The sequence below is a fragment of the Schistocerca piceifrons genome, chromosome 4 (assembly GCF_021461385.2).
Source record: "Schistocerca piceifrons isolate TAMUIC-IGC-003096 chromosome 4, iqSchPice1.1, whole genome shotgun sequence".
NCBI lineage: Eukaryota > Metazoa > Arthropoda > Insecta > Orthoptera > Acrididae > Schistocerca > Schistocerca piceifrons.
The window spans coordinates 540,827,249-540,899,337 of record NC_060141.1 but is presented as its reverse complement, the minus strand read 5'-3'; positions in this window follow the sequence as shown (position 1 = coordinate 540,899,337).

The window sequence follows — 72,089 nt, the reverse complement described above, 5'->3', positions numbered from 1 at the left end:
CTCGTGTCAGCACGTTGTAGGTGTCGCCACCGGCGCCAACCTTGTGTGAATTCTCTGAAAAGCTCATCGTTTGCATATCACAGCATCTTTTTCCTGTCGGTTAAATTTCGCGTCTGTAGCACGTCATCTTCGTGGTGTAGCAATTTTAATGGCCAGTAGTGTACATGGTTTGAAGACTACCAGGATGAGTTTATCATACTTCCCTGGTCGCTAGACTCCTCGGATTTAAAACCAGCTGGCCACAACACTGGAGTTGGAATCACTCCATATCCCTGTCAGTACCATTCACAATCTGACTCTACATGTCTTGCAGCAGTCCACGATTCAAAAGGCTTCTGAACGTGATGACATTACTATCACCGGACAGTGTACTTTCTGTACCACGTCATGCGCCTGTAACGCCACTAGATGGTATTCAGTCTCGCGGTGGCCAGCTGTCACAACGTTCTGGCTCATCGGTGGAAGCACGGGTTCACAGGTAGATGCCGTGTTTCTTGACTTCCGCAAGGCGTTCGATACAGTTCCCCACAGTCGTTTAATGAACAAAGTAAGAGCATATGGACTATCAGACCAATTGTGTGATTGGATTGAGGAGTTCCTAGATAACAGGACGCAGCATGTTATTCTCAATGGAGAGAAGTCTTCCGAAGTAAGAGTGATTTCAGGTGTGCCGCAGGGGAGTGTCATAGGACCGTTGCTATTCACAATATACATAAATGACCTGGTGGATGACATCGGAAGTTCACTGAGGCTTTTTGCAGATGATGCTGTGGTGTACCGAGAGGTTGTAACAATGGAAAATTGTATTGAAATGCAGGAGGATCTGCAGCGAATTGACGCATGGTGCAGGGAATGGCAATTGAATCTCAATGTAGACAAGTGTAATGTGCTGCGAATATACAGAAAGATAGATCCTTTATCATTTAGCTACAAAATAGCAGGTCAGCAACTGGAAGCAGTTAATACCATAAATTATCTGGGAGTACGCATTAGGAGTGATTTAAAATGGAATGATCATATAATGTTGATCGTCGGTAAAGCAGATGCCAGACTGAGATTCATTGGAAGAATCCTAAGGAAATGCAATCCGAAAACAAAGGAAGTAGGTTACAGTACGCTTGTTCGCCCACTGCTTGAATACTGCTCAGCAGTGTGGGATCCGTACCAGACAGGGTTGATAGAAGAGATAGAGAAGATCCAACGGAGAGCAGCGCGCTTCGTTACACGATCATTTAGTAATCGCGAAAGCGTTACGGAGATGATAGATAAACTCCAGTGGAAGACTCTGCAGGAGAGACGCTCAGTAGCTCGGTACGGGCTTTTATTGAAGTTTCGAGAACATACCTTCACCGAAGAGTCAAGCAGTATATTGCTCCCTCCTACGTATATCTCGCGAAGAGATCATGAGGATAAAACCAGAGAGATTAGAGCCCACACAGAGGCATACCGACAGTCCTTCTTTCCACGAACAATACGAGACTGGAATAGAAGGGAGAACCGATAGAGGTACCCTCCGCCACACACCGTCAGGTGGCTTGCGGAGTATGGACGTAGATGTAGATGTAGATGTAGACTTCACTGTGAATAAATACTGGCAAAGCTATTTGCGCAAGGAGTGTTGTCAATCAAAGATGCTTGTCGATGTGTAACTGCTGTGCTATGCAGGACGTAGGCTATGGGCCTGCAGCATCTGACAGCGCTTCACTCGAAAGAAAACTGAAGGTTTGTTACTACTACCTCTTCGGCCTGTTTCTCGAACGTAGGAACGACAGTGCTGGTACTCTGTCCAGGTCATAAATTAGTTTTGCGGCCTAATAAATGCTGTAACTGAGACGCCATGATGTTCATGTGATTTGAGATTCTGGCACAACTAAAGAGCCCGATTTACCAAATTGACCTCACATAGTGTAACTTGACTGCTCAAAATTTCCGGCTGACCTCCACAGGGACGGAGTAGGCATCGGTCCTGGAGTCGTCTGACCGCAGACAGGAGGAAGCCGTCAGCAGCCACCGTGGGGCCACCATCGCCCCAGCACACCTGTGGACAACAGAGATCCTCATCCTCCGCTCGTAATTTCCAAGTGGACTCAACCCTTACAGCAATTAGGTTTATTGAGCTATTATCATTATATTGGCAATGGGAGACAAGGTCTGGCTTTGTGCATTTGGTGAGTCAAATGGACAAAGAATTATGAAAATAAGACATAACCTTAAGGAGAGACGGAGTCTGGCAGAAGTTTACAATAAGCACCAGAGTCAGAAAGGTATGATAAAATATTTTTCATTTATTCATATTTTTTAATCTGTTCTGATTACAGACATCAGGCCCTCTCTTGCATCTGACCAGGGTTTCACACTATAGTACGACTTCTACAACATAGTTACCTAAGAAATAACAGTTTCAGTATGAGAAATGCTATTAAAATGGTTTGAGTGTGTGTAGTAACTATGTAAGTAATTAATATTGACTATTAACTGAAAAAGTTAATACTGGCAGTGCTGCTGCTGCGGCTGAAGCCACTAATAATGACAATAATAATAATAATAATCCCCGTGGAGGCCCGGGAAAAGAATAGGCCTCCGATATGTTCTGCCAGTCGTAAAAGGCGACGAAAAGAACAAACCACTAATAGGGCTAACCCCCCTTTTAGTGTGATTACTTGGTTCAGGACAGAACTAAAGAAGCCTCGGACAAGCGCCGTCATGGTCGGGGACGACGCTTGAACCCTATACCCGCCCACAATGGTAACGACACTGGAAAATGATTTAAATCCAAATAGAGGTGTTTTGCAGGATATGCTTCCTGCAACCACCCTAGAAGGAAAACAAAGACAGAGGATGAGATGGTCAGATGAAGTTAATCGACACCTCATGTTCTGTTATTACCAAGCAACAAACCTAGGAACCAACACAACTGGATACAGATCACAAGTATACACAACATTTATTACCAGATACCCCGAATTAAAATTCTTAACAGAACAACGACTAGCTGATCAGATCCGTGTAATAATCAAAAATAACAGGATACCCCAGTCAGAATTAGAAAACATCAAACAACAAGTACAACAAATACTGGAACAAAATTACGTGCAATCAGAAGAAGAAGAAAATACAGTAATGGACTCAAACATCCCAGAGAAAACAAACAAAGACCAACACGCATCAATTAAACAATCAGAGGAAAACGAAATCTTAAGAACAAGCACAAATAGAACACGAAGTGACACACATGTTAGATATAGAAGAAAAATTTCAGCTGACATATATAGAATACAAAGACACAAATACAGACATTAGACCAATCTTGCATAGACCACCAAATAACCCACAAGTCGAAACAACAATAACAACTATCAACACAATCATATGCAACAAAATAAATGAAAATACAACTATGGAAGAGTTACAACTACTGGTTTATATAGGAGCACTCACTACACTAAATATACACACTAGGCAGAGATCAGAACAAACCAACACACAGAAGAAACCCACAAAACCAGCATGGCAACACAGGCTACAGATCAGAATAGAAAAGCTGAGAAAAGACATCGGACAGCTAACACAATTTATAAGAAATGAAATATCAGACAAAAAACGAAAAAGGTTAGGTAAAATCTCACAACAAGAAGCAATAGAGCAATTAGATGAAAAGAAGCAGAAATTACAAGCATTGGCCAAACAACTTAGAAGGTACAAAAAAAGTGAAAATAGAAGGAAACAAAACCAAACATTCAACACAAACCAAAAGAGATTTTACCAAACAATAGATAACACACACATTAAAATAGACAATCCACCAAACATAGCAGACATGGAACACTTCTGGAGCAACATATGGTCAAACCCGGTACAAGATAACAGGCATGCATGGTGGATACAAGCAGAAACAGCCTCATACAAGATGATACCACAAATGCCTGAAGTGATAATTTTGCAACATGAAGTCACCCGAGCAATTAATTCTACGCACAATTGGAAAGCCCCTGGAAATGATAAAATAGCAAATTTCTGGCTAAAGAAGTTCACTTCAACACATTCACATTTAACTGAATTATTTAACAGTTACACTGCAGACCCATACACATTCCCTGATACACTTACACATGGAATAACTTATCTGAAACCTAAAGATCAAGCAGACACAGCAAACCCAGCTAAATATCGCCCCATAAAATGCCTACCAACAATCTACAAAATATTAACTTCAGTCATTACACAGAAATTAATGACACATACAACACACAACAAAATTATAAATGAAGAACAAGAAGGCTGCTGCAAAGGAGCATGAGGATGTAAAGAGCAACTGATAATAGATGCAGAGGTGACATATCAAGCTAAAACTAAACAAAGGTCGCTACACTACGCATACATTGATTACCAAAAAGCTTTTGATAGTGTACCCCACTCATGGTTACTACAGATATTGAAAATATACAAAGTAGATCCTAAATTGATACAGTTCCTAAACATAGTAATGAAAAACTGGAAAACCACACTTAATATCCAAACACATTCAGATAATATCACATCACAGCCAATACAGATTAAGCATGGAATATACCAAGGAGACTCATTAAGTCCTTTCTGGTTCTGTCTTGCTCTGAACCCACTATCCAACATGTTAAATAATACAAATTATGGATATAATATTACTGGAACATACCCACACAAAATCACACATTTGCTATACATGGATGATCTAAAACTACTGGCAGCAACCAATCAACAACTCAACCAATTACTAAGGATAACAGAAGTATTCAGCAATGATATAAATATGGATTTTGGAAGAGACAAATGTAAGAAAAATAGCATAGTCAAGGGAAAACACACTAAACAAGAAGATTACATATTGAATAACCACAGTGACTCCATAGAAGCGATGGAAAAAACAGATGCCTATAAATATCTAGGATACAGACAAAAAATAGGAATAGATAATACAAATATTAAAGAAGAACTAAAAGAAAAATATAGACAAAGACTAACAAAAATACTGAAAACAGAATTGACAGCAAGAAACAAGACAAAAGCTATAAATACTTATGCTATACCAATATTGACCTACTCATTTGGAGTAGTGAAATGGAGTAACACAGACCTAGAAGCACTCAATACACTTACACGATCACACTGCCACAAATATAGAATACATCACATACATTCAGCAACAGAAAGATTCACATTAAGCAGAAAGGAAGGAGGAAGGGGATTCATCGACATAAAAAACCTACATTATGGACAGGTAGACAATTTAAGAAAATTCTTTCTAGAACGAGCAGAAACTAGCAAAATACACAAAGCAATCACTCATATAAATACATCGGCTACACCACTGCAATTTCATAACCACTTCTACAACCCTTTAGATCATATAACATCAACAGATAGGAAGAAAGTAAATTGGAAAAAGAAGACACTACATGGCAAGCACCCATATCATCCAACACAGCCAAACGTTGATCAAGACGCATCCAACACATGGCTAAGAAAAGACAATATATACAGTGAGACGGAAGGATTCATGATTGCAATACAGGATCAAACAATAAACACCAGATATTACAGCAAGCATATTATTAAAGATCCCAATACCACAACAGATAAATGCAGACTTTGCAAACAATAAATAGAAACAGTAGATCACATCACAAGCGGATGTACAATACTAATAAATACAGAATACCCCAGAAGACATGACAATGTAGCAAAAATAATACATCAACAACTTGCCATAAAACATAAACTAATAAAACAACACGTTCCCACATACAAGTATGCACCACAAAATGTACTGGAGAATGATGAATACAAATTATACTGGAACATAACCATTATAACAGATAAAACAACACCACATAACAAACCTGACATCATACTCACCAATAAAAAGAAGAAATTAACAAAACTAATCGAAATATCCATACCCAATACAACAAATATACAGAAGAAAACGGGAGAAAAAATTGAAAAATACATCCAACTGGCTGAGGAAGTCAAGGACATGTGGCATCAGGATAAAGTTGACGTTATACCGATTATACTATCAACTACAGGAGTCATACCACACAATATCCACCAGTACATCAATGCAATACAGCTACATCCAAACGTATATATACAACTACAGAAATCCGTAATTATTGATACGAGTTCAATAACCCTAAAGTTCCTAAATACGATGTAACATATACCATACAGTTAAAAGGAAGTCACGCTTGATGAAGGTCCGCGTCACATTCCATTTTTAACCAGACCTAAGGTCTGAGAAAAATAAAAATAATAATAATATCTGAAGAAGAGTAACAATGACATTAATAAAAATAATGATAGTGGCAGACAAAAAATGAATTTATAGGTGTACAAAATGGATTCTGCGGAAAGAAAATAAATGGAGACTGCACCAGCTAAGAATACTGGACAACGAGGAAGATCTGTTTGGAAAGAAGGATATAGAACGCTAACTAATGCATACAGAGACAAAGGTAATCATTATTATTGCTTTAGTAGATATGTCATTAACTGTCCTCAGAAGTTGGAGATAATATTCAGTTCTCTAGCATAACGCGGGAAGTTATTCCAGAGTAAAGTTCCTGACACTGTGAAGGACTTCGAGAAAGTGGCTGAACGATGGAGTGGGGCAAAAAGCATTTAGCTCTGATGGGAACGGGTGTTTTTACCATGTTGTTCAGATAAGAACGCTAAGGTCCAGGAGAGAAACGAGGGACAATGTTCGCTGATAAGTCAGTAGAGAAGACAAAGGGTATGGAAATCTCTGAGCCTGGCTGCATGCAGCCAGGATAGTTGTGCTTATGATGGTGATGTGATCAAAGAGTCGAACACCACAGATATAACGTACACAGGCATTAATAACAAGTTCCAGGCGCTGTGAGCTTTCCTAAGAATGACTGTAGGATAACATCGCTGTAATCAATAACTGGAAGTTTAAGTGTTTGTCTAAGTTTGTTTTTCAGGTCCAAACGGGAGAGTCTTTTACATTTTTGTAACGCACTGAGAGATACTGATGCCTTCTTGCAGGATGCCTTCTTGCAGTGGGAACTAAAGTTCACCACATCAAAAAAATGAATTTAAGTAGTTAATATTTTCTTTGATCACAGGTACATGCCTGCAATTCCAGCACAAACCAGTATCTCTGCAATACAGGACGCCGCTGTAGGTGACGAAGAAAATGGTACAGCCGATTGATATAACAAGATGTTAGAATCCATTGATAAAATGGAGTATTGTGGGGTAATTCGTTTCCCCAATTGAAGGGGAACAGCAATACAACATATCATTCTGCATTGGGGGAAGGGTATAACAATTCACCGTGCCGGTCGCTGTGGCCAAGCAGTTCTAGGTGCTTCAGTCTGGAACCGCGCTGCTGCTACGGTCGCAAGTTCGAATCCTGCCTCGGGCGTGGATATGTGTGATATCCTTAGGTTAGTTAGGTTTAAGTAGTTCTAAGTCTAGGGGACTGATGACCTCAGATGTTAAGTCCCATAGTGCTTAGAGCCATTTGAACCAATTCACCGCGTTATGTACGTTGGAGTAGACGCTTCCCGTATCTGAATGACGAAAACACAGTGGCAGATCATTTCTCTGTGAAGAACAGCGACCCGAAGGAGAAATGAAGACGCCTATGCGTATGACAACTGAGATGATGGTGAAAAAAATGAAAGTCAGTCATGGGTCGGATTTCAGCATCTTGCATGACGTATGCGGCATGACAAAGGTGGTCGCCCAGGGTGTTTCCTGACTGCTCACACTCGCTCAAAATCCCGCCGGAGCGACAGGCGGCGGAAATGTTGCACCTGTTGATCACGTTTGATTCGGCTGCCATGCGTGAAGACTAATCAACAAACGGCAAACAGAGAACTGAATGTAATCTTCCGCAACAAAAAAATTACTACACTGTCGACACCCTAAATAGCTGGTGTGTGACTTTTGACAGATTCCTGACATTTGGAAAACATCTAGAACTAACAACCCAGAAACTGGAATCCAGAAATAACGTATTAAGTTAACTGGCTGGTGTTAGCTGGGTATCTAATGCAAACACCTTAAGGACTACAGGATAAGCATTTGTGTATCCTGTCGCTGGGGATCTAATACAAACACCTTAAGAACTACAGCACAAGCATTTGTGTGTGTCAGTCACTGATTACTGTTCTATTTGGAGTGGACGTAGCAATGTCAACAGAATAGATATACTTCTAAATGATGCAATGAGGATCGTGACAGGAATTCTTATATCCACAAGTACTCGCCAGTATTACCCTTCCAGACCTCCGACAACAAGCAGTAACACATGAATGGACGAAACTCAAAAGATCTGGCGACTTACTATTTCGTACAACGCTGAACAACTTACCACACATCCGATTACAATAGCCAGTCTGGGTAAACACTGGCCAACTCGCCCCCGGAAAGATATAATCTAAGACATGGATGGAGGAATCAGTGGACGTCCTTCCATGATCATAAGAAGTTAGGTAATATAGATCCGACCAGCCAGCTCCAGAGTACGAACCGACCAACCGCATCAGAACTGGCCACGCTGCGACCAAAGCACTGCTACACAAGTGGGGAATCACCGACGATGACCAATGTGACGGCGGAACATCGGAACAGACACTAGAGTACATTTTACACAATTGCCCAAAAAGAAAATTCATTGGTAACTGGGAAAGACTTCGTAGACGCAACACCTACAGCAGTTAACTGGTTGGGGCATACGAATACCCAATTATGATGGAAAACGGGCATCTCAACTTCTTTTAGCTACTGGCTCTTCTCCAGGTTTCATTATTATCTATACATACATATATACTGATGTATCCGCTTGTACTGATTCATATAGTTTTTCAGTATCTTGTAGCAACTTCACTGTATCTCCCAGTAAGTGTGTCACACTGAACGGTGAATATGCAGAGAAGAGTTAACACCATCAAGTTTCAAGGTCGCAGCTCGATTTTTTTTTCTAGGGAACTAAATAAAAAATATACAAATAAACCGACTATAACAATTTTTTTATAAACATGAAAATACAAAGAAGGACCATAATAGCTGTAAGAAGAACTTGTGCTGAGTTTTTAGTGCACAGTACCCTATATTTCCTTTTATGGTGACTTAAAAAGAGACTATTTTTTATACTCTGTTTAAAAAAATTCTTGTTAATCTGATGAATCATAAATATTCAATAAATTCTCAAGAAAATGTTTTGAATTTCGCTTATCATCAATTTTAAGTGAGTATTGAAACACGTTTAGCTTTTTAATATTAATTTCTATCGCAAAACTCTATATAATGAGAAAGCTTAAATTTTGTCTTTTGATAGAGCTGGTGGATAAAAATATGGAAACACCAAAAACACAACACGTTACAATGCTTTGGTATTAAAAACACCTTCCAGTCGTCTCGGAACGAACAGGTCCTGTACGGTTTTCAAGGGAATCATACCATTCTGGCTACAAAATCATGGTAAACTCAGGTAACGATAATGGACGTGGTTAACGATCACGCACTCTCCTCTGCAAAGTAGACCACAAAGGCTCAGTAACACCTAGATCTGGTGATTGTAGTGGCCAATGGTAATACGACAATTCAGCTTAGTGCAACCAGTCCTGGACCACCAGAGCTGTGATAACAGGTGCCCTGTTTTCTTGGGACACAGCATTATCAATCAGCCAAATTGCTTAAAAAAAAAGGTTCAAATGGCTCTGATAACTATGGGACTTAACATCTATGGTCATCAGTCCCCTAGAACTTAGAACTACTTAAACCTAACTAACCTAAGGACATCACACAACACCCAGTCATCACGAGGCAGAGAAAATCCCTGACCCCGCCGGGAATCGAACCCGGGAACCCGGGCGCCGGAAGCGAGAACACTACCGCACGACCACGAGCTGCGGACTGCCAAATTTCTCACATAATCCATGGCAGTAATGCACCCTAAAGAGTTACCATGGGGCCCATTCAGTACCATCGGCCATCCACGTTCGAACTTACTTATATACGACATAACGGACTCACTGCTACATAGGGCACTGTTCCGACTACAACTGTCTCTTCCAATGCATTCAACACACTGCACAGGTGCCGTTCGTCGTCAAACATAGCGCAACCAGCAGGCTTGGCTAGCATCTGCATTTATGCTCAAACATTCATTTTCGCAGTGTTCCCACATTTTTGCCCGACCCCAGTACGTATCGATCTACACTAAAAAGCCAAAGAAACTGGTACACCTGCCTATTATTGTGCAGGGCCCCCGCGATAACGCAGAAGTGCCGCAACACGACGTGACAAGGATTGTGCACCTGCACAGTCGTAACAGATGGCTGCTGGCCGTGTCTACAAGGGCTACAGTGGGTCTGCATCTTTGATGGCCCACCAATATCATACTCTCTACCAGGACTACAGTGGGTCTGCTCTGTGATGACCTACCTACCAATATTCTTCAAAACTTCGACTGACTCTGCTGTGGGTTTGCTCTGTTGTGGCCCATTACCTGTCTGCATGTCAAGAGTCAGGACAGTCTTCCCATTGGAAGGACAACACTACTTCTTCAAGACTGCATGGAAATTTACTACTTCTGTGTGCACTTTCTTTGAGAAAAAAAACACTGCAATTATACTGTGATGAATGATCAGGACTGTCTTTATGGACTGTGAGAAAATTTTAGCTCTTGACCAACATTGTATCGATAAGTGTGTTCATTTGATTTCTTTATTATTGTAATTATGAAAAAAATTTTCACGTCTGTATTGGCCACTGCCCAAAACAATTTGTAAAATTTTTTGTGGGGAGCATGGGGGCTATGTAAGTAGGCTGTTTAGGTTTTTATATTGATAGCCACGTAGCGCTCTGTATGAAAACCACTGGTTGTGCTGAGTGCAATCCGTGGCTGGTTGGCATTGTTGTAATATTCGCTATTGTAGTGTTGGGCAGTTGGCGTTGCGCAGTTGGAGGTGAGCCGCCAGCAGTGGTGGATGTGGGGAGAGAGATGGCGGAATTTTGAGAGCGGACGATCTGGACGTGTGTCCATCAGAAAGAACAATATTAAGGTAAATACATTATTTTTTCTCTATCAAAATCTTTCATTTGCTAACTATGACTATCAGTAGTTAGTGCCTTCAGTAGTTTGAATCTTTTATTTAGCTGGCAGTAGTGGTGCTCGCTGTATTGTAGTAGTTCGAGTAACGAAAATTTTTATGAGGTAAGTGATTTGTGAAACGTATAGGTTAATATTAGTCAGGGCCATTCTTTTGTAGGGATTTTTGAAAGTCAGATTGCGTTGCGCTAAAAATATTGGCTGTCAGTTTATTGTTGATCAGAATAGGTAAAGAGCGAAATGTTGAAGTACGTTCAGTTCTGCTCAGCTGTTTGAAAATCAAATAATGTAAGAGGTTTATCAGCACAGTAATTCATTAATTTTTCTAAGGGGACGTTTCAATGTCTGGGGAGTTTTGTGGCCAGCGGAAGCGCTTAAACTTGGAAGAGTGCTCCTGCAGCCACTCTGAAGCAATTCTGGACGTGTGGGCTGTCGCATTGTCCTGCTGGATTTGTCAAGTCCGTCGAAATGCACAATGAAAGTGAATGGATGCACGTGGTCAGACAGGATGCTTACGTATGTGTCACCTCTCAGAGTCGTATCTACACGTATCAGGCGTCGCATATCACTCCAATTGCACACGCCCCATACCGTTACAGAGCCTCCACCAGCTAGAACAGTGCCCTGCTGACCTGCAGGGTCCATGGATTCATGAGATTGTCTCTATACCAGTACAAGTCCCTCCGCTCGATACAATTTGAAACGAGACCCGTCCGACCAGGCAACATGTTTCCAGACATCAACAGTCAAATGTCGGTGTTTAGGGGCTCAGGCGAGGCGTCATTGAGGCTGCACGAGTGTGCCTTCGGCTCCAAAAGCCCATGTCGATGATGTATCGTTGAATGGTTCGAAAGCTGACACTTGTTGATGGCTCACCAATGAATGGCTCTGAGCACTATGGGACTTAACATCTGAGGTCATCAGTGCCCTAGAACTTAGAACTACTTAAACCTAACTAACCTAAGGACATCACACACATCCATGCCCGAGGCAGGATTCGAACCTGCGCCCGTAGCGGTCGCGCGGTTCCAGACTGAAGCGCCCAGAACCGCTCGGCCGCGCCGGGCGGCTGTCTTCTAGTGCTTAACATTTTAGACGCTGTTGGAGGTATCTCGGGTTCGATTCCTGATGGCCATCTCAGAATTTTGTGTAGGTGAAAGATCTAGAACTGAGTCAACTCAGTCTCATGCTGTAAACTCAAAGGCCGCTTCGTAAAATACGCAGCAAAATCGAAAGCAAACCGCTGAAGTAGTGTCAAATCAAAAGTCCTGCCCCAGGCAGTAAACTAGACTTTTTTAAAGACAAAAGAGACTTCAGTCAGTTTTTAATATGAACACTATTAATCACGTTGTATGTAATAATAATAAATATGTAATTATTTTGCCATTCAAAATATATTAAAATTTTGCCTTGACTTGTTCCGGCGGTATAGGGAGAAAATTGGACCTGCCATCGTTGCTCACTGCTCGGGTGAAGTAATGAAATGTCATCTCGGTGCAGGAGAAACAAGTTCTTGTGGTATATTGAAAATAGCAAAAAAAATTCATTTGCAGTTATTTTAGATATTTCATGTGGTGAAATTATGGGCTCTTGGAGCCCAGAAATGTACACATGCCTGTATTTTGCTACTCTATTTAGGCTAAACCAATTATTCCAGAGGCCAGTTCTAAATAACGCTTATTAAATACGCAGAGATATGAGAATGGTAGTCTCATATAGATTTGCGGATTGAAAATAAGAAATTACGAGAATAATAATTAACCAATCAGTGCAAATTATAGTCATGTAGTGTGAGATCATTTAGGGCAGCACGCACGAATGAAGTTCATACAACAGTGCAGTAACTCTCGGAAATTAGCAGTTTATACTTAAAGTTTTATAGGGTGAACATCTCACTTACATTCCATATGAAACTGAAGCTCATAAATCTCAATAACTATCATGACAAAGTATCCAATAAGTTCGTCACAGTATCGTAAATAATAGGTGCAGTGAAACGTTACAGTTACATCTGCCTTAAATTGCTTAAACAGCGTTACAGCTTATGCGCTCTGAAAAACAATACCGAAAACGACAAAATTAATTCCAAGACCCACCAGATTTTAGAATCCGAAACCTATGCTCGCGAAATTATTCTATGCCTCGTAAAATTTCAAAGTATTCGTCCCGCGCCCTCAACAAACTTTCTCGAAGTCCAACGAACGCTACCTACGACATGGACACTCTGGCCGCAGAATACTTCACCAGCCCATCAAACCATGTCATAACCAAGACAAGAGTGGTAACAAGACACGACTAACGTGCTTCTTCTCTCGCTTATAGCTTTTTGAGACATCATGACTTCAGGGTTCATATTAAACGTTTCTGAAATGATCACCATTCAGTTACAAATACGCAATACATTATTAGACAGAGAAAAATCTTATCGTCAATTTGCGACCTCCCTCTAAAATACCGGGTGATCAAAAGTCAGTATAAATTTGAAAACTTAAAAAACCACGGAATAATGTAGATAGAGAGGTAAAAATTGACACATACGCTTGGAATGACATGGGGTTTTATTAGAACAAAAAAAAAAAAAAAAAAACAAAGTTCACAAAATGTCCGACAGATGGCGCTGGACAGTAAAATGTCAGTGACTGCGCATGATAATCGTGTATAAAAGGAGCTGTAATGAGAGAGAGAATCAGATGCGCCAGCAATCGCAGCATGTTGACGTTACCTGAAAAGGCGCTTTTAGTGAAGCTGTATTATCAGAATGGGGAATGTGCTAGTTCAGCGTTACAATCCTATCGCCATAGGAAGGGGATTCGAACGGGTAAAGGTCCGTTGACAAATGCAGTTGTGGCGAGAGTGATTTCGAAGTTCGAAGCCACAGGTTGTTTATACGATAGACCCCATAGTGGCCGCCCGAGCACAAGGCGTAATGCTGCTGAGACAGTTCAGGTAGAAATGGAGACTGTAGTGGGTTCGTCTCTGCACGGGGAAGTCAGTGCTCGTGCAGTCGCACGTCGCACCGGCATTCCATACACTACTGTTCAGAAGCTATCCGCACGAAATCCATCGGCATCATGAACTGTTACCTGGCGATTTAGTGAAGCGGAGGTGGGCGTTTCAAAAGATGGCGGAAGATGACGATTGGTTGAGTAACGTGTTGTGGACCGACGAAGCTCATTTCACGCTCCGAGGGTCTGTCAACGCCCACAACTACAGAATTTGAGTTACCGAAAATCCTAGAACAGTCGTGGAAACTCCATTGCACGACGAGAAAGTCACGGTATGTGTTGGATTTACCACATCTACCGTTATCGGACCTTTTTTCTTCGAGGAAATGCGTGATTCTGGTTTTGTAACTGCTACCGTGACGGGTGAGAGGTACGCCGATATGTTACCGAATCGCATTATCCCCAGCCTGGCTGATAAACACCTGCTGGAACGTACGATGTTTATGCAGGGTGGCGCTCCACCCCATATTGCTAGACTCGTGGAAGATCTCTTGCGCGCGTCGTTTGGTGATGATCGTTTGCTCAGCCACCACTTTCGTCATGCTTGGCCTCCGAGGTCCGTGTGATTATTGTCTTTGGGGTTACCTGAAGTCGCAAGTGTATCGTGATTGACCGACATCTCCAGGGATGTCGAAAGACAACATCCGACGCCGATGCCTCACCATAACTCCGGACATGCTAACAGTGCTGTTCACAACATTGTTCCTCGACTACAGCTATTGTTGAGGAATGATGGTGGACATATTGAGCATTTCCTGTAAAGATCATCATCTTTGCTTTGTCTTACTTTGTTATGCTAATTATTGCTATTCTGATCAGATGAAGCGCCGTCTGTCGGACATTTTTTGAACTTTTGTATTTTTTCGGTTCTAATAAAGCCCGATGCCATTCCAAGCATGTGTGTCAATTTGTACCTCTCTATCTACATCATTCCGTGATTTATTCAGGTTTCAAATTTATAGTGATTTTTTGATCACCTGTTATACAAAGGCAGGCTTACATCGGCCACGCAACATGTTTACGTTCAATTTACTATTACTTTTTAAATAACACAGTTATGATTGCTCACTCATTGGGGATGTTGAGTAATGATATGGGACACTCATGCAGTTGTTATTTTACGTGCATATGTGAAGTATTCGCTGTAATGGTGTAATTTGCATACAAATTTCGTAAACTGGCAAAACCTATCCGTTACACATGCATGATTGTAAAAGCAAGATATGGAAGTGATTGTTGTCATCTTCAGCTTTCATATGACACGCATCTGTGATTGACTGCTTTATTTGGTATTAATTTTGTAAACTACTGTAAATGAAACTATTTTAAGTAAAAGGGTTTAGAATTAATTTTAAAGTTGGAACGAGGTCGTCTTATCACTGTGATTTCTCCGGTGTATCTGGTTTTTGTGTAGCATGCACATAATGTATGTTACGTATTTTTCGTGGAAATATAATAGTCATTCCTTGTAACAACAACAATATAGGGTTGTTAGTCTGTCCTGAGGCAAAACACTTTTGTTTTACTTTCCTTTCCAAACAAGTTTCAGCTACAATATTGCTATCATCAGGAGGTCTTGTTTATTTTAAAACTTGCAAAATTAGCATATTTTTAAACATTACAAACTTTATTACATGTGTACTGTTTGGCTCCAGATACTGTATTGTATGAACAGTTTTGCAATTCTTATTTACTCCAAGTCACAAAGGGGATCAGACAGAAGAACCTCAGACAAATTCGGCACTGCATGAGTATACAAACTCACATGCAACTCTGTCAAGCCAAATACTTAGGACAAACGAGCAGAAACGTTGGAACAAGGTACACAGACCACATCAGAGCTCTGAAAATTGACGGCACACACTCCACTTTCGAAGAATACATAATAAAGGAAAATCACCACACCACTAACATCGAAACTGAGCTACCCATCCTGAAACACGGGAAGTGTTTAGAGTGAAAACTAATATCGCTACATGCAGAAGGCTGTAGCAGAGGGCAGAAACGCAATAAATGAGAACAGAATATTTTACAACAACACTCTTTACGGTTTTAAGAGAACTGACACAGGACACAATACTGTCTTAAAATACACAGATGCGACCCCGCCCCTCCCCCCCCCCCCCCAAGACACACACACACACACACACACACACACACACACACACACACACACACACAATTTTCACACACGCGCGCGCTGACACACACGCACCGAGGCATAAATAAGGAACAGAAGGCGTCAGAACTCCTGTTATATTTTTTCAAAATCTTCTTGCAATATGTTGTCAAGTGTGTGTCAATTCCTAAGGGACCAAACTGGTAAGGTCATCGCTCCCTATACTTACACACTACTTAAACTAATTTATGATAAGGACAACACTCACACACCCATGCCCGAGGGAGGACTCGAACCTCCGGCAGGAGTCGCAATATGTGATACTTTCTCCAGACACACGGGAATAGCTTGATGGCGTAATATTTTGAATTACGACCAAGGTGTAAAAGTTATGTTTTTCTGTTTTTATAAGCAACTACAAGCTCACCAACGAAAGTGAGTACATGACGGATTACTCCTCTACTTAGTGCACACCGAAACTATATCCACAATACTCCCGTAATTCCCGATAGTATAGCATTGACGTATACAAGTTCACATGTTCATATTTATTGATAATAGCTACTCCTACAGTTACAGAGACAGGCTGTAAGCCTAAGGCCGGCCGGTGTGGCCAAGCGGTTAAAGGCGCTACAGTCTCGAACCGCGTGGCCACTACAGTCGCAGGTTCGAATCCTGCCTCGGGCATGGATGTTTGTGATGTCCTTAGGTTAGTTAGGTTTAAGTAGTTCTAAGGTCTAGGGGACTGATGACCTTAGAAGTTAAGTCCCATAGTGCTCAGAGCCATTTGAACCATTTGTAAGCCTAAGAAACGGCCACAAAACACAGAAAATATACCGGAAATAACGGAACGAACGTAGAAACCATGCTGTGACTTAAAGCAAATTAGACATTATAAAACTATTCACACAATACCGTATCTGGAACCAAACAGAACTCATATAATAACGTTTTGTAATGTTTATAACTATGATAATTTTGCTTGTTTCAGAAGCAAGAAAAACCTACTCGTGATAGCGATATTATCGCTGAAACTAGTTTCGGAGAGAAAATTAAGCAAAAGTATTTTGCATCAAGGCGGACCCAATCCCATATTCTTGTTGTAATATCCATTTTCTTTTAACCAACTATGGACGCCACAACCCTCTCTATCCAGCCAGAGAATAGCCACGTCCCCTTTTCCTGAGATTTTTCCGCTAGTCAGCCGTGCTTGCGCCTGACGCCCGCCTTTTCTATGCTTTCCCACCTGTTTCACCCGGCTATGTGGGCTTTCCGATCGTGGTGTTTCCGACCCTTCTCTAGGGACCGCAGGTACTTTGAGACTTCTAACAAACAAGTATCATACCTGGGTTTTCGGACTGGAGGCTCGCCACTACTCATTAACACCATTCACCAGCGGCGGATGTGTTGTCACTGTCACTAATTCAGTGCACTCGCTGACTGTTGTAACGGCTACCAGAACAGTCCAGGGGCTAAAGTGACAGAAAACGCGGCGGGACCCCGCGGAGCGGCCCGCGAACAACAACACAACGGGAGAGGACGGACACGACCAACGAAGGACCTTACGACAACAACAAGTCGGAAACAACAGAGTCAAGAAAACCTAACTAGACAACCACGTCCACTCGTAAACAAAACACAAAAAGTAAATACGCTGTCTAAGGCGAGGCGATATGTCCAGAGACGTACGCAAGGTTAGACTGGCTGGCTGAGCTTTTTTTTTTTTTTTTTTTTTTTCTTTATTGAGTTTCGATTCCCCCTAAAGGGGGCGGGCTCGCAACAGTTTATGCTGGCTGAGCGAGAGGCAGGCGCTTAAGTACTCTACCGCTATTGGCCGCTGCAGCCACGTGTTCCACTGTGGCGCCCTCACACCAAATACCAGCCAGGAGGCGCGCGCCGTCACAGCTTACGGCGCGATGGTGCAGAGACCTCTAGGGGTCTTCTACGTCCATACTGTCTGGCGCGGATTCAAATTCCGCGGAGCGCGGTACCAGACTGACAGTATTCATTTCCGTATACTTACATAGGCCTAAGCCATACTATGAAAGTAATAGAAATAATTAAAACAACCAAAGGCAAGCCATGTCTTGTCAAGGACAGTCATCGCTACCAAGTGCACAGAAAACCACTTCTGGTTGAAAAAAACAACACTTGTCCAGCTGACAGCGTAAACCAGCAGACTGCAAAGCGTGAAATAAGGCGCTGAGGTTTCGCAAATGTTCCTGGCGGGAAAGCCTGGTGACCAAGATGTCATCCAGATAATTCACACAGGCAGGGATAGGCTGTGTAAGCTGCTCCAGGAGTCGCTGGAAAATAGCCGGCGCCAAAGAGACACCAAAGGGAAGGCGTGTTGATAACCATGATGTTCTGAGATTCGGCATCCAAGGGCAACTGGTGGTTTGCCTCAGCCAGGTCGATCTTGGAAAAATACTCTCCCCTGGCAAGCTTGGCAAGAGGGTCTTCCTGTCGGGGAATGGGGTAAATGTCAATGAGGGTCTGAGCATTGACTGTAGCGCCTAAGTCCCCACACAGCCGAAGGGACCCACTGGGTTTCTGTATGACCACCAGTGGTGTCGCCCATGCACTGTAAGTTACAGGCTCCAGCACGCCAATGGCCTGGAGCCGATCAAGTTCCTGCTTGACCGCTGGCCGTAAGGCCACCGGAAGGGGCCGAGTCCGGAAAGAGCGAGGCTGTGCATCCGGCCGTAGGGTGATGTGCGCCTGAAAGCTGGAAGCACATCCGATATCTGCTGCAAACAACGACGCAAAAGCAGAGCACAGATCGTCCAAGTCCTGAAAGGGAACAGCCGTGGAAACGACCTTAACTTCGTCGGAAATTGAAAAGCCAAACAGTTGAAACGCATCCAGGCCAAAAATATTCGAAGCCGACGGATGGTCGACGGCAATGAGGGTAAGGAGCCGGGGAACACGCGTGTACGTCGCCTGGACGACGATCTGCCCACGAAGGGGAATGGAACCGTTTCGTAGGCGACCAAACGGCGAGAGGGAGGCGACAACGCAGGAGAGCCCAGCCAGGTATATGTCGCCATATTAATCAGGGAGACAGTGGCCCCAGTGTCAACCTGAAAACCGACATCCTCAGTGAAAATGCGGAGCGTGAGGAAAAGCTTCCGCGCTAATGGCTCATCCTGTGGGACGACCGATTGCAAGAGCACGGACTTTATCTTGAGGACCAGGAGGGGCAGGACTGGAGCGAGTCGAGCGACTACGACAAACCGATCGGATATGGCCCTCCTTGCTACACAGCATGCACGTTCTCCAGCGGTGAGGACAATCTGCCCGCGAATGTGCAGTAAAGCACTGTGGGCAAGATGGAGTGGTCTGCGCGACCAGTGACGAGCGGCGGCCGAAGGCGCCGATGCCATAGAGACGTTGGACAACGAGGAGTCCCAAAGGCGCTGGCCTCTGTCGGCCGGTCCACGTCGACGTCGATGTCGCGAGGGCGGAACCCGCCGTGTCGCCGCGATCGCCGCCGCCTGCGGTCGCGCCATAAGACGCTTGTTAGCCGCTTGAGCAATTTCAAAGGAGTGGGCAATGCGGAGAATCTCTTCCAAGGAGGGGTTGTCGAGTTTCAACGCTGCAGTGTGGACCTGAGGATCTGGAGCCAGCTGAACCACCACATTCCGGATCAGGGAATCCACATACGCAGCTTTACACTGTTGATTGGTGCACGTAAAATCGCATCGACGGCTGAGACCCTCCAAGTCCGTGACCCAGGAACGATAAGATTGACCAGACTATTTATGGTACTGGTGGAACTCTAGCTGAGAGGCGACCACATGGTAGCGTTGGGAACAGCAGTTTGTCAGCAAAAAGGCAGATCTCCTGAAAAGAGAGAGCCACAGGATCGGGCAACGGTGCCAACTTGCGAAGAAGAAAGAACGCGTCCAGGGAGGCCCAAGACAAAAACCAACGACTGCTGCAAGGAGTCGTCTGTGACTTGAAAAGCCGTGAAATGTTGTTTCAGCTGATGTAAGAAGGTTTCCCAGTCCTCGTTAGCGTCATTAAAGGGTGGAAACGACGGCAGACGTGGGAAAGCATCGGACACCTGAGGACTTTGAAGCTGTTGTGGTAACGTGTCCCAGGCATCGACTTTGTCCGTTAGCAACTGCAGCAACTTTTGTAAGATGTCTAACTCGTGCTGCAGCTGCATGAGCTGCTGCTGTTGCTCCAGCAGACAGACTAACTTCGCCTCCATACCGACAACGACCACCGTTTACCTTGTCGCCAAAATGTTGTAACGGCGACCAGAACAGTCAAGGGGCTGAAGTGACGGAAAACGCGGCGGGACCCGCGGAGCGGCCCGCGAACAACACAACGGGAGAGGACGGACACGACCAACGAAGGACCTTACGACAACAACAAGAATGAAACAACAGAGTCGAGAAAACCTAACTACACAACCACGTCCACTCGTAAAAAAAACACGTAAGTAAATACGCTGTCTAAGGCGAGGCGATATGTCCAGAGACGTACGCAAGGTTAGACTGGCTGGCTGAGCTTTTTTTTTTTTCCTTTAGTGATTTTCAATTCCCCCCGAAGGGGGCGGGCTGGCAGCAGCTTAGTATGCTGCTCTACATCCTACAGACTTTTATTTTAAAAAACGGAAGAAGAAAAGAAACAAGAAAAATAGGCGATAAAACGATGACGTCAAGTGTAAAATGGCGGAAAAATGCAGAAAGTTAAAACAGAAAGCAAGAGGGGTTGGCAACGTTAATAAAAGACACAGGAATCAGGCAAGTAACATAGCACACAGACAATTAAAAAAACACGGCGACAGTCTGGTTTCTGTTCGCAAGAGATAAAAGGCACACTCAGCAACAGTATGATGGCCGTTCGCAACACTTCCCAAAAAACACAACACGGAACACCCACTGTAAAACACTCATCGTAGAACACTCAATGTAGAACACTGCACGAAAGTGGCGGCACAAAGATGACACTCCCGAGCCAAAGGCAGATGGAGGGGCGGGGGGGGGGGGGGGAGTTGGAGGAGGCGGAAGAACAAGGAGGGAGGAAGGGAAAAAAGCGGAAAAGGGGGGAGCCAAGGAGGGAGAGGACTAATAAAGGGGGAGAAGGGCAGACGCAAGAGGGGATGAGAGGAGGCAGAGGAGGGAAATGTAAAAGGACTCAGGGGAGAGAAGGGGGCAAAGAGAGGGGAGGGGGGGAAGAAAGAGGATGGAAGGGAAAAGGACAGAGGAAAGGAGGGGGAGTCAGGATCAGAGTTGATAGGAGGGATAAATCGAGGGAGAGAGGGCATCATCCGGGAGGGGGAGTTGATGGAAGCCACCTTGGGAAAGGATATGTAGGGTGTAGAGATGGAGGGTAGGGGGGGGACACAACAGTGAAGACATGGCAGGGGGCGGGGATGGGAGAGGAGAGGAGCAACCAGGAGGTGATGGGGTTCAAGGCGGCGGGAGGTGTAGAGGATGCGGATATGTTCGAGGAATAGGAGCAGGTGGGGGAAAGGAATGAGATCATAGAGGATCCGTGTGGGGGACGGGAGGCGTATACGGAAGGCGAGGTGGAGTGCATGACGCTCAAGGATCTGGAGGGACTTTTGGAATTTGGGGGGGGGGGGCAGGTATCCAGGCAGGACTGGCATAACAAAGGATGGGACGGATTAAGGATTTGTAGATGTGGAGGATGGTAGAGGGGTGCAATCCCCATGTCTGGCAAGAGAGGAGTTTGAGGAGTCGGAGGCAGTGGTGGGCTTTGGATTGGATGGAGCGGAGATGATGGATCCAGGTGAAGTGGCGGTCAATGGTGAGGCCAAGATAGGTGAGGGTGGGAGTGAGGCGGACATGACGGGCGCATACAGTAAGGGAGAAATCCAGGAGCTGGAAGGAGTGAGTGGTACGACCTACGATGATTGCCTGGGTCTTGGAAGGATTGATTTTCAGGGGCCACTGGTTACACCATGCAGCAAAAAGGTCAAGGTGATTCTGGAGAAGGCGTTGGGACTGTTGGAGGGTAGGAGCAAGGGCGAGGAATGCAGTGTCATCAGCATATTGCAAGAGGTGTACTGGAGGGGGGGGGGGGGTTGGGGCATATTTGCCGTGTATAGGAGGCAGAGGAGAGGGGAGAGGACAGAGCCCTGGGGCACACCTGCAGAGGGGTAGAAGGTGTGGGAATTGGCATTATGGATGGTAACATAGGAGGGGCGGTGGGAGAGGAAGGAGGCCATCAGACAGATGTAGTTGATAGGAAGGGCATAGGTTTGGAGTTTAAACAGGAGACCGGGATGCCAGACACACTCGTAGGCCTTTTCGAGGTCAAGAGAGACAAAAATGGCGGAGCGACAGGAGTTAAGCTGGAGGGAGAGGAGATGAGTGGGGCAGAGGAGTTGGTCATCAGCAGAGAAGGAAGGTCGAAAGCCACATTGGGTGTTACGGAGGAGGTGGTTTTGGCGGAGGTGCGCCGGGAAAGGATGGATTCCAAGAGCTTGCTGAACACCGCTGTGAGACAGATAGGATGATAGGAAGAGGCATCAGATGGAGGCTTGTTGGGTTTGGAGAACATCAGGATACAGGAGGTTTTCCACAGGTCATGATAGAAGCCAGTGGCAAGGATGACATTGTAGAGGGTGGCAAGGATTGAAAGGAAGGAGGGAGGGCAGTGTTTGAGGTGGCGGTAGGTAATGCAGTCGTGGCCGGGAGCAGTGTTGCGTTTAGTGCGAAGTGTGAGGCTGATGTCTTGTGTAGTGATGGGAGTGTTAGGTTCAGATGGTAGTGTGTGGCCCAAGTACTGGAAGCTGGGAGCAAGGGGAGATACAGAGGTATTCGTACAGTCCATGACATCAGGGAAGAGGGAATAATCAAAGTGGGGATCATCTGGGATGGAAAAAACATCGGAGAGGTGACAGGCAAAGTGGTTGGCCTTACTGAGGTTGTCAGGAAAGGGACGGTCATTAAGGAGGAGAGGGTACTGGGGGGTGGGGCGGTTCCCAATAAGGTGGTGGAAAGCAGACCAATACTTGGAAGAGTTTATGGGGAGCGAGGTGTGTATGTGTCTGGCGCCAGGCACGGCATTTCTTCGCAGTAAGCAGGTTGTGGATGTGTCGTTGTAATTGCCGGTGGTGGGTAAGTGTAGCCCGGTCACGAGTGCGGAGAAAAGAACGGTAGAGGCGGCCGGACTCTTGAAGGAGAAGGACGGCCTGTGGAGGCAGGGCGGGGCTGTGAGGGTGGATGGCTTTGGTGGGGATATGGGTGGCGACGGCGTCAGACAAGGTCTGGTGCAGGAAGGCAGCAGTGCGAGAGATGTCATCAGGAGATTGGAGGGTAAGGTCGTGGCCATCAACCTGGGTGTGAATGGAGTCCCAGTAGGCATCCCAGTTGGCACGGGAGTAATCATGGACACGTTTAGGAGGGACGTCAGGGCGAGGAGCGTTGCGGGGATGGCGACCATTAGAGATAGTGAGGAGAACAGGAGCATGGTCACTGCCAATGAGGTCAAGGACATCTGCGGTGATGCGCCCAAGGAGGTTGGGAGAGGCAAGGACCACATCAGGAGTGGTGTTGGATTCGGGTCGGATGTGCTGAGGCAGGGGAACCAGGTCTCCCTGGAGGGTGGTGAGGAACTGATGCCACCGCTGGATGTCGGCAGGATCACGGCTGTGGATATTGAGGTCAGCGGCAATCACGTAGGTGGAGAAGGTGCAGTCAAGGTGGGCCAGGAAATCGTACGGGATGGGGGTGCGAGGGCGGACATAAATGGTGGCACAGGTGATGGTAAGGGTGGGGAAGAAGAGGCTGAGGGTGAGATGCTCGGCAGGATTGTTAAGGAGAGGTTGGGGCCGGACAGGGAGGTGCTTGAGGTGGCCTATAGCAACTCCGCCATGCGCCAGAGGGTACAGGTTATCAGTGCGGTGAAGGGTGTAAGGAGCTGTGGAGATGGAGATATGGGGTTGAAGGAAGGTTTCATTTAGGACAAAGGCATCCACACAGTGCTGACGGAGGGCGTGGAGGAAGAGGAGTTTGTGGGTGGGCAGGGAGTGAATGTTGTGGTACAGGATACGGTAGGGTTGTTGTACCATGGGAGGGAGAGTTAGACGAGGGTGGTGAGGGGGGTGAAGGTGAAGTGTGCCTGGTTGTGGGAGTATGTGGCATAGGTGGTAAGATGGAAGATGGAACAGGCAGCGAGGGCGATTTGGGAAAGGGTGTGGGAGCGCTGGAAGGGGTGGCCTTTTGGAGCACAATGGTGATGAAACGGATTATGTCCTCGGCAGTAGGTGGATGGTGGAGCGAGTTGTTGGGGGGATGGGGTCATCAACAGGACAGACAGGGACGGTGAGTTCAAGGGTGACTGGGGGAGGTTTCGCTTTACAGTTCGAGGAGTAGGTAGGATGTGGTTCGTTGCAAGTGTTGCAGGAGGGGGGAGAGGTGAAGTTGGGGCAATTCTTGAAGAAGTGTGAAGCTTTGCAGTGGGGACAAGTAGGGGGATTCTTGCAGGCAGAGGTAACGTGGTTGTTGTATGTGAGACAGCGTTGGCAGCAGTAGGATTGGACTGGGAAACGGGAGGGGTCCACCTTATGATGGCGATTGTAGGTGAGGGCTCCCTCAGTGAGGAGGCAGTCAATGGAAGAGGAGGATTCGGTGAATATCCGCATGAGAAAAGTCGGCCCGGTGTCATTGAACATGCGACAGGCCGAGCGGATTTCAATGTCAGGCCGGGAGTTGAGTTCTGCCAACACTTCAGCCTCCGTGATCACAGGGCTAAGCTTCGTGATCACAGCGGTGAAGGTTGGCGGACGTCGGGGAGGTTGAGGCTGACGGGGAGAGGATGAGGTGTGGTAGGGGGTGAGGGTTGCACATTGGCCAAATTGGATACAGGGGATGCGGGAGAGGAGATCGGTGTGGAAGGAAGAATTGGGGGATTTAATGAGGACCGAGTCCTTGCAAGGAATCAGAAGGGAGATGGGGGCATTGGGGTAGTATTTCCAAATGGCGAGGGTGAGGGAGCGGGCATCAAGGAATTGAGGGTCAGGATTGGAGAGGACAAAGGTGTAGGTGGTAGGCGTGGTGGGGGTGGGGGTCGGGGTCGCGTCCATGGGGGTGGGTGGGTCATGGGGATTGGGGGTTTTTTTGGAGGAGATTTCGGGGGAAGGGTCAACATTCGGGCGCTTTGAAGGTTTCGTGGTCACGACCGGGTGGAGGGGGGCTGGGGGACGGGTTGCAGGATTAGATGGCGGGGGGCAGGACCACCCTGAGCAGCGGATGACGCAGACGGAGGGGGCGTGGGTGTCACAGAGACTGTGGAATGTCGAGCCGAAATCCGTGCTGGCTTGGAGCCCGTCGGAGGCGGTGCAGGGAGCGGCGGAAAGTCAGTAGCTGTCGATGGGGCGACAGTGATAGGGGAGGGGAAGTTGGGGTGGTTACAGCTGAAAGTGGCGCAGGGGTGGGGTGGACAGGGAGAGAAGGAAGGACGGAAAGGGGGGGGCGGAGGATGAACTCCGTGTGATGGTGGTTGGAGCAGCGGAGGGAGAGGTGAAAATGATAGTGGTGGTGGGTTGGGACATGGTGGCGGCGCGCGAGAAGGGCTGCGGCGGCGGCGGCGGCAGGCGGCGGCGGCGGCGGCGGCGGCGGCGGCGCGGCAGCACGCGGTGACCAGGCGGCGGCAGCAGGCAGCGACCGAACGGCAGCGGCGGCGGCGGCGAGCACCGGCAGGCGGCGGCGGCAGCGAGGAGGCAGGCGCTTAAGTACTCTATCGGGGACGCCGCTATTGGCCGTGCAACCACATGTTCCACTGTGGCGCCCTCACACTAAATGCGGGCCAGGAGGCGCGCACCGCCACAGCTTATGGCGCGATGGTGCAGAGGCCTCTAGGTGTCTTCTACGTCCATGACGTCTGGCGGTGATTCAAATTCCGCGGCACGCGGTACCAGACTGACAGTATTCATTTCTGTATACTTACATTGGCCTAAGCCATACTGTGAGAGTAACAGAAATAATTAAAACAACGAAAGTCAAGCAAAAAAAAAAAATGGTTCTGAGCACTATGGGACTTAACTGCTGTGGTCATCAGTCCCCCAGAACTTACAACTACTTAAACCTAACTAACCTAAGGACATCACACACATCCATGCCCGAGGCAGGATTCGAACCTGCGACCGTAGCGGTCACGCGGTTCCAGACTGTAGCGCCTAGAACCGCTTGGCCACTCCGGCCGACGAAAGGTAAGCCATGTCTTGTCGAGGACAGTCATCGCTACCAAGTGCACAGAAAACATAATCGGTGTACGAACTGGTCGTGTGTGAATTCTGAATGGATTATGTGCCAAGGTCATTAAAAAAATGGGGAGAATTATGGCTGAACAGCAACGTTCTTGCCTAACTGACGAAGCAGATATGCAGATTGATAAATGAATCCATAACTGCAGGAAGAGTGTCCATGAACAAAAGGCAGTGGCTGTTTACCAAATTTTTAAAGACAGATTTTAAGATTTGAAAGATAAAGGTTTCGATTTTGTCTCAAATATACATAATTATAAAAGTTCTACGGCTGTATTGTGTAAAGCAAGAAGGGAAGCTATTGGGACGACCCAGAACCTGGCACTAGTTTGGAGATTCAACTGAGCAAAGACGCTTCGAAATTAAGTAAAAGTAATAGTTTTTCGAAAACTGACGATAGATCTGTTCCTAACAAAAGAATCCTAGTGCCCAATTGTGAAGACGTGGAGAAAATCCTGTGTGAAAATTGAGCTTGTCTGGACAGGATATTTGACAGTTCAAATGACTCTGAGCACTATGGGACTTAACATCTCAGGTCATCAGTCCCCTAGAACTTAGAACTACTTAAACCTAACTAACCTAAGAACATCACACACAACCATGCCCGAGGCAGGATTCGAACCTGCGACCGTAGCGGTCGCGCGGTTCCAGACTGTAGGGCCTAGAACCGCTCGGCCACCAGCGGCCGGCTTTGACAGTTCGAAACATTGGAAGAACAGAGGAACAGACGAACGTATTTTCTGTTTTATTTGTTATACTCCCAGACGAAAGTCGAGCTACCGGGTGGTTATGATTAAACTTTCCCTATTTAACACGGAAACTAATTACCGTGCGAGTACCAAACTTGGTAGCATTAATGTCGAGAGTATGGGGTGCATGACTTCCATGCGTCACAGCGCGAACGTCCAGTTCCAGCTATGGCCACCACGTGCTGAGATCAGTGTGATGTAACGGGCGAATTGTGGCGCCCTGAAAATACTCTAAGTTGGCGTGGCCGCACAAGACGCTCGTCAAATCCGCGGCCCGGCAGCAATCACGTGGTCCCGAACGTTAGCTTAGCAACCGCGTGATGCCGCACAACGGCCGGTCCAGCCGCGTGGCTGGGAATTCCTTGGTGATGCTGTGCGCCTGGAGGGCCAAAGATGGCGGACTTTGTGAAACCTTCATGGCAGACATTTCACAGTTCGTATAGAAATCAATAGTAGCCAGATGAATCGTGATACCTCAAAAAGAAACATATACATTGCTATTATTTGCACGACGATTCTGATGGTGTAATCAGATTTTCAATATCTTAATTATTTTACATTTTAGTATCTGACGGTAAATTATACAAGTAACACCCAGCAACGAATTTCCAAGAGCTAAACTGTTCTTCAGATTTTGTCGATCGATGTGTCTTTAGAAAGCTATTAGGGTAAACCTAAATTGATATGAATTACAGGCATATAACTTGAATAGTACATGAGTTATTGGAGGTCAAAGTGGCAGATTACTGTCGATCACCTCAGGCCATAAGTACTCCACAGTGACACGAAAAAACGGTAGCAGCATGCTTATAAATATATTTATTCGTCTACGTCGTTGTTTATATCCGAGATATACTATTCATGAAGAAATTGGTTAAATATTTACTGTGTTTTAGAAAGCACAGAGACTTAGGCTACTGGCCTACCTTTTGTTTCTATTCCTTTGATATATGTTTATTTGATTTGTTTAGGTATTTAATGATGTTTGTTAGAGCGTGTTTGTGGTCCAGCCGCAAGAATATTTATTTACTTTCAAGTTACTTAAATGTAACTCCAGTATTTCGTATGTGTTTAAATATGTTTGTGAGCGTACGTTAGCTTGGAGACATGGAGGGAGCGCTGTAGCCAATCACAGCGCTCGTTAATCGGTAGACTGTATGGAAGTGGGGGAGGAGGATCGTTTCGAGAGAGGACAGGGGAAGTGCCGGGACGGTAAGGTGCGACGGACGCACAGTCGCGAGACAGACTTGGAGTGTGGAGCGAGTTTGCGCGAGAGATATAAATACCGGGTGATCAAAAAGACAGTATAAATTTGAAAACTTAATAAACCACGGAATAATGTAGATAGAGAGGTAAAAATTGACACACATGCTTGGAATGACATGGGGTTTTATTAGAACAAAAAGCAAAGTATTGCTAGACGTGTGAAAGATCTCTTGCACGCGTCGTTTGGTGATGATCGTGTGCTCAGCCGTCACTTTCGTCATGCTTGGCCTCCCAGGTCCCCAGACCTCAGTCCGTGCGATTATTAGCTTTGGGGTTACCTAAAGTCGCAAGTGCATCGTGATCGACCGACATCTCTAGGGATGCTGAAACACAACATCCGACGCCAATGCCTCACCATAACTCCGGACATGCTTTACAGTGCTGTTCACATCATTCCTCGACTACAGCTATTGTTGAGGAATGATGGTGGACATGTTGAGCATTTCCTGTAAAGAACATCATCGCTTTGTCTTACTTTGTTATGCTAATTATTGCTATTCTGATCAGATGAAGCGCCGCCTGTCGGACATTTTTTGAACTTTTGTATTTTTTTCGTTCTAATAAAGCTTCATGTCATTCCAAGCATGTGTGTCAATTTGTACCTCTCTATCTACATTATTTCGTGATTAATTCAGTTTTCAAATGTATACTGACTTTTTGATCACCTCGTACTTCGGAGTGCGGACTTGTGAACTTGTGAAATTTCCGAGGTTTCTACAGTGAAGACGTAGTGTGCGTTTAGAAGTGAATATCTCGCGAGCTATGTTGCCGTTCATAACTAATTACGTGCAGTAGGAATCTATTGTTTACCTGTTATTCAGCTTATATTTTATTTAATTGCTGGACCATCGACATCAATAAGTGTTTTGCAGAAATAGATCGCATTCTCAAAATTACTTCTTCTATCGTACTCATCATTTAAAGTCGTTAAGATAGTACCTGCAGATTTTATTTAACTGCAATCTTTCATTTATAAATTTATACGTTACTTTCATAATTCGCAATTGTCGAGTGATAGAAACCTTCGATCATTCGATTCATGTGTGTATTCTTATCGTATAATGCAGACTCAGCAGTATTTGGCCTGTAATGCCCCTAGACAACGAAACCAGCCAAAAATTTAATATTTCAACGTTGAGTCGGAGGGTACGTAGTTGAGGGCCACATCCACACATGCATTTTCATTTTTGAAAGCCCGCATCAGTCATTGTGATCCATAGTCTCACGCACCTGGCTAGTCGCACTGCACGTTTTGACGTGTCTACATGAGCTTAAACGAAAGGAGCATGACATTATTGGTGAATCTCTATTATCAAATCAACAATAATTCAGCAGCTGCACTTCGAGAATATCACCGCCTGAAAGGATTACAGAAGGGTCCTCTTTCTCCACCTGCTGTGCGAAGCTTGATGAAGAAGTTCAAATCAACTGGAGAACTGGGCGTCCCTCCGGGTAGAGGCCGACGACCGGTTGCAGCACAGGTGGTTGATAAAATCACTGTTGTCATGGCAGACAACGCTGTGCGCAATTCCCGATCGCCGGGCAGTGCGTATGCTGTGTCACGACAGTTGAACATCGCGTGGTCCACTGTACGGAAGGTTCTTCGGATCATTCTCAAACGGTATCCGTACAAGATCCACCGAAGGACGCACAACGACGTGTTGACTTCGCTCTCCACTTTCTCGCAAGGGTTGAAGTCGACGAGGGCTGGCCCTGGACCATCCTATGGACAGGCGAAGCTCATTTTTCTCTGACGGGTGAACACACAGAATTGCGTAGTGTGAGATCTTCATTTCTAGTCACTGTGTATGTTGAACGTGTCACCGTATGGTGTGGCTTCATGGCTACGTTCGTAATTGGCCCATTCTTTTTTGAACAGGTTGGCGCTCAAGGACCAAAGACGTGCGGTGTTACAGGCCAGCTTTACTGTGATATGCTTCGTCAGCATGTCATACCCGCTGTACAGAGACACATTGAGCTCAACCGTTTTCAAGCAAGATGGGGCCCCAACGCACATCGCTCTTGATGTTCACCCGGTTCTCCTAAACACATTTGCATACGATCGAATTATCAGCCGATCGTTTCCAAATGCTTGGTCGGCACGATGACCTGATTTCACCCCCTGTGATTTCTGGTTGTGCGCTACTGAAAGGACAGGGATTACCAGGGGAACATTCACACATGTGCTGATCTGAAGTGCAGCATATACAGAGAGGTAGTCAGCATACCTACAGACATGCTTCGTTCTGCTGTGCAGAATGCAGTCATGCGCTTTCAAACTCTTCTGGACAGTGATGGGCGCCTTATTGAGCCCCTTCTGTAGCAATAATGGTACCGGTATGTAATGTTGTGATGTACCATAGCAGCACAGTAAAAGTGGTGCAATTGATTTGATTCTGCATTATTTCTCTTCCCTGTGTCCTTGACAATGCCACCAAGTTTGGTTCTTGTATGGTAATTAGTTTCCGTGTTATAACGTGTTAAATAGGGAAAGTTTAATAGTAACCAGCCGGTACATATGAAATACTATTTTCTAGGGTGAATAATAAGATGCCTATAAGGTCACGGAGAACTGCAGGGCTAGACTGAAATGGCTACAATTAATGCTATGAAAACAGTGTTCCCTGAAAAATCCGCTTTCGGTTGCAATTTTCACTTCCCCCAGAACTGGGATTAAAGTACGAATACAGTGATAGAGAAGAAGTCTAATTGTTTTGCCATATGTGTGCTGCAACACTAAACAGTGTTGGTGAAGCGAGGATAGTAATAACGAAGGAAATAACAAGTGTTGAAAAGGTAATGAAATTCGTGTACTATACGGTCAATCAGTGGATGGTAACTCATAGTAATCCCACTGAAATGTGGAATGTTTTTAACCAGCGGCAGAGGACCATGAATGCTATCGAAGATTGTCATAGAAAACTAAACTACTCTCTAAATCAAAAACATCAGAATTAATATATTCTGATGAATAAGCTGTAGGTGATAGCAGCAAATGCTACATTTGAAATTTAAAAAATATCCCATCAGCGTACCTCTCCAAGAAGGAGAAAAGATACACAGACTTTGACAAAAGATTAAAAGAAATTGTAAGACTATATAACTTCTTCGGGTTAAAGAACATTTTTAAAATCTCTGGCTTACTTACAAAACTTAAAATTCCTGGAGTAAGACAAGAAGTTAAACATTTGCAGCAGCCTTGGTGTATAAAGAAAAAGATAAAAAATTTAAAAAAATAAAAAGTATGGAGATAAAAAATTAAAAAAAACATTTATGCATTTCTATGTATCATGTGCACAGCCAATCATAAGCCTGGATAAAATGTGAAGTGATATTATCACAAAAAGATTAGCAAATCCTTCCCTACTGTTGCAGCTTTCTTTGATGGTCAGAACACCCACAGCTAAAATATAAATACAAAACTGACGTCACTGGTCGCAAAGCACATGGTCAAAAAGCCCATGCCACCTATCAGCCGACCTGCCACACAACTGGCCACATCGTCAATACTTATAAATGCCTCTTGACTCATGAGCCAATCTCTTGTAATGTCCCAAAGTGTTAGCAAGACATCAATGGGAATTCTGGCTAAAATCGCTGATGTCAGTATCAGCATTCGTGAAACCGCAATGTCTTTCTCGGAATTCCCTCCTCCACCCCTTCCCCTATGGCCAATGGTGTTAGATGGACATCATCGTTCTGTCTGCCAATTACTGTGGGGCCCCGGAGCATTGGTGTCTTAGCCAAAGGCGCGCAAGTTCCGCCCCCCACCCCTTGAATTTATATAATTCAATTGTGTGAGCGTCATCAGTCGATATCTGCACTTTGTAGTAAAATGGTCAGTCGCTGCTGGGGAAAGGAAAATTATCAGTAAGTATGTTATCAAGCCATCTCTAATTATTGTTATGCGTGTGTTTCATTATAATTATTTTACACTGTTGTTACAGACCATGATCTGATGCTCGATGAGGACACTCAGGTGTTCCAGAACGAAACATTGCCTGAACCACAGCAGCAGCAGACACTGTCCACAGGATGCCTTCCAGATCTATCCAACCTGTTGTTATTTGACTATGCGATAACACAGTCGAGCAGTATCTGCCCATAGCCTAACGGGCCCTTTATCCAATTCTTGGAGAACACCAGGACACTGGGGTGTTCCGCGGCCTACTACTGCCTGATCTACAGCAGCAGCAGCAATAGGATACAAGTTCATATTTACAGCCTTCTGCATCAAGACATGGTAATGGAAGGAGGGCTCACTACTGTTCATTTGGACTACCAAGAAATTAAGAAGAATATTGTCTAATAAAACGGCCTGAGGATGGATTACCAGATTGAGCCCACAAAGACAATCAGTGGCTGTTACTTCAATTGTCTATACAGGAAGGAGTTGGTACGCAAACAGTTCAAAAATGGCTCTGAGCACTATGGGACTTTAAACTTCGGAGGTCATCAGTCCCCTAGAACTTAGAACTACTTAAACCTAACTAACCTAAGGATATCACACACATCCATGCCCGAGGCAGGATTCGAAGCTGCGATCGTAGCGGTCGCGCTGTTCCAGACTGTAGCGCCTAGAACCGCCCGGCCACCCCGGCCGGCACGCAAACAGTGAGTTGTGTCATGATGTAAATTGAGAATGTATAAATGGAACTAAAAGCTAACAATAATAAAAACAAGAAAAATACGCTTTACAAATTGTTCTCATTATTATTTTCAACCATGTCAATCAATAACATGAACTTAGGCAGCACAAATTAGCAGTTTATAAAGAGCCTGTGACATTCGAGACAGTGTGTCAGCAGTAATAACTTGTTGAACTTGTTATGATGTGATAATAACTTTAGGGGATCGGGGTCCCATAAATTCTGAGTACAAGAGAAACTGTGCAGTAGCAAAACAAACTAGCGGAGTCTTCTTGCTTATCTGTAACTGCAACCTACACACACAGCGCAGTCAGTTTACACCAAACTCCTCCGAATTGGACCTGTGACGACGCAGTATGTTCCAATAATAGTAACTTTTTAAGGTAAATGGACAAAAAAAACCTTTTTGTAGTTGTTGCAATTGATGTATCTATGTTACTGAAGTCTGAGATAAACATCTGTCAACTATGTGTCGCGCTAAGCTACAATCGGTGGTATTCTTTGGTCACACCATTAAGTGTGTAGAGGAACGTTGTGATTCAGTGATATACAATGCATAAGTCACAGATTTTTTATGAGGACAGTAGTGTTAAGTCTTATCTGTGGAACTGTTTGCTTATATGTCTCTTGACAGGAGTCGTCTGATCAATGTTTCGTCCAAATGAACGAACATAAACATGTTGTCATAAAATTCTTTGCTTTGGATGGATAAACCAAAATGCAGCCGTAAAATCGGCAAATTGGCCGTAAAATTGCCCGTAAAATTGGTAGAATAGGGCAAAAAAATGCAGATGTGTGTAAGTAATTAGCTGCCTGACACTACGATAACAAATTAATTCCAAGACCTCCTTTTGAGAAATTGCATTTATATAATCTGTAGTGAAGGAGTTAGGTTCTTTTAAAAATTAATGAGATCAGAGCATATTCTGAAAAACGGGCTGCCTTTAACACGAATAGGATATTGGCTAAATTGCCTCCGTTATTTCAGAACTACAATGAACTCTAGAAAGTATATTTGAGAAAAAACAAGCTTTTATTATTTACCAAAGAGTCGATGTGAGGTACCTGCTTTCAACATTCTCCAATTTAAGACAGCTGTCCTGTGAATATTGAGGATGTAGTCGGAAAAAATATACCTATCTAATAATTTTCTGACTCTTGACTGTGTGTAGTGTGGAAGCTGGGGAAGGGTAACTGCCACTGTTCTAGCATTAACATTAGTATCCAAGCCAGTCCAATCCACAACTGCTGGATGTGTGGTTTAAGGATACTGTAGCTGCTGTTAAACTCTGGCGAGTCTAGTTTTGATAGCTGTTGGAGGTGTGAGGATAGCTGTCGTTAAACTAGCGCCAGAAAGTGCTTTGGCCAATCTTTGTAACAGCAGCTGCAGACGTGTGTGCTCTTTCAAACAGAATATCTACAATCTGTGTACTTCTCTCAAAACATTTTTTTCCCGTAATCACACATTGATAACTGACTTTCCATATTTTTTATGTAAAAATTGTACATTTTAACCCCAGCGCATGGCCACAGTCGCACTGCAACCTCGCCACAGCGTCGCCCGGAAGCCGCGCGGACGATGCCCCGGCAATGAGCAGCGGTACGTGGCTACGACGGAGACGGTACCCTGCACGTGTCTGGCGCGTGTCACTTCTCGTTAACAAGACACAGTTACGCATTCTGCCGTATATGAACCAAAAAATCTGCACACTGCTGTGCCGCGACACAGCACACATGTCGCCTTCTACTAACGGAAAAATACTTTCCTGCGTTAAAACTTGAAATCTGTATCACTATGGACTACGCTGTGATTTGCATTCAAGTCGCGATATGTTTCAGTAAAATGTCAGATCAAAAACGCCTTTAGGCTTCTATATTTCAGAATTTTATTTTATTTATGCGACTAGTTTCGGCGTTTTGCAGAGTCGAGCACGGGACACGGAACTGTTACGTTGTGTTGTGGGTAGCTCTGCATGTGAGAGGCATAGTTATTATGGAAGTTCAAGTGTTAATTACAAGTACTATTACAGTGAAGTACTGAAATATGGAAGTGATTAAAAAAATGTGCGTAAAGAAGTAATGAAATATGAGCAGTGCCGCCGCTAAAGTTTTTAATATCGGTAAAAAAAATGCGCGTAAAGAAGTAATGAAATATGAGCAGTGCCGCCGCTGAAGTTTTTAGTATCGGCCTGTTGTGTATTGTATCGTATCGTACACCAATCATCCGCGCCGTGTTCGGCTTCTCAGAATGAACTAATGTCAATCAGCAATATAGTTTACCACAAAAGAGAGCATTCAAACGCCAGTGTCTTGTAGCGAGCGTGAGAACTTTCGTTCGGTCATCGTGTTACGCATCATCAACAATCAGCCGCGCCGCGACGGTTACGCACACGCTCGTACAAGTGAGAGCTGCGAATTGTAAATTAACTTTATGAACAGTGTTATATTATTACAAGTGTCAAGGAGGGCTGGTACCAGATATCTGTGTATGGGTGACGAGCGTAAGAACTTGCGTTCGATCATTCGAATTCCGCATCATCAACAAGCACCCAAGTGATATTGTGGATGGATAATCATCTAGAAGTTGGCATCAAAACTTACGACTTAGAATGTAAACAGTGCAACCTGCTATCCTTTTTATCGTCTCAGAATATATAGTCCGTGAGACGAGTGATTGGTACTGACAGTTCCGGCGGGCAGACGGCGCTGTTGCCGAACATGGCTCACAGCACGCGGCGCCCTGTCTGTTGCTACACGCATTCTCTAGCAACAGAAATAAAAGCGAGACAAAATACAAGTCGTATTGGTACGCGTGAATTTATTTAAAGTTGATGATCGAAATATATTAACTCGAAAACTGATAAGAGCTATTTAGTACAAGTATCTAAGATGCTGAAACATAATAAAGTTATTTGTTAAACTTCACAACTGAAATGAAAACTATTTTCGCAAGTTGTTGAACATTAGCAGTTTTGGTTTCCATTGTTAAGTATTAGCATTATTAATTTGTTCTACTACAAGCTACAGAATAATTGGTCAGTGTATTAAGAGTTATAATCTGAAGAAAGTACTCACAATATGATGATCTGGTTGTAGATCGATAGCAAACTCCCTCCTTACATTCCTGAATACGTTGTAGTTACTGTAATGGAAAAACACCACTCACATCACTGTCAGAATCTGATTTGACATTGTCTTCCTCAGCACTACTCGAACTATCACTGCTCTCTCCCAGATGTACAATTAAATTTTCGATGCATTCTTCCACAACCCCTTCGGTTTTGGCCGCCTCTCTGATGGCACTTGCAGTGCTGTTTACAATTTTAGCCCTTGCTACCCGCTCAAAGTCAGGCCGTCATTGGCTGCCTGCCTGCGGTCGCTAGGCAACGGAAAGACGCTACCGAGCTGTCAATACCAAAGACTCGTCTCCCAGACTATAGTTGTTACACCAGACGAAGGACAGTGTTGTGCTTAACGTTGAGTGGCTCCCCTAAACCCGCTTACATTTTTCCATGGATAATTTCAGGCAAGTCAGCAGCAGTGTGGTGCAGAACAGTACGATCGCCGCGGGAGTATCAGGTACGCGGTGTGGACAGGGCGCACGGTCGAAACGAGAAACCAATTAACGGGACCCCCACCATTTGTACCCCCGGTTGTGTTACATCCTGACAGACCTGTAGCAAGAATCCAACCTGAAGCTGCATTCTTCCTACACGTCGGTCACAGGGGAATGAAGATGGCGTAGTAAAACTAGCCGGATAGATAAAATAAAACTGTGAACATACAAAGCTGAAGGTCTTTTTAATTTGACATTTGTACTGAACAGCCGAAGTCCCTCAACCGTCCTGTATAAAGATAGACTTACAGAAATGTTTCAGTAAGTTTCCTATAAAAATGTTTAACCGCTCGAGCATATAGTAGGCATCGAAACCTTGATATAATTAGCTCCAGAATATCTGCGATATCTGGACTTACATACTCCGGTATCGTGCAATCGTCAGTTCATTAACGAATGTGTTCAGTGCATCAGTGGGACTTGCAGTATACACTCGCTGCTCTTGCAGATGTTAACAACGAGCTCTGTTGCACTGCTTTCATCGAGTTCGTCTGAATAAACTCTAGGGGCTATTCTACTTAATAATGATAGTCGATATTACTATAATTAATGGTTCGCAATGGTCACATTTAAGTTTTGTGTCTTAATTAACACAACTGGCAGCAAAGCATTGGGTATTTTTCTGTATGCACGTTTCATACCGCAAAGGTAAATATTACAAGGCATATTCCAGTCACACGATCTTCTGGTCAAGCCTTCTAAATTTAGTTGTACTCGCAATCCAACTGTGTCGCCATCTTGTATCTTAAGAGTAAAAAAGGAGATCTGAGAGCCCCTAGTGATCAGTCTTCTGTGACAGTGGAAAGTGGCAACATGACTTCCTCTAATGTGCTAAACATTCTTTAGCTAATAGGTGGTTGAAGAGACCGGCTGATTGACACTTTGGTACATGGTTATTACTGGAAAATCCGGACAATCTTGCTATTACAGTTGACAATACATATTATTACACTGAAAATGGTATGCTCCTCAGCAAGAAGAATTTAAATGTGCATACACTCATTACAGATGATTTCCATAACATCCTGCTGTGGCTACACCATATAAAACGGAATTAGCCAAGGTTAAATTAGATGTTCTACTGGAAGAGCTACTGGAGTACTGCTGCAGCTTCGCATACAAATAACTATTACCTTTTGGATTTGGAAATATTGCGAGATATTGACGGGATTTTTAACAAAATGGAAATGTGCTACTTCCTAATATCAAAACACGACTTCTTAATGGAAGGGGCCTGTGATTGTTGACAATGATAAGGGAGTTAGGATTAACTATTTACACTGGATGAGCTCCAATTGTAGCAACGATATACAACAAATTTATGTGTCAAATCACAAGTTCGAGAGTGACAAAGTTATCAGTAAACACTTTATATAATTCATAAAGCGCCCAGACATGGAACTGTGAGAAACTTTTGCATCTTCCTTGGCTAAAGAACATGGCATTACGAGGTAGGAGGCTACAGCATATAACTAAAGAATGCACCAAGTGTTTCACTCTGTGCAACACTCTTTAATTGCATTAAAAAACCAACAAACAGTATTTACAATGCGTTTCTCTGTACTCCATGTCAATCGCTTCCATGAGGTATCGGTTAATCAATAAATTACAGAATAACTGCTGTGTGGTGTTAAGGTTCTGCAGTTTGTCTGCTAGGGTAATACGAATACACACGAAGTGATTGGCGTACAAGTAAGTCTTCCAGACATTCAGGACTGAGAAAAGCTTATAAGCTATGTTCTGTCTGCATATAGTTTTAATTATCTACCCGTAGACGAGAGATTTTTCACAATGACTCCAACAAAGACAATATAAGTGCTAAACAGCAGAGTTATATTAAAGCAGGAGAAATACATTTTTTTCAGTCAGGAAGATTATTCTCCACAATACCATAAAATATAGATACTGCCGAATTAGATCTTGTTCCCACAAATAATTTAATTCCATGAGTTCTAAGAAAAAGAATCAATGCATCCCATGAACTTAAAGCATTCCTCGTCAAGGACACTGATTCTTTAAGTACAGTTAATGTGTGATGTGCATGTAAAAGTAAACTAGAAATGGAAGAGATCCAAGTCAAGAAACGAAAACTGGACTAAATGAGGGCGACAACTTCCATAAAGGGAGAGTATAAGCTGCAAAGCAAAAAAGAAGAAGCTATTGCAGAGGTGTAAGCACGGTTTACATACCGCTTTAAAAGTGATAGTCTACGTATATGTCTTTTGGATGGGAGAAGTGGATAGTCGGTTGAAAGAAATAATGGGGTGACTCCTCTTAAATAATTTCGTTCAGTTTCCCACAATGGATGGAACAGATATATATGTTAGCCTACCATAAATCTCTACATATACGATCGTTCTGTGTGTGTAATATTGTTAAGCAACTATACCTCAGCTCTTTTTTCGAACTGCAGATCACTGTCCATGGTACAGATTTTTTAGCAGTTGTTCCTCCAGCCTATAAGTTAGCTGTCGTAATACAATAGTGTGATTGTTAAGTCCCTGATTGCTATGAAAGTGTTGGTATTATATAATTTAGATGCAGGAAAAGCCTATCGTTTCTGAATGAATTTTGCTATTTTCGGAATTGCCACATGATTGAGTTTCACCCATACCATAAAAATAAAGTCTCACTGCTGGGAGTTACACAGATAATTAAGGCACGAAACACAGGATGACTACAGGCGTTTGTTATCTGTACATGTGTGGCCCTCCTGCACTAGATTAAATGTAAGTCTCTTCATCGAATGCCAAAGCAATGCTTTCTGTTGACAGATCTCATGTTAATGGCTGGATCATGTATGGGAATTATATTGGCAGGGTTTTCGTTGTCTCATAGATGACCATTCCTTCCACTGAACGTATCCTACCTTGCAACAATATGAAAGCAGAAGAAGAATTGTGATATTCTGCGTACTGCTATCATAGTCCATCTGAAAACTCCATTTAACCAGAGAAGTCCGTGGACTATGACTTCTGTTGTTTGATATGAGTGCCAATGTTTTCTCAAAGGCATCTATGCATCGATGCGTAAGTACTGTGATGTGGTTGCCACCGTTGTGGAAGCAGCTACACAACTTGCCTTTTGGAAACCTATCGATACAGCTGTGTATCATATTAACGTATAACATTGAATGCAGGGTTGGGGGATGAAGACTAAATGCACCAAGTGCATTTCGCTATTCAGCAATTCAGGTACGTGCTGTGACGCCCGGTATTCGAATGGCTGTTATTCGTAACAATAGTTTTAAATACTGCAGTTTGCTTTGATGAAGTTTTTTAATGACATAATCCTTCTTGTACTTGGTCCGTCCATAATGTGTAAACATAATGCTACAATATACAAAATGTAGTTCACACATCAGTTAATAAAATAAGTTTTTTCGACGCTGGAGATAATATTAAAAGATATGTTACTTCAGCGGGGGAATCCCATATTCCATCTCTATCGGTGGAAGAACCTGTGTAGAAGACGAAACGCTTTGATTCGTGACTAGATATTATGCTAACATATACGTCAATCCACCTTTCTTATTGATGTCCGGTAGTAGAGCAGTAGCTGTGGCAGGAGCTGGGTTGTAGATTAATTCTTTTCAAGTGGTGCACAGCAATAAAGCTATAAGAAGAGCGTTACTGACAAACTCGTCTGCATGAATCGGATTTCACTGAAATTTGTGGTGGACTGCGGTCACTTGGAAGAAGTGCACACATCGTAGACACTCTGGTTGGAGGAGTGCACACATCTCCGGCTGCTGTTACCTACGTTGGCCAGGGCAAGTTAGTTTGACAGCCCCTATCGGTACACATCCAGCAGATATCAAAACTAGAGTGGCCAGAATACTCTCTAGTTCTAGTTTAATAGCACGCACAGTATCCTTACACACACACACACCCAACAGTTATCGACTTGTCTGGCTAGGTTACTTCCTAGTTTTAGAGCAATGGTAATTACCCTCCTTTAACTCACATGCTTCCCTTAGCCAGAGGAACGAAAATTATTAGTTGAGTATTTCTTTTTCCAACTACATTCTCATAATTCATATGGTGGCTGTCTTGCATTAGGGGTGTTGGGAACAGGTACATTACACTGACTCTTTGCTAAGTAGTAAAAGTTTACATTTTCTCAAATATATCTTCTGGAGCGCATTAAAGTTCATTAATTGTGGACGAATGTCCCTAATCATGTTACAGGCAGCCATGTTGCAGAATATGCTACGACGTCATTAATTTGTAACAGAACCCAATCCCTTCACTACAAGAGTATATTAATTCAACTGCTCAAATAGAGCTCTTGGAATTAATTAACCTCGAAGTCAGACAGCTAATTTTTCAGACCAGCACTTTATGGTTTATTCTGCCAATTTTACAGCCAATTTTACGTCCAATTTGCCGATTTTATGGTTGCATTTAGGTCTGTCCCTCAAAATGAAAGAATTTTATGATGACATGGCATTTCCGTTCGTTCATTTCGATGAAATACGCATGAAAAGACTCCTGTCACGAGGTGTATAAGCATAAATTTCCATAGATAAGACTGACACTTTTTAATTACACTACAGTCCTTAAAAAAATATGTAGCTTATGCATGGTATATCTACAGATCACAATGTTACACCACATACATTAATGGTGGGACCAAAGCATATTGCAGGTTGTAACTTAGTGCTACATATATCAATAGTTACGTATCTTTTAGACTAAACATCTATTTGTGTCATATTCTAATTTCATTAACACACATAGATCAATAGCAACAATAACAAAACAGAGATTTTATGTCAATTTACCTTGCAAAGTTATTATTATTGGAACATATTGAACCATCAGAACTCCATTTTGGTGAGGGTTTGTCATAAATTGATTGTGCTGAGTGTACAACTAGCAGTTAAACAGAAGCAACACGACTCTGCCAGCCTGTTGTGCTACTGTACAGTCTCCTTGTACTTAGAATTTGTGAGATCCTGATCCTCTGAAGTTGTTATTACATCATCACAAGTTTAACATCAGCGAAGCAAAACTTATGACAGCATCACTCCTTTCAGTTTGTGGTTGTTTATGTAATGATGCAGCATATTACTCACTTTCTCTACCGAAGACAATATTATTCATCACGTACACATCTTTAATAATTGTTTTAGTGAAATCGAGGTTGACAGGAAATGTTGACACACATGCTTGGAATGACATGGGGTTTTATTAGAACCAAAAAAATACAAAAGTTCAAAAAATGTCCGACAGATGGCACTTCATCTGATCAGAATAGCAATAATCAGCAAAACAAAGTAAGACAAAGCAAAGATGATGTTCTTTACAGGAAATGCTCAATACGTCCACCATCATTCCTCAACAATAGCTGTAGTCGAGAAATAATGTTGTGAACAGTACTGTAAAGCATGTCCGGTGTTATGGTGACGCATTGGCGTGGGATGTTGTCTTTCAGCATCCCTAGAGATGTCGGTTGATCACGATACACTTGCGACTTCAGGTAACCCCAAAGCCAATAATCGCACGGACTGAGGTCTGCGGACCTGGGAGACCAAGCATGACGAAAGTGGCGGCCTAGCACACGATCATCACCAAACGACGCGCGCAAGAGATCTTTAACGCGTCTAGCAATATGGGGTGTTTTCTTTTTTTTTGTTCTAATAAAGCCCCATGTTATTCAAAGCAAGTGTGTCAATTTTTACCTCTCTATCTACATTATTCCGTGGTTTATTAAGTTTTCAAATTTATACTGACTTTTTGATCACCTGGTGTGAAGAAAGATTTGGAGAGCAGCACTTAGAAGTTTTTTGATTATTATAGGACGCATCCAGAGATGATTCATAACATTTTATATCAAATACTACATCATACTTCACAGTCATCTTTAAAACTGCAAGTGTCTCAGTAGTAAGGACTAGGGGTTGCGAACGCAATTTTGATATCAAATTAATATGCAAATTAATTAAATTGATCAATAATACACCACTACTTCATCCCACCTCCGCCCCCAGCCACGCCCACCTTCACTCCTGGATGATGTCACGTGTTTTTCTCAGCCTGCATGTGTGCCCCAGCCCCTCCCCCTCACCCTCCCCCATCCCACAACCACCCCTCTCCTGCAACCTACCTTATTGGCGAAAATTTTGAATTTTGGTAGGAAATTAGAATTTTGGTGGGAATTTCGAATTTTTGAGGGAATTTCTTTGTCTCAGGGCCGTGCTGACATCCCACCTGACCCGCAACCCGGGAATTGACGGAAAATTGAAACTGGCAGTGCTCTTTCCACAACACAAACCGTGGTGCTCCTGGTCAGAAAGATCAATTGCAACCCCCCCCCCCCCCCAAACACAATTACACCACCAGAGGCGCTTGAATTGATGCGAAATTAAAAATGGTTGTGCCCTATCTGGGACTCGAACCCTAATTCTACTGTATGGAAAGTCCAAGTGCCCTGCCCAACACATGGAAACTGTCCAGATGGGGGAGAGGAAGATTAGGTTACCGTAAGTTATTTAGTTTCGTTAGGAAACTGACACAAAGATCGCTGGCCGAAGTGGCCGTGCGGTTAAAGGCGCTGCAGTCTGGAACCGCAAGACCGCTACGGTCGCAGGTTCGAATCCTGCCTCGGGCATGGATGTTTGTGATGTCCTTAGGTTAGTTAGGTTTAACTAATTCTAAGTTCTAGGGGACTAATGACCTCAGCAGTTGAGTCCCATAGTGCTCAGAGCCATTTTTTTGACACAAAGATCGACCCTAATGCGTAGTTAATCATAAAGATAAAGCCTAATCACACAACTATATGCGTAGCGCTACACAAGGACGGCATAAAAGCTCAATACAACTCAAAAACTGACGATACCATACAACTGGTATTATCCTGCTGGGAAAAAATTTCGCAGTACCACTCGAAAAACAGCCACACTCAAACTCTACCCTACACCTACAAGTTGGTAGGGAAAAGGTAGGGGTGTAAGGTACTATCTTTATTCTTTTTCGCAGGAACAATGTTCAACTGACGAGATGCTGGTGTTGGACAGAGAGAAGTTTAAAAAGTGCATTACCTGTGATCATACAGTGTGTATCGTTGTTTGACGTCAGATTTCGCCACAGACACCTGCTCAAAAACCACATACAGCTCAGGTAAAAGATGCCAATACACGATACCACAATTGATGAAAAAAAATTCGTCACCGTTTTAATTACACTCCGAAACTGTTGCCCAAAAACCTGCACTCATAATTAACGGGTCATAATGCAGCACATGTTCTGGGGAAAATCGTCGTTCCTAAAAGACTGCAAAGGGGGCGGTAGTTGAACGAGTGTTCTCCTCCATGTACAATCACAAACTGTCGAAAATCGAAGCCCTCTTCCTCCCTCCCACCCTCGTCCACAAATGAGAGGGGGCACAGGCTTCTTGAAACAGCCAGATGTTCCGTCAAGTGTCTCGCGCTCCCGCTATCACCCCTCTAAGGCCTCTGCCCGCACTCGGCTTTTCATCATCTGGCCGTCACCTTGGGGCGACGCTCTTACGCTAGCACAATAGCGTGTATAGTCAACTAACCAATAGGAGATAAAAGGACGGCCGCCTCAAATGCAACTTGTTCTAAAATATAGTGACAGAGCCCCCACACCCTGCCCCCATGGACAAGTGAGCGGCTGTGTCCTGTGACTACCACAGCAGACGCGCTCACCCCTCCCCCTTGCCCGCAGCAGCCCGCCGTTCGGTGATGCATCTATAATCAAGCATCTATTCAAGAAAAGCGAAATGCAGTTGCGACGATGATAAATGTCCTCTTTCCACGAAAGTAGGCGCAGCCCATTTACTTTTAGTTTTATGATCAAAATTGGTATAGCTTTTACAGTTAACTGCATGATACAATCCGCATCTGTTTAATTTACAACATCCAGCGAAGTGTACTGCCGCCCATTACAGATATCGGCGGAGACATGCCCACCCTGCGTAAAATCAGGAAAAAAACTTCGACTATTTTGCTGCGAAAACTACCGATCATCACAGAATGTTCTCGCTATTTCGAAATCGTCATCAGAGTAACGAAAAAGCGATAATTTAAACTGCAAATAAAAAAGTTATATTTAATAATTCCCTACAGCTTGTTGAACAAATTACACGACCTGACAGAGTCTTTTGCGTCCAGTGTCTCTAAATAAACTGTCATGCACTTAGAACCACCACAGTTATGAAACTGAAGACTTGATTTTATGGGTGGATCTTGGGTATAAAATCGTATCTTCAGTTTCATAACTGCCGTGATTCTAAGTTAGCGATAGATCCAGAATGAGATTGTCACTCTGCAGCGGAGAGTGCTCTACTATCTGAGCTACCCAAGCACTTTCCCGCGAAAGGCAAAGGTCCCGAGTTCGAGTCTCGGTCCAGCACATAGTTTTAATCTGCCATGAAGTTTCTTAGCGACAGATGTTTGTGAGGTAGTACAATCCCCGTGTATACATCTTCTTGACAGATGTCGTGTTTACGGAGTAAGTAGCGGCATGGCATGTTGTTTCACATGTCAAACACCGCTGCTAAGCGTTTGTCTCTTTCTTTGTAAGACGCATTCTCTGTTACTGACGATCATTTTATATAGAACTGATGCGAGCATAGTATAATTTCTGAACCATTATTGGATGTGAATAGTGGGGTATCTCAAGGAATCGATGTTTTAAGGAAGTAGTTTTCCATTTTACAGTTTGCCACCATAGTTTATTGAAATGAAACAAGGAGAATGTGTGTCATGAGCTGGAAATATATTTCTTACATCACTGCATTCCATACGACTAATAGGTCTAAAACCGCAACGATCTAGCATTATAGCGTGTTTTAAGAGCAGAACATTGTAGTCTTAGGAGGGCATGTGTTTATGCTCTCTCTTGCCAGTGCCCTCTTGGTAATTACTTCAGACATTTGATAACGCAGTTAATTTCTATAAAATGCAACAAACTTCGTCCGTCTGGAGCTCCAGCATGCATAAAAACCACCCCTTTCCTGTTCTTAACCGTCTGTTATATCATCACAACCGTTTCACACCTACTATACACCGGAAAGGGGTGTTAACTCCTCGACATTCGCGCATCTGGAGAAATCTCGTGCTCTTCGATGGGTGCAGGACAGCAGTAACAGCCTCGGTTCATACTGTTTCTACACGTAATGTGAAGTGTAGCGGTCTACTTCTGGTGAGCTTTAGGGAGCGTTGCTCAAAGAGAATGTGAGGAGATATTTCGGACTCTAACTTTATCCTAACAATGCGAGAATGCCCTGCGACTCCCACCCACATAGAGAAAGATCGTAAGTTACACACTATGATAGAAGTGCTAGAGATATGTGGGTCGCTGTCTACTTATATTTGCGATGGTACTCGCAAAGCAGTTGAGGGGCTGTTTAGCAATGATACAGAAATTGGTAAGCATGCTGCCGCGTCATTGGTCGGTGTTGAAATTACGATAAAATTGCTATGATTGATCGCACTATCAACTATGATGCTTATTTTCCATCCTAACGGACCACTGGTACGCTTTTGATTGCCACATAATGATTGACTGACATCGCTTGTTTGAGATAGAGAAAGAGTCTTGATGGAGGAGGTAATACATTCCGGGGATAGCTAACACCGAAACAGTGATCGCGTGCATGGCAGCAATATGAGGAAACTATCAAACGGAACACAGCACCATCAGCTATCCCATCATTGTAAGTAATGAGTTTAAATGAAGGGGTCGTCAATCACCTTTGGACAGCAGTTTGGAAACGCTCCACAATGCCCCAAAACTATTCTGGTTTCCTTATGTTGTGACTGTCTTTTATTTCAATCACCCAGAGTGTGGGTATGTTGTGGGATCAGCAGCACCAACATGATTTACATTGTGTGATGTCTAGTTTTCTGGGCGAGACAATAAACCAAGATGTGTTAATATCAGTTTAGAAACTGACACAGACGTTGAAGTCGAGGCGGAAAAAAAAGAACAAAAATGTATGGCAGTGTACAAAACGTGTTACAGCAAAAAAGTGGTGTATCAAACAACGAAACAGGGACCCTCTCCTGTGATTGATAAACTGTGGGACAAGGTTCTCATACAGTACAGGCGATGAAACTTTACATCGGTCTGTGCAAATGATGTCGATCACTGGCCACCTGCTCCAATGGATAAATACCTGCATATGCTCGATGCCGTAGACGGTATTCGTTTTCGATATCAAGTGCGGTGTGAATTACAGTACATCGCCCCATATCAATGGTACCTTTCCCATGCCGACCATCCACTGGGCACACTGTTGATTTCGCACAATGATTGAGTGACACTATTCTGTTGAGATGGAGGGAGCCTTGGCGGAACACTGGATATCTGCTACTTGTCACTGTGGAACATGGGCTTAAATGTAGAGGTTGTCACCTTAATACGATTGTTTGGAAGCATTCCTCCTTGCTACAGACTCATCCAATTTCATATGCTGCCTTGCCCTACACATATTTTTATTTTTGTTTTTTTTTATTTTTTTCACCAATAAGATAACAGTACCTCTTTTTATTTGTGCTACCTCACGAGTTTTGTGAACAGCGCCTTTTCAACACCAGAGTATTAATCATGTCCATCACTGAAAATCGAAATGGAGCATCAATGCATCCGCTACTGTCGCGATGGGAAGATGTGATTAACTGTACAGGTAATCACCTTTGAATAGCTATTGGAAGCGGTCTACAATACCGCAAAATCTTCCAGTTTCCATATGTTGCGATGTCTTCCACATTTTTGTCAATGAGAAACATTGCCTCTGTGTTTTATTTCTACCTGCCTGTGTTGTGGTAGCTGTATAGTTTATGCCATGTGATGTTCAGTTTTACGTGAGAGCCAGAGGATCGAAATGTGTTAACGTCAGTTTAGCAGTAGCTGACACGGATTTCTAAGACATAGTGTATGGTGGTGTACACTGATTGGGTGTGTTACAACCGAAAAAAGCAATGTATTAAACTGGTTATGAAGGAGCACTACAGGAGCACCCTCTCGTGTGATTGATAGTCTGTTGGATATGGTCATCCACCAGCGCAGGTGATGAAACTTTACACCAGTCTGTGGAAGCGGCTTGGATCACAAACCACCTGCTCCAATGAACCAATACCAGTATATTTAATAGGATCGTCACATATGTTTGGGTGATAGACATGAATACAATCTGAGAGACATAGATCTCCATCAGACTGCAGTACCTGTATGTAGTTTGGACATATGTCGCAATGTTGTAGCAAAATATTTGTCCTTCCTCCATGCCATGTATGATTTGTAGTCTTCCTAACTTTCTCTACATGAAACACCACCATAACTGCTTGTACTATCTCTGTACACAGTTGGTAGAGCTATAACACCATCTTCCCATTTCCACTGAGTAGTCAAATCAAATGGCTCTGAGCACTATGGGACTCAACTGCTGAGGTCACCAGTCCCCTAGAACTTAGAACTAGTTAAACCTAACTAACCTAAGGACATCACAAACATCCATGCCCGAGGCAGGATTCGAACCTGCGACCGTAGCGGTCTCGCGGTTCCAGACTGCAGCGCCTTTAACCGCACGGCCACTTCGGCCGGCACTGAGTAGTCAAAACGCGCTCCTGTCGCATTAGCTCAGCTCGTCCTGTTTCCCCACAGAAAGCATAAGGTCTTAGATATTGCGCTCTCTGACTTCTGTAAAGGTCAGACTTGAACTGGGATGGCCACATGGACTAAGTTGCAGGGAGGGCAGGGCAGAGACTTAGGAGCAGTTACAAGATGCAGAGTTACTGTCTAAAAAAGCGCTGGAGTTCTTGATGTATGGGATCCTTAGCAGATAGGTTCGAGAAAAGGTGACTTGTTTCGAGATACGAGAGTAGCATGATTATGATTCACCAGAGGCTGTAATCACTAATAGACAGTTCTACAGGATCCAATGCAATTATGTGGTTGAATGGATAAACTTGATTCCAAATTTCGGACAGCTTTTCTGCCTGACAGCGTAACACTATCTGTGACCCGTGTGTGCTTGTAGAATCAAGACCACTTTTTGTGCAGGGTGATTGTAACATAGGCGTCATGATCGTGTTTTTCGTAGCGCGGTCCTTACACAAAGTGCATGTTGTGTGCTGTAGAATCCCTCGGTGGTCAGCTTCAGTCATTTGTCAATAATGTTCCTCGAAAAGGACATCATGTTCCTTCCATGGATTCCCAGTTGTCCCACTTGGTGAGTGTAATCCGACTACTGAAAAAAAAAATTACTCGCCATGCAAAGTGGCCCTCATGATCAATTTAATTAACTAGCATATCAAATTGATATCAATAACATGCCGCCTGGAGGGTGGAAGAGATGGCTACGGCGCCACAGATTTTTTCTTGACGAGCGTTTCTTTCTTTTTTCGTTGCGGCGATACCTTTTAAAGAAATTTCAATCTCTCACTTACACAGGGCGAGACAGGCCCTCACGATTTGTTTTGTAAACGCTAGTATGATATAGCATCGCATTCATAAAAAGGGACATGTCATATTGTACAAAACAGCTATGTTCTCTTGAATTGTAGCTTGTTGTTGTCGAATGTAAAATGATTGTGTTTCTTCCGACATGTGAGCCAATGGCATGACATTCTCTAATGTTATTTCACGTGCATGACAGTTTATTTAGAAACACTGAACGGAAGATTCGCTCTCAGGTCGTGTAATTTGTTCAACAAGCCGGAGGAAATTCTTTAATATAGCTTTTTTTTTCTTTGGAGTTTAAATTATCGCTTTTTCTTTACTCTAATGACGATTGCGAAATAACGAGGACATTTTGTGGTGATCGGTAATTTTCGCAGCAAAATAGTCGAAGTTTTTTCCTGATTTTACGCAGGGTGGGCATGTCTCCGCCGATCATCTGTAATCGGCTTCGCTGGATGTCGCAAAATAAATAGATGTGGATTGTATCATGCAGTTAACTGTGAAAGCTATACCGATTTTGATCATAGGAATAAAATTAATGGACTGCGCCTATTTTCGTGGAAAGAGGACATTTGTTATCGTTGCAACTGTGTTTTGCTTTTTTAAATAGATGCTTGATTATGGATGCGTTGACATCAAATATAATTGTTCTCCATCACCGAACAGTAGGCTGCTGTGGGCAAGGGGGAGGGGGGTCATGTCTGCTGCGGTGGTCACAGTATATTTTAGTAGACGAAGAAGTTGCACTTGAGGCGGCTGTCCTTTTATCTCCTATTGCTTAACTGACTATTGCCCCCCCCCCCACTCCCCCCCTCTTGCTGGATGGTGGAAAGGGGGTGGAGGGAGGCAGAAAGAGGGCTCCATTTTCGACAGTTTGTGATTGTACATCGAGGAGAACACATATTCAACTACCATCCCCTTTGTAGTCTTTTAGGACGACGATTTTCCAAAGAACATGTGCTGCATTATGATCCCTTCATTACGAGTGCTGGTTTTTGCGCAACAGTTACAAAGTGTAATTAAAACTGTGATGCACTTTTTTTCATCATTTGTGGTATCGTGTATTGGAATTGGTTACCTGGGCTGTAGGTGGTTTTTGACCAGGCGTCTGTGGCGAACTCTAAACGTCGAACAATGATAGATGCTGTATTCTCACAGGTAATGTACTTTTTAAACTCCTCTCTGTCCAATACCAGTATCTCATCAGTTGAGCATTGTTCCTGCCAAAAAGAATAAAGATAGTACCTTACACACCTGCCTTTTCCCTGCCAGCTTGTAGGTGTAAGGTAGAGTTCTTGTGTGTCTGTTTTTCGAGTGGTATTGCGAAATTTTTTCCCAGCAGGATAAGACCAGTTGTATCGTAGAGTCAGTTTTTGAGTGATATTGCGCTTTTATGTCATCCTTGTGTAGCACTACGCATATAATTGTGTAAGTAGGCCCGATCTTTACGATTATTTACGTAATTCAGGTCGATCTTTGTGTCAGTTTCCCGACGATACTAAATAAAGTCTAACCTAACCTTTCTCTCCCGCAACTGGAAAGTTTCCATGTGTTCGGGGGCAGCACTTGGGCTTTCCATCCAGTAGAATGAGGGTTCGAGTCCCAGAAAGGGCACTGCCAATTTTAATTTCCCGTCAATTCCTGGTTGGGGGGGGGGGGGGGGGTCAGCACATCCCTAGAACAAAGAAATTCCTGCCAAAATTCGAAATTCCCGCCAAAATTATAAATTCGGGGAGGAGGAGGGGTAAGGGAGTGGAGGGGGAGTGGCTGGGGCACACATGCAGGCTGAGAAAAGCATGTGACATCATCTGGGAGCGGAGTGGGCGTGGTCGGGGGTGTGGGTTGGCGAGGCGTTGGTGATTTATTGATCAATGTAATTGATTTGCATATCAATTTTATATCAAAATTGCGCTCATAACCCCAAATCCCTACTACGTGCGTCCTGCATTAGTTCACATTATTAGTTGATAGGTGTGAAAAAATAATTAAAAACAATTTTAGGGTATATTTTATTATTATTATTGTTATTATTATTATTATTAGCTTTAATTTGCATATGTACATTCGCAATTTACATAACCACACAACTCACCAGGCTCGTACCAACCATTTCTGTGCAGAGAGTACAAGACTGTGAATACTTGCTTGTGTACTGTTGTTGCTGCTGCTGTGGCTCAAGCAATAATAGGGTGTTGAACATCTTAGTGTACTGGTCCAGCAGTCAAATGACAACAGGTCCAACAGGCCAGTAAGACAACCTATGGACAGTGACTGGTGCCACTGCTATGGTGGTTCAGGCACCAGAACACCATGGAACACCTGAGAGTCCTCAACCAGCATCGGATCATGGTTAGTAACAAGTGACCTAAGTATAACGAATCACACACATAATAATAATTAGAGATAGCTGGACAAAATATTTACTGATAGTCTTCTTCCGTGCAGCTGCTCGCTGCTGGTTTTTCGTACTGGCCATCTCACTACAAAGTGCAGATATCGACTGATGGCGTTCATGCAGTCGAATTATAAAAATTAAAATTGCTTGATGGGAGGGGGGGGGGGCTGAGCTTGCACGCCACCGGCTGCGGCATCTGTGCTCTGGGACCTGGGATCCCACGCCGACTGGCAGATAATTAGATGACATTTATACACTCGCTTAATGCCAAGAATGGGAGAGGGTAAGTGCACGGTGGATGGGGAGAGAGCAGGGAATTCCGGGAAAGACATTGCAATTCCACGACTTTTGATGCTGATATTAGCGATTTTGGCCAGAACGCCCAGTGATACGCTACTTGTGTCTGTAGGCAGGAGAATTTCTATCATCTTCACGAAGATTTGTAGAGCAGCAGCCAGAAATTTTTTGATTATTATCAGATGCATCCAGAGATGTTTCACATTTGTACGAAATAGTGGCTAACATCGTGAAAGTATCTAATTTTAGACGGACAATAATGCCATTGTATGTTCTTAAAACATACCTAATGAATCCATTTCCCATATGACAACTTGGGCCATCAAATATAATACTTAATAAGTGACTTTAATAGAAACAGTAAGCTACTGAGTGTAGTTCTCTGTTATGACCAGCAAGAAACGAGTGTTTCAAACATGTCAACCTCGATTTCACTAATACAGTTATTAAATAGGTGTAAATGTTGAATAATAGTGTCACCAAATAATATGCAGCATCATTACAAGAACAACCACAAACTGAAAGGAGTTCAGAAATGGTTCAAATGACTCTGAGCACTATGGGACTTAACTTCTGAGGTCATCAGTCCTCAAGAACTTAGAACTACTGAAACCTAACCAACCTAAGGACATCACACACATCCATGCCCGAGGCAGGATTCGAACCTGCGACCGCAGCGGTCACGCGGTTCCAGACTGTAGCGCCTAGAACCGCTCGGCCAGATCAGAAACAAATGTGTAGCATATTTCATAGGAAGTGAACCGAATACTACTTCAGTATGCGTTTGTTATGTATCTCACTATTCAATTAACTACCCGGTAGCCTTTCTGCACTATTAAAATGATATGTGCACAATACAGAACTGACTACATACTTAACCTTGCTACCACCCAAGTCCTCTGCAACTAACGAAAACTGGGCGCTAGTTGCACAATACAGAACTGACTACATACTTAACCTTGCTACCACCCAATTCCTCTGCAACTAACGAAAACTGGGCGCTAGTTGCAGAGGAATTGGGTGGCAGCAAGGTTAAGTATGTAGTCAGTTCTGTATTGTGCACATATCATTTTAATAGTGCAGAAAGGCTACCGGGTAGTTAATTGAATAGTGAGATACATAACACACGCATACTGAAGTAGTATTCGGTTCACTTCCTATGAAATATGCTACACATTTGTTTCTGATCTGGCCGAGCGGTTCTAGGCGCTACAGTCTGGAACCGCGCGACCGCTGCGGTCGCAGGTTCGAATCCTGCCTCGGGCATGGATGTGTGTGATGTCCTTAGGTTGGTTAGGTTTCAGTAGTTCCAAGTTCTTGAGGACTGATGACCTCAGAAGTTAAGTCCCATAGTGCTCAGAGCCATTTGAACCATTTTGAACCCAGTTTTCGTTGTATATTACAAGAATGACAATTTCTGCCTTTCAAGTTCCACAAGCGTAGTTTTGTGTAAACAATACTGATCAATTTTTTACAATCTACAGCCATGACGATTATGGGTGTAACAGCGTGTGTACTAGCGACGAGCGACTACAAGCAGCCGCGCGGGATTAGCCGAGCGGTCTAAAACGCTGCAGTCATGGACAGTGCGGCTGGTCCCGGCGGTGGTTCGAGTCCTCCCTCGGGCATGGGTGTATGTGTTTGTCCTTAGGATAATTTAGATTAAGTAGTGTGTAAGCTTAGGGACTGATGACCTTAGCAGTTAAGTCCCATAAGATTTCACGCACATTTTAACATTTGACTACAAGCAACGAATCCTGGTCCCAGCAAATCGGTCGTCTATAGATGAATGGAATAGTCGCTTGTAATGGACGCTGTTCCACGACACTGATCCATGACACTGTTCCACTACACTGTTCCTATGGGTATCGACCGCTTGACTGCGCTCATAAACGCTTGTTGTCACAGTCTCGCATAGTCCCTTCCAGTGAGTGGATAGCGTTATCCTACGTGCACAATGTTGGAGGTTGGATGAAGGTATGAGCACATGGCCAATGGACAGGCGGAGGATGCGAGAACAATATTAAGTGATTGCAAATCAGATTAGCAAACAAGTTATTCTAAAAGAACATTTATTATTAAACATAAGACGCACGTGGTCACAACGAGGAACACACCATGACAAGAAGAACTGCATGTACAATATATCTTCAATAGAATTCTGAAAATGTACTGGTACAAATCATAAACCTAGAAAACACCAGCTTGCCAACATTGAGTTCAAGATCCCAGGTCACTAGCTCCACCGGCGTGAAGACTGAAGTGCAAACAAAATCTTACAAGAATGATACCCACAAAGGTGGTTTTTTGCAAATTACGCTGATAATATTTTCAGAATAATATGATCTCTCACAGCCGCGTGGGATTAGCTGAGCGGTTTGGAAGCTGCAGTCATGGACTGTGCGGCCGGTCCCGGCAGAGGTTTGAGTCCTCCCACGGGTATGGGTGTGTGTTTGTCCTTAGGATAATTAGCTTAAGTAGTATGTAAGCTTAGGTAATGATGACCTTAGCAGTTAAGTCCCATAAGGTTTCACACACATCTGAACATTTGATCTCTCACACAGTGGTGAGTGGCACTAGCGCTGTCTCAACATTAATTATCATTTCTGAACACATTAGTCTTTAAGCAGAGGACATGTCAATGTATTTGGATTTGTCCATTTCTTACACAATATGACCCTGCTCCTTCCAATGACAATATACATGCAACGCATGGCTTCCTGATTTAAGGGGAGGTTTACTATCTTTTGGTTCAAAAAATCGATTTTTTAAAACTGAATTTTTGGATCCATAAAACTGTTTAGAATCCACCCCTGAAACGGTTTTTCGGGATACGGAACGGAAATGTTTGTTATTCGCGGTTGAACAAAAGAATGCACCTGCCTGAAATCGGCCTTTTTCACGCACCAGTTTTTTTCTTTCGGAGGACGAGTTATTGTACCGGTGCTTGGGAGAAAACTCACAAAATGCAAATGAAAGTTTGAACGAGTGTGTTTGGAAGTTAGCCCCCAAGCATTTGCATTCTGGTGCGAAGACTGTAGAGATTGCGGCTTTCCTGGCAGTGAGCAGCATCAACGAAGGGTATTCAGCAATTCTGAAGACCATGACAACAATGGGCGCCACCCTGGGACTCTATTCGACCCAGTTCGCCAAGCATTCGGACGACCACTGGATTCAAGCCGCCGAAAACCGCTTGTCACCGGTCGTACGAGCGGCTCTGGAGCAGCGCCGGATGGACCAGATCGAGCAGAACGCCCTCTGTGAGGAAAAGGAAGGCTCGTTTATGGACCCGGAATAGCAGATTGAACGTAAGTTTCATATTATTGCATTTATACGTAGTCAAAACCTCAAACGCGTTTTTCTAGAAATGACTTTTTTTTACGCGCGGTATGGTAACTTCAAATCTACTGAATCTATTGGCATGATTCTTTGTTTCCGACGAAACTAACTCTAAATTTTCTAGGAGTTGTACCACTTTTATTCCGATCCATCAACTATAAATAATTTTACTTGGCCGACGAAGTCGAAAAATCGATGAAAAAACCCTATTTTTTTCATATGGCCGCCATTTTGTTTCCTATGGTCCAAATAACTTAAGCGAGGTACAATTCCTAAAGAGTCTTATATACTTCGCTAACGTCAACTCAGTTTTGATTGCAGATGAGCCGGCTGACCTGTGACATGCCACGCGTGGAGGTCTACATCGAAATATGGTTCCGTTCCGACGGCACTTCTGCCTCTGCTCTTTAACATTTCCAGTCGAAAAATTCCAGTTTGTAGAGGAAATATCAAGAAACATTTTGACCAAATTTGACATTGATATCTATAACACATCCCGAGAAAAAAATTCTCAAAGAACATGCTTTTCTCGGGCCAAAGATAGTAAACCTCCCCTTAAGAATATTTAGAAAATAGATCAGATTGCAGTATGAACTACCTGCTGCAAGCTTACAATGGTAGGAATTCATCGAGGTTCAAACCATGCATTATAGGATATGAGCACGGCCAGTTTGGCTACATGGAAATTGAGACTAGCATAGCGCATGTGGCGCGACGCAGGGCAGCGCGCATTTTTGTAATTTAACAGGTTCGAGTGGGACCACACGAACTGGGACGCGACGTGATGGTGACATGACATGCAGCTGCGCCAGATCACGCGGCGTTGTGGTTGTGGCACATGTTCGAAAGAACATATCCAAAAGAATCCGCAGCTGTGATACAGTATATGGAAACTGATGGTAGGGGAAAGGATTACTGATGTCATCTGCATTGGGACATTACGCGGAATCAGAGGCGACAACTGAAAATGTGTACTGTACCAGGACAGGCAACATTTTCAAACCTTTGTGAAGTGTATAATGTGGATGCACTTGGTGGACAACTTGAAGAAAGTGACATGTGCACCCACTTTGTGAAGTTTATAATGTGGATGCACTTGGTGGAGAACTTGAAGAAAGTGACATGTACACCCAATCTGATATATATGGTTTCAGAACCTAAACAATGCTGTCACGGCAGCCATCTATACTGAGATGGCACAATTACTAACGACACCAAATAGTTACTCCAAGCAGCAGATACAGAAATACATACCCACTTCCTCACGTTACTTAATTTCAAAAGCTAATGAGCATCCATTGCAAGATGATACGCATAATGTTGCTCTGGAATGTTACCTAAGTGATGAGAGAGGTAGCAGCAGGCAAAGTCCTAATCAGAATGATGTTTCCTCTGTTAGTGAAAATGGTGAAAAAGATAAATTGGTTCAAATGGCTCTGAGCACTATGGGACTAAACATCTGTGGTCATCAGTGCCTTAGAACTTAGAACTACTTAAACCTGCCCGAGGCATGAATAGAACCTGCGACCGTAGCGGTCACGTGGTTCCAGACTGAAGCGCCTGGAACCGCACGGCCACACCGGCCGGCAAAGATAAATAGATAAAAAGAGATATGACAAGATCAGTAAGAAAGCATATCTAGGCACTTCAGTCCGGAACCGCACTGCTGCAACGGTCGCAGCTTCGAATCCTGCCTCGGGCATGGGTGTGTGCGATGTCCTTAGGTTAGTTAGGTTCAAGTAAATTCTATGTGTAGGGGACTGATGACCTCAGATGTTAAGTCCCATAGCGCTCAGAGCCATTTGAACCATTTGAAAGCATATCTCCTACCGAAATTTGAAAATTGCTCTCACAAACCTCTATTGCTTAGGACCAAAATTGATAAAATGCCAGCCAATGAAGGAAGTATGCACATGTATTTACTGCTTTAGTTTTGAACTCATTTGTTTCACCATAAATCGTATCACAGGGAAGAAGTACACAGAGATATACCTGATGCTTTCGTGTATAAACCAAGAGCCGCAAGATAAAAGTTGGTTATAGGAGTGTGCAGTACGTCCTGGTGATGAAGAGATGACAGTTGAAGCATTACACCTTCAGGATACTGACAATGACGTAAACTATGCATTGTGGGAGGGAGGAGAGCTGGTGAAGAAGACAGTGGAGCTAGGGAAGTTTGTTACAGAAATTAGGCATTGGGTCATGAAAGGAATAGATCATCATCATTTCGGCAGAATTCAGAGACGGGCCATGGCAGGGGTAAAATCAGACACGTCCCGGAATACTGACACATTGGTTCTACATTTCGACTTTGCTGAGAACTGGTCTGTTGTTTTGCAGAATGAAATTCTCAATATTCACATGGGTTACTTACTTCTTTTCAACATCAAACTGTTTTGCTATTGTCAGTGATGATCTGATTCATGACAGTGTACATGCATGCTGTCAGCATGATAATTGATGACATACCATTCAGAGATCATATGTTTCCTAAACATGTGTGTGTGATTGATGGTGTAGTATCTCATTTTAAAAATCGCTTTCAGCTTAATGAGCTTGGAAAACACTGTTCAGGGATTAAGACAAAAAATGGATATTTTCAGCAGTGGGTCACGGAAAAAGTGCATGTGATGGCGTAGGACTATCTGTGAACATTTTGCAGTAAGGTTTGATCTCTAGAACGAAGCTGTTGATGCTATGAAATATGCAATTGGATTTGTACAGACCATATCAAAAGTGCTAAAGAACACGAAGCTCTTCTAAATGAATGTACATCAGGGGAATTCCGTTTAAAAAAGACACAAGGGTGGTCTGTTTTGAAGCCAGTGGTACGAGTTCAGTCAAGTCTCTGCTGGGTTGCATACCGGAGTGGCATGTGCAGTGCGAGAACAAATGGTTCAAATGGCTCTGAGCACTATGGGACTTAAATTCTGAGGTCATCAGTCCCCTAGAACTTAGAACTACTTAAACCTAACTAACCTAAGGACATCACACACATCCATGCCCGTGGCAGGATTCTAACCTGCGACCATAGCGGTTGCACGGTTCCAGACTGTAGCGCCTAGAACCGCTCGGCCACCTCGGCCGGGCAGTGCAAGAATAGTTCTTCACGAAAGCAGCCTGATACTGTGTGTGAAATGCAGATACCTCGGTATACTTCAGAAGACTTTGTTGTGAGGAGCTTCATTTCTTGTGTTTATGACAATCAGCGGTAGGTGGGACAAATAATTAGTGTCTCTCATGATCCGCAAGATGTAACCGTCTCCTTTATGGCACTTCATGGTCTGGAAAATTCTTTCAAGTGGTCGGCATCAACAGATCAGTGTGGATTTCCCATTCCCCAAGTACTGCTCTTGTTGGATCATACTTGTTCATGTGTAAATTCAGCTTGGCTATACAAGTTCAGTAGGATGAAAAAAAAAAAAATGAAATCTTTTCAACAGCGTAGTATTGATCGTTGCAGTGTAGACAACTTTGATTTGTGGAATATCATAAAGAAGTAAAATCACGACAGAAGTTTGTGAATATCAGAAACAGAAAAATGTATATACAAAGTTATTTTCTATACTTAATTTTTCATAAAATGCTTGAAAAAAATGATCTTCCGTTTCCCTATTTACTTATAAACCTGTAAAATAATTATTTTTATAAGGTATACTAGTTCTGCGTTACATTTACTCAACATCAACAATCAATTTAAATTTTTAAGTGACAAGGAATTTTTGAGCTTGACGGTAAATAGATCAACACAAAAATGTATCAACTTTTGCACCACAAAGCATTGCCCATTCTGATTCATAAGTACTATGACCAACTAACATATCATGCAAGTTTTTGAATATTCAGGATGGGGGTTTTGGAAAAAATAGTTTTCAGAGAATCAAAAAATTTCAAATTCTTTCATCTTTACGTAGGAATATTTTGATAGTTTAAGAATTTCAGGCATAAATGTCATAGCTGACAGTTACCAGTATTTTCACTTTATCATTTCTAAAGACAGTCAACACCCTGAGACTTAATATTTTCAAAACATTATTCTGAAGTTTGCTAAAGGTTACAAATCATTGTAGTTTATTTTTCCAATTTAAAGCTGAAAAAAGCTCAGAAGCGTGTATCTGTTAATGATGTCCGGTAGTACGGTGAACAAGGTTTTTATTAAAAATAATTTCAGATCTCTATCATTTCAGTTTCTTATTACTATTTTTTTTATTTTCACTTTCGTGACGACATTTTCAGAAATAGACCATTTAGAGAGGCCTATAACGTTTTAACAAATTATTAGAAAATCAAAATATTTTATTTTTTGTGAGGTGTCTTGCGGAACTTCAACATATACTTTTTTAGTAAACTTTGAAATAATGATATAACACATTCAGTCTTGAGATGAAATCGCCCACTAATGATCCTAACAGTTTTTTCCATTAATTTTATGAGAGTTCACTTTCCATAAAGGTTTCATTGGCAATAACTATAACAAGGCTCAAGATCAGGGAGAGATGGGAATAGGTGATCAAAAAGAGGATGGTGAGGAAATGGATATAGGTGGGGGGAAGGAGGGGATGGACAGAGAAAGAGGGAGTAGGAGGTGGAGAGAGAAAGGGGGAGGTGGACAGAGAGAGTGGGGAGGAAGCCATGGGCATAGGGAAGGGGAGGAGGAAATGAACAAAAAGAAAAGGGGGGAGAAGGAAGATGGGGAGGAGGAGGAGAAGGAGATGGGTAGAGAGAGAGAGAGAGAGAGGGCGGGAAGGAGATTAGGGCGTGCATACAATTCCCATATATATTTAGCAATTGCGAAGCATTGCCGGGTTCGGTAGTGTTTCATAAAGTGTTGAGAAACACGAAAATGCTCTGTTAGCTCAGGAAGACGAAAATTGGCTCCTAATAATATGGTGGGACATACGTAGTTCTCTCATTTTCATTGGTTCATAAGAAGCAGCTTACGAACGAGAGATCGACAGATCCATTAAAATAACAATTCATTATGTTATAAGGCCATGACTGAAAGAAAAGTAATTGAAGCTAGCAACAACTTTGATTTATCTTCGCCCTGCACAGGTGAATATTTGTAACTAACTTCTGAACCAAGTTCGCAACCGGTTCTAAAAAACAAAGCACAGGATAAGCTTACTATGATAGAGGAATAGATGATGTAGACTACTCACCTCACTCCCTTGTTTGATGTCTCTATAATAACAAACCAAGGATAGTCACTGAAGGACACTTCTCGTATACTGGTACGATTAATTGCTGTTGACACTATCTTGGGCTGAAAATTCTGCATTTTGCGTTCGATATTCTCATTTGCCACAATTTCCGGTGGTATCTTCTCCCATTCTTCTAATATACTTTCGTCCCGCTCCTTGCTGTAATCTTTGCCTTGCTGTTCTCGCGGTTCCGGCACGGTTGTAATTTCGTTGTTGAATAATGTCGTGTCAGTTTCCTCTTCCAAACAATCTACGCACACATCGTAGTTCTCTGGAATAGTGGAAATATCTGATGCAGGGGTTTGCTTTGTTGGTAACTCAAGCACACTTGACTCTTCGTAATCGGCTTTTGCGTCCGTGGGGTTTGTATCACGGTGTGCACATGCCACGGAATCCTTCGAAGTCGTGAAAACTTTTCGGAAACTCTTTCGCTGCGCTCGAAACTCAGAACCCCTAGCGCTTTCGAAATTACGAATTGATTTTGTAGACTCTTCTTTATATTCTTTGAAAGCCGCCAAGCCCTGTGGAGTGACCGAGCCCTCAGGTTCGACGGTTGAGCAATTAAACTTGTTTGTCTTCGAAAAAGATGTTCTCCGCGAAGTACGATAACGCGATGTTGGTGGCTCTGACGCAGCCAAGCTTCCATTATTGGTTATTGTTACACTACTGTATTTTTTATTAGTTATTGTTACACTATTGTATTTTTCCTCCCAGTGTTTCGGGGTTGCAGTGTTATTCACAACACCGCCTTTTTTCAAAACTCGAAAGGGCTCCATCTTCACAGTCTGCTGCATATCTACTGAAGTGGCAGCATCTTGCATTGATACCGGTAGCGTCCTAGCGCCGGTTGTGGCTCGTTCAGCCTCTTCGTGTACTGTGCTGTCGTGATCAACAGCGGCGTTTGTGACTTCGTCAAGAGTGTAAACAGTCTCAGCACGGAATGTGTGTACTCCATCTTGCCCTGTCGGTAAATATGAGATGTAAGTTCTTTGATTCTTGTCATTTGTAGTCTTGATTTCCTTACTGTCAGTCACTGACATTGTTGTACTTCGGTCACTGTTTTGCCCCCACACTTCGTAATAGTCATCGGCGTAGTTATTCCGAAATTGATATGGAGAACGACTAGGTTCTGTGCCCCTACTGAGCGTATGCTTCGAAGTACGTTTCCTCTCTCTTGGTTCTTCTGACGTAGCTGCGGAAAGAATTCCTCCCCATATCGCCATACTGCTTAAAATCTTCATTCTGTTAGTGACTGTAGCGGTGGTACTGCTTCCTGAGTAATTTGTTTTAATGAAGTTGGTCAAAACTTTGTCTGTAGTTGCATATTCCAAAGGTCTATGTTGTGCAGCATGGTCCGGCTCGCTCTTTATTGCCTTGCCTGTGTCATCTGGAGTTTTCATTCTATTATTTATTGTCATGGTGGGATTGGTTCCTGTGATATAACCATCCTGAATTTCGTCATCTATGGGTATATATGGAGTACCGCTGTCTGCGGTGTAAGTCACAGTGTTCTTTTCACGTACTGAAGGCTCTGACAAAGGTAAGCTATCAGCTTCACTCTTTAACAGTGACGCTTTGTTGTACCTAATCTCTGTATTATCAGTTGCTTCTTTTTTAGCACTTTCTTCTTCAAGTTCGCTCCCTGTAACATATTCCTCTTCATCATAGTAGTTCGAAACATCATCAGCGAGAATGGGTCTTGTATCAACGTCTACCGAGTTCCCCGAAGAAACATGTTCATTTGTTGACGGTCCAAAAAAAACCTTGGTGTCAGCCTTGCCTAGTAAGAGAGTCCCATAGTTGTTCGTAGATTCTACACTACCAGAAGAGCTATTCTTCACTCCATGTTCACTGTTACCCTTAAATGACTCTGAAACTTCGCCAAAAGCATCACTTTTGCTGGCTAAAGAATTTGCTGGGACGTCATTACTTTCTGCTGACCTTTCCTCATTGAAATCTACATCCAAGTTGGTAGTCTGTTTTGGTAAAAAGCTGACTATGTCTTGCACTTCACTTACGATATCACTGGGCACCAGTTGTGGTCCGAAGGTGGTAATGTTTGATGATATTTCCGCTCCACCTTGCAAACTAAAGTTTGTTTCAGTTTGTCCATGCGCCAGAGATGTTGCTACTTTCGAGAGTAGAGAAGAACTCGTAATAATGCTGAACCAAAACACGTGTTCGGGCCTCATAGCGAATAGTCACATAGTCTTCTTACACACATTGCAACATCACACAGATTGTTCAATGCAAAAATGAATCAAAGCGGAACTAAAATGATTGTACACCATTTACACAGTCAATTTCGAGAAATTAAGAATGACAGAAGTACTGTTACTAATTGAGACCAGATGCAACGAGAAAGGAGAAAAATATATGTACGTCTGCAGAAAATCTCTCTTCTGTTAGCTCTGGAAAACAGAACTGTCACGATGGGTTGTAACAGCACGATGACCAACACATTACTCACTCCAGCGTGGTCTATTACTGCGGCAATGTATCAGGTGTCACATCTTTAAACCGCTGTCACGGACGATTTGCGAGAATGTAGCTAGCAATCAGACGATCGGAAACTTGAAAATTGCGACCAATTATTTACTTAATGTTTGTTTAGAGCATTAATATATGTAGTTAACGAAGGAATACGGTAAATCACGAGACATTTCACTCGCAACACGGCAGAGCAAAGAATCACTTTTCACGTGAACAGTTGAAAACACAAACTTCATAGCGCCAGTCAGAGACTGTATCTCCGTGCTTATTTATTTGGTGATATCCACCTGTTAACTAGCTGCTCTGTTTATACATAAGGCACACTTTCAAGATACTCAGGTTACATATTCTGATATACTCATCTATAACAAAATTGAAATGGAATATTAATGTGGTCGACATGTTTTCATATATAACCATTCAAGATAGATGTGTAACTGTAATATGATAAATCCTTATATCATTCGCACTTAATACGGCAGTAATGTATGTCGAAAATGGACTCTTCAGCTGGTTCAACTTGCGAAATAATTTCGTTTGCAGTGTCTAGTATCTGTTCCATGCTAATACTATGTGATTTAAGTTGGCTTTTTCTTCGTTGTCATGGCTGCACATTAGTGCAGCGATAATTTTAATTTTATAAAGGTAACTGGAGCAACATCCGTGGCCGGGTCGCATTCTTATTATGCAGTTCTGGTGCCGTTAACTCATTTTGATTCCTTTAAGCCGGCCGCGGTGGCCGTGCGGTTCTGGCGCTGCAGTCCGGAACCGCGGGACTGCTACGGTCGCAGGTTCGAATCCTGCCTCGGGCATGGGTGTGTGTGATGTCCTTAGGTTAGTTAGGTTTAAGTAGTTCTAAGTTCTAGGGGACTTATGACCTAAGATGTTGAGTCCCATAGTGCTCAGAGCCATTTTTTTGACTCCTTTAAATTGTGGTTAACTCGGCATTTCCGATTGATTACGTGTATAAAATCTCCCTTTGTTCCTTTCGGTAATTGTCCACTCCCTGTTCCATTCTTCCAGTGCATGGCTGAGTACTTGGGATAGAAATTCTCTACAGAAGAGACTAATTCTTTGGAATGTGCTTTGAGTTAGACTTTACATCAATATCAACTTTTCTTGCAGTATGGATTAAACTCAGCATACCTTGTATGTAAATAGTGGTGGTCCGTTCCGGTATGAAGTTCCTATCCTCTGGAGAGTACTTTCTGAAATTTGTTCCTTATTCCATTGGGGTGCCGCTATGTGAATTGCTAATATTTCCGCAGCATTAATGAACGCTTCCTTAGCTGTAGAGCACCTCTCCGTAGTGTTTTTTAGTGGGCAATAGAACGCATATCCTGTCCCTCCTGGTGTAGCCCCAAGCATCTAGCATACAAATTTCATGTAGATCTGTATATGTAGCTACTGTTAGATATTGGGAAGAAATGCATTGTAATGAGAACTTTTTCTATGCACTGTACTGCTTTTACGTTCCTCTGAATTCATTCATCAATGAACACAGGAAGAATGTCCTGTTCCTGCTGGTGTAGCCCATGCATCTAGCATACAAATTTCATGTATATCTGCATGTGTAGCTACTGTTAGATATTGGGAAGAAATGCATTGTAATGAGAACTTTTTCTATTCACTGTACTGCTTTTATGTTCTTCCGAATTCATTCATCAATGAACACGGGAAGAGCCGGCCGGAGTGGCCGAGCGGTTCTAGGCACTACAAAAAAATGGTTCAAATGGCTCTGAGCACTATGGGACTCAACTGCTGAGGTCATTAGCCCCCTAGAACTTAGAACTAGTTAAACCTAACTAACCTAAGGACATCACAAACATCCATGCCCGAAGCAGGATTCGAACCTGCGACCGTAGCGGTCTTGCGGTTCCAGACTGCAGCGCCTTTAACCGCACGGCCACTTCGGCCGGCTCTAGGCACTACAGTCTGGAACCGCGCGACTGCTACGGTCGCAGGTTCGAATCCTGCCTCGGCCATGGATGTGTGTGATGTCCTTAGGTTAGTTAGGTTTAAGTAGTTCTAAGGTCTAGGGGACTGATGACCTCAGAAGTTAAGTCCCATAGTGCTCAGAGCCATTTGAACCATTTCTGAACACGGGAAGAATGTCTGCTGGCTAAACTTCAGTACAAGTTTGCATGGAAAGACAACCATAATAATCCCTTTAGTACCTCTGCTAATGTCTTAACAACTTCTGCTTACACAGTTCTGAAAATACTGTAGTTAATCTAATCTAAGGCCCGTATCACACTGTAAAAAGTTTTTTTCAAAAATGCTTCATAATACATGTTTTATAACATCTTTTACGGTGTATTGGAGTACTTCTGTCAAATCTTTTATGAAAATTAGAGCGAGATCGTGGCTGTTATAAAAGTTGAGAGTGCTTCTAGCTTATTAAAAGATTTGTCAAAGAACTCTGAAAGTGAATATGGGCCCCATTATCACCATCCCATTACATAGGACTCCGTTGTCAGCGGGATATTTTCGACATCGAAAGCCACTTTAAAAATTTTACTTATAACATTCCAGTAAGATGTTCCATGTTGCTCATACAGTCTTCTCAGCTTATTTGTAGCACTCTCTCTTCACTTTAAATAATTATCCCACATTAACTTTTTCAAAAAAAAATCAGCAAATGGAGTAAATAATTTATACGTAGTGAAAAAGGAAAAGTGCCCCCCCCCCCACTTTCAACGCAGTAGGAAGCAAGCGTCCACGTATCCCCCTTTTTCCAAAAGCCAATTTCTTTCATTTTTTGCATACAATGGTTCATATTTAGAAGAGAAATGTAATTACAAAAAAATCCCTCCTAAAATTCTACGAAAAAAGGTCTTTTATATATTTTAAGCCGGACGAATAGTTTTAGAGACATGAGAGTTGGAACAGGAATCTGTTAATGCATAATTTTTGTAGCTTTTGTTGCTTAGTCAGTTATGTAAGTGAGCAAAGTAATTAAGTATGTGAAAATATTTTGTATATTTTCAGCCTGAAGAAATTTCTTGTATATTTAGTATTGTTGAAATCAGGATTACGTACCCAACAATGAAAAAGTCAGGTTTTCCTTCCATACACTCACCGTCCCCCTACCGTTGTTGCTGTCCTTTTTCCCTACTCGTGTCCATTTTAGGTGAGTTTAGTCGTGAAATTAGTAAATCCGTGAGGGATAGTCCAGTTTGTTGTGTTATGCAGTACTTCTTCTAAATATCTTTTCCGTTGGCTGAAAGAAGATTAATGCTGGACCCTACCACCTGTTTTAGTTGCGGTAAATCTGCGTATTTCAGAAGCAGAAACATCAAAAGTGACGAAGAGGTTGGAAACAAAAACAGCAAGGAACTGAAGAAGGGGCCTCATACTCTTCTACAAAACGTTGGAATGATTGATGTACATAAATTATGTCGACATGATTATATTAATCAAAATGGTTCAAATGGCTCTGAGCACTATGGGACTTAACATCTGTGGTCATCAGTCCCCTAGAACTTAGAACTACTTAAACCTAACTAACCTAAGGACATCACACACATCCATGCCCGAGGGAGGATTCGAACCTGCGACCGTAGCGGTCACGCGGTTCCAGACTGAAGCGCCTAGAACCGCACGGCCATACGGGCCAGCTCATATTAATCGACGGGAAGTAAAGAAATCAATAAACCAGAAAGCTGCACAAATACAGGGTGGAGCAGTTAAAAGTAGCCCGCCTCCCCTCTGAATACGAATGCGATATTTCGACTTCTGAAATAGGGAAAACAGCTACAACAGCAGGCAGTTTTAAGCAGTAATCGAATGTTAAAATTCTTCTGTGAGCATTTCAGTTTATCAGTGAAGTTAGACGTTTGTCTTTCCGGTCTGCAAAATGACTTTCTCGATAGAAGAAAGAATTGAAACTATGGGACCACATGTGAAAACAGGTTCGATTGAGGGAATTAGCGAAATTTTCGGGGTCAAGTGTCTCGACGGAGGACTACTGGCAAAGAGAGCTATACAAAGTCAGTAAAAAAAATGGCGCACCTACGGATCTGTGAAAAACGTGAAACAACAAAGAATTCGTTCACTGCGCACCCCAAAAGTTATTGCAGACATACTCCGAAGAATTATTGAGAGCCGAAAGAAGTCTACACGTGAATTGACTCAACAGGTACATGTAAGTAGAAGCAGTTCCCAGCGAACATTGAAAAGTCTTAATTTGACGCATTATCGTATGAGGGTTGTGCAGCAATTATGGGAGGATGACAATAGAAACGTATAGATTACTGCACATGGCTTTTGAATAATATCAACTATGTTTCCAGAATGAGAAGGTTTATCTGTTTAGCAAGAGTAATAGAAGGCAGATTTCAGACTACCTAACAGATCAAAACGAAAATTTCTGTTCCGACACTGACAATGTTGAGTGTTTATGGAAAAAGTTCAAGGCAATCGTAAAATGCGTTTTAGACAGGTACGTGCCGAGTAAAACTGTGAGGGACGGGAAAAACCCACCGTGGTACAACAACAAAGTTAGGAAACTACTGCGAAAGCAAAGAGAGCTCCACTCCAAGTTTAAACGCAGCCAAAACCTCTCAGACAAACAGAAGCTAAACGATGTCAAAGTTAGCGTAAGGCAGGCTATGCGTGAAGCGTTCATTGAATTCGACAGTAAAATTCTATGTACCGACTTGACAGAAAATCCTAGGAAGTTCTGGTCTTACGTTAAATCAGTAAGTGGCTCGAAACAGCATATCCAGACACTACGGGATGATGATGGCATTGAAACAGAGGATGACACGCGTAAAGCTGAAATACTAAACACCTTTTTCCAAAGCTGTTTCACAGAGGAAGACCGCACTGCAGTTCCTTCTCTAAATCCCCGCACAATCGAAAAAATGGCTGACATCGAAATAAGTGTCCAAGGAATAGAAAAGCAACTGGAATCACTCAATAGAGGAAAGTCCACTGGACCTGACGGGATACCAATTCGATTCTACACAGAGTACGCGAAAGAACTTGCCCCCCTTCTAACAGCCGTGTACCGCTAGTCTCTAGAGGAACGGAGGGTTCCAAATGATTGGAAAAGAGCACAGATAGTCCCAGTCTTTAAGAAGGGTCGTCGAGCAGATGCGCAAAACTATAGACCTATATCTCTTACGTCGATCTCTTGTAGAATTTTAGAACATGTTTTTTGCTCGCGTATCATGTCATTTCTGGAAACCCAGAATCTACTATGTAGGAATCAACATGGATTCCGGAAACAGCGATCGTGTGAGACCCAACTCGCCTTATTTGTTCATGAGACCCAGAAAATATTAGATACAGGCTCCCAGGTAGATGCTATTTTTCTTGACTTCCGGAAGGCGTTCGATACAGTTCCGCACTGTCGCCTGATAAACAAAGTAAGAGCCTACGGAATATCAGACCAGCTGTGTGGCTGGATTGAAGAGTTTTTAGCAAACAGAACACAGCATGTTGTTATCAATGGAGAGACGTCTACAGACGTTAAAGTAACCTCTGGCGTGCCACAGGGGAGTGTTATGGGACCATTGCTTTTCACAATATACATAAATGACTTAGTAGATAGTGTCGGAAGTTCCATGCGGCTTTTCGCGGATGATGCTGTAGTATACAGAGAAGTTGCTGCATTAGAAAATTGTAGCGAAATACAGGAAGATCTGCAGCGGATAGGCACTTGGTGCAGGGAGTGGCAACTGACCCTTAACATAGACAAATGTAATGTATTGCGAATACATAGAAAGAAGGATCCTTTATTGTATGATTATATGATAGCGGAACAAACACTGGTAGCAGTTACTTCTGTAAAATATCTGGGAGTATGCGTACGGAACGATTTGAAGTGGAATGATCATATAAAACTAGTTGTTGGTAAGGCGGGTACCAGGTTGAGATTCATTGGGAGAGTGCTTAGAAAATGTAGTCCATCAACAAAGGAGGTGGCTTACAAAACACTCGTTCGACCTATACTTGAGTATTGCTCATCAGTGTGGGATCCGTACCAGGTCGGGTTGACGGAGGAGATAGAGAAGATCCAAAGAAGAGCGGCGCGTTTCGTCACTGGGTTATTTGGTAACCGTGATAGCGTTACGGAGATGTTTAATAAACTCAAGTGGCAGACTCTGCAAGAGAGGCGCTCTGCATCGCGGTGTAGCTTGCTCGCCAGGTTTCGAGAGGGTGCGTTTCTGGATGAGGTATCGAATATATTGCTTCCCCCTACTTATACCTCCCGAGGAGATCACGAATGTAAAATTAGAGAGATTAGAGCGCGCACGGAGGCTTTCAGACAGTCGTTCTTCCCGCGAACCATACGCGACTGGAACAGGAAAGGGAGGTAATGACAGTGGCACGTAAAGTGCCCTCCGCCACACACCGTTGGGTGGCTTGCGGAGTATCAATGTAGATGTAGATGTAGATGTAGATTTTCACTCTGCAGTGGAGTGTGCGCTGACATGAAACTTCCTGGCAGATTAAAACTGTGTGCCGGACCGAGACTCGAACTCGGGACCTTTGCCTTTCGCGGGCAAGTGCTCTGCTGTAGGAGAGCTTCTGTGAAGTTTGGAAGGTAGGAGACGAGGTACTGGCGGAAGTAAAGCTGTGAGGACGGGGCGTGAGTCGTGCTTGGGTAGCTCAGTTGGTAGAGCACTTGACCGCGAAAGGCAAAAGTCCCGAGTTCGAGTCTCGATCCGGCACACAGTTTTAATCTGCCAGGAAGTTTCATATCAACGATGGTCTGCTATCCCCTTTCCATTACACCGTGAGTGATGAAGCACGGTGTAAGTAGGCTGTTTAGGTTTTTTTATTGGTAACGCCACCTCTGTATGAAAAATCACTGGCTGTGCTGTGAGCAGTCTGTGGGTAGTTTGCATTGTTGTCTGCCATTGTAGTGTTGGGCAGCGGCAGCTGGATGTGAACAGCGCGTAGCGTTACGCAGTTGGAGGTGAGCCGCCAGCAGTGGTGGATGTGGGGAGAGAGATGGCGGAGTTTTGAAATTTGTCATGAACTGCTATATTTATATATGATGATATCAAGGTAAATACATTGTTTGTTCTCTATTAATATCTTTCATTTGCTAACCATCCCTATCAGTAGTTAGTGCCTTCCGTAGTTTGAATCTTTTATTTAGCTGGCAGTAGTGGCACTCGCTGTATTGCAGTAGCTTGAGCAGCGAAGATTTTTGTGAGGTAAGTGATTTGTGAAAGGTATAGTTTAATGTTAGTCAGGGCCATTCTTTTGTAGGGAATTTTGAAAGTCAGATTGCGTTGCGCTAAAAATATTGTGTGTCAGGTTAAGCACAGTCATGTAAATTGATCAAAAGGGGACGTTTCATATGTCGACCCTTAGCCGAGGATACCTCACTGGAATCTTCTGATTTTTTGTTGTAATTTGTGTAATTAGTGTAGATTTTGTTTATTGCTAGCGCGTAATTGTAGAGAAAATCTCCTTTGTAGTTGCAGTCTTTCATTGTTGTTCAGTAAAACAGTTGTGGCATGCATGTAGATTTGCACCAAGTATTTCGCAGCTGCAATTAACTAGATATTATTTTCAGTGTTATGTTAATGTGTTCTCTTATTTTTGCTCTTCAAATTGTGCTTTTCTGTGTTGTCGTGTGAAATATTGTGACAATAATGGCGTGTGAAAAACGTAATACTAGGCTCCAAAGTAAACTGAGAAATGACAGTGAAAATGAAAGCAGTGTGTTAGCGCCACCGAGTAATGAATTAACTGATGTTCAAAGTAGTAATTTGGTAATTGTGCATAGGGAAATGGAGCGGGCTGCAAACAATGGTGTAGACAGTGAAACAGGTAGTGAACAGGGAAGCATTATCGATCGATCGGTCGGCAACAGCTCGCCTCAGGAATCCAATTTGTAAAATTTTTTGTGGGGAGCATGGGGGCTATGTAAGTAGGCTGTTTAGGTTTTTTTATTGGTAACGCCACCTCTGTATGAAAAATCACTGGCTGTGCTGTGAGCAGTCTGTGGGTAGTTTGCATTGTTGTCTGCCATTGTAGTGTTGGGCAGCGGCAGCTGGATGTGAACAGCGCGTAGCGTTGCGCAGTTGGAGGTGAGCCGCCAGCAGTGGTGGATGTGGGGAGAGAGATGGCGGAGTTTTGAAATTTGTCATGAACTGCTATATTTATATATGATGATATCAAGGTAAATACATTGTTTGTTCTCTATTAATATCTTTCATTTGCTAACTATCCCTATCAGTAGTTAGTGCCTTCCGTAGTTTGAATCTTTTATTTAGCTGGCAGTAGTGGCACTCGCTGTATTGCAGTAGCTTGAGCAGCGAAGATTTTTGTGAGGTAAGTGATTTGTGAAAGGTATAGTTTAATGTTAGTCAGGGCCATTCTTTTGTAGGGAATTTTGAAAGTCAGATTGCGTTGCGCTAAAAATATTGTGTGTCAGGTTAAGCACAGTCATGTATAATTGATCAAAAGGGGACGTTTCAACGGTTTCATCTTTCCGATCATGTGAATTCACAGAACATGAGGTACTGGGCAACGGAGAACCCTAACACTGTGTGTCGGCAACCGCTCCATGATGAAAATATCGGCATTTGGTGCGGTTTAACAGGAGCGCACATCAGTGGACCGACATTTTTTTGACACTACCGTCAACACGGTTGATTATATGGAATTTTGTTATACATTTTGTGCTCAACTCACTGAGTATGACAATACTTCTTCTTCCACCACGATGGGGCAACATGACACACGTCTAAGGCAGTGGCGAATACATATGAGGGGCGACCCCCGCCCCCCTCCTCCCTTTCGGGGCCGATCGCATTGCCACCAGGGTGTCGTGGGGTTTCCTACCGTGGGGTTTCCTACCGTGTGGTTTCCTACGAGCAGTGCCACACTAAACCTGTCAGAGGACCGTGCCGGCAAAACAAATTGAGCCTCCCCTTACTGCCCCCTCCCACCCTCCTCACCACACAGGAGTTCTCCGAGAGTTTCAAACGCAAACTGAAGGAAGTCCTACATTGCTTATCATATTCATTTTGTGTCGTGATAATTTACAAGATCTAACGTTATTTTACGTAACACTGAAAGTGACTGATCTCGTAATCTCGTTACTATTATTTAATAGCTATTATTTAATAGCTATTTAATAGCTAATAATACTATTATTTAATCATTAAATGATTTCT